We start from the raw sequence: 72,089 nt of genomic DNA, 5'->3' as shown, positions 1-72,089 counted from the left end.
ATTTCATGATCCAAGGACAATTCCATCTTGCACCACTTTTCTTTTCTGCCACTGCTGTGTGCCAATGTTTCCTAGATGTGCTATGAACTGTCGTGTATTTGAGTCATTGCTCTTTCGCTTAGCATCCAGCCAGGTCGCTGCAGTCTTTGTTTGAAAGTTATGAAAATAATATTGTGACCTATGAGATGGTCAAAATTGACTGCAAATGACTTGAAATTAGTGTTATTGAAGTTACTAATAATGTAGGGGGGAAAAAACATTAAAAGTTCCAGCACATACAGTTTACAGATATCAGGATATCTCCAATATAGACTCTGCAGTCCCTTTTCCCAGGCAGAGAAGAGACTGAGACTGATATCCTTTTTACATACTGGCATCCTTTACAGGTGCAACCAGTAATCAGTCTGCTGTGAAACTGGAAGATCAAAAGACCTGGACTTGGCCTTATTAATGGATCCCACCCTTCTCTCTCCATTTATACCCCAGGAACGCTTACCAGCCAGAGATGGACGAAGAAGAGGACATTGTGTAGAGGAAGAGACTTTAATGGCTAAAAGAAGGACAAATAGTAATACAATATCGTACAATTGTGTGCTAATCTGCACTCCTTCTTTTCAATCTTTGTTGCATTTATATGACGGTATATGGAAAAATCTATTTTACATTCTTAGGAGCTTATCAGAGATTAAACTATTTATTGTTATAGGAGACGTTGGCTGGAGAATAGAGAAGAAAACCACCAGATTTGTCAAGGCACCTAAACTTAAAGACATCAAGAGCCCAAAGGTACGTTCTATCACACCTCTAGTGGCTGTGTGGAACTTATATTTGTGTTGTGCAGGAGTCTTCAGAATCAACAGAGGTGTTAGTAACCATGAATGACACCCATACCCTGAATCACCTGAAATGGCACAAAAGGTAGATTTCAATTCCTATTCTAAATATGCAATTTATAAATGTTGCACATAAACAGACACTTACATACATATCACAATTCTAGTTGTATATACACAGTAGCTCACCCATCTGGCATTTAACCTCTCTCAAACCTGGCATACTAATCGAACTGGCGCAGGATATAAGAGTCGTGACATGGGTCAGAGTAGCCGGCCCCAACACTTATTATACGCATGTATGCAACACAGACTACCTGCAATTCAAGGAGTGTTAGTGGTGGCGGTTGATAAATACCTCTCCCCTCAGTGGTCTCAGCGCTATAAGACTGCAAGCTATAGCTCCCAGAACATTTGGTACTCCAGAGGGCCTATAGAAATCTACCTTGAGCTCATGGCACTGTCACGCATGCCTGGGAAGCATATATATGTATGCAACAATTTTTTAAAGGTATGTATTACTTGCGTCAAATGCCGTGAAAATGTCACATTTTTGATGACCGCCACTATGGAGCTCACAGGTTCCATAAGGAACCTGTGGCTATAAAGTGAGCTGCATATAATTATAATACTTTTTGCAGCCCACACACTGCATGAGACCGTGATGTATCTGACTGTAATTATACTCTCATCTGCTCATAAAGATTCAGGAGATTAGTGCGGCTCAAGTGAAACATCTGCACTACCTCCTAATCAAAGAGATAGTCTAGTTCAAACAGACCTTTAAAGACTATGTTCTGCAGAGCCTCCGCGTAACCTGGAGCTGGTGATCCTCCTCCTATTCCTCCCTCCTTTCTGCCTCATGGACTACAATGACAGCATACGAGTTATGTCTATTAAATAACAAGGCTGATTAAATAACTCACCTTTATTTATAGGTATTACAAATTTAAGGTTTGTCCCCTTTAATATACTCCCCATTTGCACTAATACATCGCTGTAGTCTTGTTTTCCACTGGTCGAAGGCATGGCGCAAATCAATTTCTGTCACTTGTTTCAACATATCTGCCATTTTCTTCTTTACAGCATCAACTAACTCAAAATGTGTCCTTTTAAGCACTGATTTAACTTTTGGGAAAAGATAAAAATCGCAAGGTGCTAAATCGGGCGAATATGGAAGATGTTCAAGCGTAGTAATGTGTTTGTTGGTCAAAAACTGCTTCACAGAAAGTGCTGTGTGAGCAGGCGCATTGTCCTGTTGAATAAAGAAACCATTTTTCCACAGTTGCGGCCGTTTCTTTCTGACTCTTTCACTCAACTTTTTCAAAACTTCCTTATAATAATGCTGATTAACTGTTGTGCCTTCTGAAACCCATTCTTCCAAAATTACACCCTTGATGTAAAAAAAATAATGAGCATTGCTTTGCTTTTTGACTTGCTTTGACGGGCTCTTTTCATTCTTGGTGATGATGGTGTTTTCCAGTGCATTGACTGTCTTTTGTTTTCAGAATCGTACTGGAATATCCAGGTCTCATCAGAAGTGATTACTTTATGAAACAGGTTTGGATCTGTGTCAAGTTGCTGCAGAATGTCAACTCAACATTCCTTGCAACGTTCTTTTTGCTCTTGTGTGAGAACCCTTGGGACCATCTTTGCACAAATTTTCGTCATGTTAAGATCCTCACGCAAAATTTTCCATACTGTGTCTTTGTTTACGGATTCAGCTATCATTCGAACACTGAGTTGGCGAACAATCTGACTGTTTTTTTTCTACATTTTCTTCAGTTCTTGAAGAGCAAGGTCGTCCAGGGTGTTCATCATCTTCGACATTCTCACGTCCCTTGCTAAATCTTTTGTGCCACTCAAACACATGCACACAAGACAGGCAGTCATTCCCAAAGGCCATAGTAAGCATTTGAAAACATTCTGTTGGTGTTTTGTGCAATTTTACTAAAAATTTCAAATTGACACGTTGTTCAGCTTTTAAACTTAGCATTTTTTTGACACTCTACAGAAAACACAACCAAACTTAATGTCCACTCACAATCAACTGAACATCACATAGTGTTGCAGCTTGTCATGCAGGTTCAGACGGGTTCAAGGTTACTACGTATGCAGTTATAACTGGTTCTGACTGCTAGGTGGAATCACAGTCTCGTTATTTAATAGACATACCTCATACATGCTATAGCTTGTATGCATTGCATTACCCACATCCACCATCTTAACCACCCACATACATACAGGATTTGGGCTCTTTTTATAGCTATCACCATTAATTTTAGGCCAATAGAAACTGCTTTTACCAAACTCATCTATATCAACCACCTCTTTTGTTTCAACTGTTTTGATGGTGTTTTTGCTATGGTGTGTAAAACCACTGTTTTATGCATTCAACGGTTTGTATGTAGTCAAAGTAAAAAATCAGGACAGTGATGTTGAAGGCTTTGCAGGATAAAACTGCAGTTTTGGGGCAGTTTATCCACCATTTTGCCTTTAATATATCGGTTTAAGACCCGGCCTTAGAAACGCCACAAATTGATGGTTTAACAAAACTGCTGTTTGATACATTTACCTTTTTTCAAATCTGAGCCTGATGATTAGTTATATGATTAATAAGAAAAGCTTACAAATGTCACTTAAATATACCACAGTTACAAATAAAATATAAAATGATTCATAAGCATGTAAATGTATCTGTGAATCGTTAGACTGATTGTTTGCTTATTCACTGAAACTGTATTGAATGATTATATGACTGTGATGATGCAGGAAACATCATGCAACATCACAGTCCCCATAGTTAACTATGGGGACTGTGATGCTGCAGGATGTTTGCCTAAATGGGGGATATTTGCAGTTAATGCATAGCAAATATACTTAAAAGATGCAGAAACAGTAGTTTCCGCATCTTTTAAGTGTTAATTAAGCTTGATGCATAGACCCCTATGTGCCTGAAAAGATGTACTTTGAAAGGTGAAATAAATAGAGTGCAGAGATACAAGTAAAGAAAGCCATAGAGATTAACTTAAAGATAAATATGAAAACATATAGATAACATAAACTGGAAGCCTGATTCAATGCAGAGGAATTTCCTAAAAACTGTGTAAGTACATCACCATGCAACTCCTAGTTTTCAGTGGAATTGACATAATTATATCTGGATGTAAGTAGTTTGGCATTTGCACCTAACAAGCCAATAATTGTTCTGAAGATGGCAGCACTTGCAGTTGCACAGACATATAGGTTGTGCAATGAGCAATTAGGGATGCTCCTACAGTAATAACCCCTGTTGCCTTTTCTCCAATATGGCGAATGTTCATCCATTATTTGAAATAGCTATTATGAATGAATTCCACTGCTGTGTGTAGGATCACAGGGCTTGGGCATTGTGCTATTTTTACCAATTGGTGTAATTTTCAGTTATTTTGCTGAATGGGTTGTGCAAAAAGAAGTAAAATTTTAAAAGGTACATCAACTAGCCTAAGTTATTTTATATAATATGAAACAACTAATGTAGCAATAAGAACTGTCAATAAGAAATGTATTTAAATGTCTCTGCTATAAAAACGATTACCGTATTTATCGGCGTATAACACGCACAGGCGTATAACACGCATCTTCATTTTAAGAGGGAAATTTCAGGAAGATTTATTTTGCCATTCTGGTCTCCTTTAAATCTGTGCACACTGCTGCACAACATCTATGTAATACACTAGCACTTTGTTAAATATATATATATTATAGAAATAATTTTAGAATATTTTCAGCACATACAGTAATATTTATTACTTGCACATATTGGATCCAGCATGCTGGCACTATTGTATCACCAGTTTTTCACATATGGGAATTAGCATGTTAGCACTTTATATAATTATTTTAAAATGACTATATACCGTATTTTATCTGTTTAATTGTTAGTTCGTTGTTGCGCCGTACACAAAACCCCACTTTACTTTACTACTTTACTTGTACCTGAGGGGTACAAGTTCTCCTACCTCAGACAGCGAACTCTCGCAGTGCAGAGCGTTGCCGTGGTTACGCTCCGATGGCCGCGAGAATTAGACGTGAGGAAGGCGCGGCTTGCCGTTGCCTACTGATTGCCTCACACTCCACACGCTGCTACTGATCTGCTACTGGCTTCTTAACATTATATCGGCGTATAACACGCATACATCATTTGCCCCCTATTTTCAGGGGGAAAAAAGTGCGTGTTATACGCCGATAAATACGGTACTTCCCAAATGCAAAAAATGTGTCCCTTACATGTCCTTAAAGGTCAACTATGCATCCAGAATAAATGGTTTATACCACAGTTATACCCAAATATTTTAAATTAAGAACAGTGTTTGGTCTCTACAATTCTTTCTCTGCTAATATTTCAGGACCTTTGTATTTTATTCATAATTAAATACTGTATTTTAAAATGAAAATAATGAGATTGACAAAATTATTGATACCCATAACTTAATATTTGGTAGCAGAGACTTTGGTCAAAATAACTGCAATCAACCGCTTTCCATAAAAGTGGACGTGCTTCCCTCACCACTCTGTAGGCAATTAAGTCCATTCTTCTTACATACTTCCCAACTTCCACAACTTCAGTGGGACAGTCCCGAATTTATTGGGTCTGTCCCACACGGGGATGTTTGTCCCACAGGTGGTAATATTGGAGGAAGGTAGATAGCTAATGGGCAGTCTAGTGCTTTGCAGCACTAGGCAGGCCCCATCGAGACATGGCCACACCCTATGTCCCTCTGTCTGGGGACTTGCATGTTGGGAGGTATGTTCTTGTTCTAACAGCTCCAGTTCACCCAATTTTGAAGGATTCCATCTTCCAATTGCTGTTTTCAGATCTCTTCACAGGCTTTCTATAGGATTTAGATCTGAAATACTTTGAACTATTCAAAAGTATTTTTTAAAGTGTGATATCCTGGTTGAAGACCTTCGACAGGAGACCCAGCTTTCTGACACTAAGTTCGACATTGTCCTTCAAAATGGCCTGGTTATCTCCAGATTTCATTATGCCATGCACAAGTTCAATGGAGCTAGTACCAGATGCAACACAGCAACCCCAAAACATCACTGACATGTTTGACTTTCAAAAGAGTTAATTCTATGAAAGCTTCATTTTTTTTTTCTGTAAACATGTGGATGATGTACTTTACCTCAAAGTTCTAATTTCGTTTCATTTGTCCATATGACATTCTCCCAGAAAGATTATGGCTTGTTCAGGAGTCTCTCTCTGTCAGCAATGGGATTCTTGTGGACCTCCTAGCATATAACTCCCTTTCGATGAGTTGAATTTTTAATTTGAACAATTTTCTTGAAGGAATGGTGCATTAATAAAACAATTTTTTGACCACAATTTTATATATTAAACTGCATACAGCTGTTTCTGGCTTATTGACTGTTATTGGTGCAAGATATAGAACAATGACTTTTATGGCATAGGTTGTGTGCTGTAACCATATAAAATAACCTCATAAAACTCATATAATGGTTATCTTCACTTAATTTGTGGGGTGGGCAAATGGTACATGCTTTGAAGATAGAAGGTACACTTTTTGCTCCCGTTTGCCCAAGCACAACACAACTACTGATAAGCCAGTCATATAGTTACCATTGTCACTGTGTAAAATACATAGGTGTTGGAAACAAAGCAGAAGGCAAAATATAGTGTAGCATTAAAGCAGTTAATAAAATGGGTAATTCTACTTTAGAGCTATATTCCCAAAACAGTGCGTGGTGGATGTGGCCTGTGGACACTCATGACCACTGTCGCAGGTGCACCTTAAAGTTATACCACCACCTAGTAAAATATTTTACTAAAGTGCCCCTACCCCAAGTTGTCATATTTTTCCAAGGGCTTATCTGTTCCTCTTGCAGTACTGTCCAAAAACCATTGGTCACTTCTAGTCACCACACCCGCCCCCATTTAAAGTTGGCTAGTGTTACAGAATGGACAGAGTATATAGCTGTCCCAGAGGCTCTGGTTAAGGGGATGGGCACCTTAGTATAATCAATTACCTAGGTGCTAATGCAGTATTAACAGTTTAATCGACATATTTCACATTTACCATTTCTCTTTCATCCATCTGGGGGACACTGCTTAACCATGGGGTTGAGTAGGGAGGGGAGGAGTCTGGCACCTAAAGAGTTAACTTTCTTCTTGCTGACAGCATATCCCTCCCACCAATTCCCCGCATACCTCAGTTTGAATTGGGTGCCCTAGGAGAAGGGCTGTGCATCAGAAGAGCTCCTCCGTGAACGCTGTTCACTGCTAATAGGTTTTTTCTTTCTTTTCAAAGTTTGTTTTGTTGATAGCAGCGAGAGGCTCTGTTTGCAACAGAGCTGACTCGTGGGAGAAGCGCCTGCTAGCGGGGGCGGCCCCGCAGACAGAGGACGGTAAGCGCTTCTCAAACAGCGGGAAGCAGTCGACAAGAGACTCTCCCCGCTGATAGCAGGACGGGTGCTGCCATTAGGCAGAAAGCGCCATTACTGCTTCCGTTCCCCGGGAGCCAGCTGGAGTGTACCAAGTCCCCTCCTCCTATGGGAGGATAGGGGGAGCTTGAGGATGGTGCCCTAGTGATAGCGCTGTGCGGGGAACTCATTCTAACATAATTTCCCTTAAATACAGAAAGGGCAGATCGCTGTTAATGAAAAACACAGAAGGAGATTCCAGTGGTAGGGGAATGTGTTTGAGGAACACCTCTCCCCCCCCCCCTGCTGAGTGAGCACGTGGAAGATCCCTTTTGGCGCCAAAGTTCAAAAGGAGGACAGATGCAGCAGTCAGTTGGAGAGAAGTGCACTGTTGACACATATCTTCCACGCTAAGTATCACTTTGTTTCTTCTGTGTATGCATGTGTATTATAAGACAATTTGGTGTTGAGAGAACTGTGTTTAAGGAAAACTATAAAGCTCTCCAAACCTGTCTTATTTAATCAGAAATACTATGATATGTTAAATAACCTAGTCTGTATTTTCTGATAAAGGTTGTGGAAGTGTTTGGGCGTGCCAAACATATTGTCTGTTCCAAAAGTAATGCTAATTGGGACCAGGTGTTCTGTGCTAATTGCAGTCATTACTGAAAAACCTGCTGCAGCCTTTCAGCTTGGCTAATTATACCTTATACTCTCTATATAGAGGAAAAGGAACAGAAATACTATCTTTTGACTGGTTCATAGATGAATATGTACCTGTATTTTGCGGTGTGGTAGCAAAATTTGAGAAAGATAAAGCAACAGGATTTCACCTAAGTAGAAAGGGGAAATCGCTGTTAGCAGAGACACAGAAGGAGATTCCAGTGGTAGGGGAATGTGTTGAGAAACATCTCTTCCCCTCCCCCGCTGAGTGAGCACGTGAAAGATCCCTTTTTGGCCAGAGTTCAAAAGGAGGACAGATGCAGCAGTCATTTGGAGAGAAGTGCATTGCTGACACATATCTTCCCCGCTAAGTATCACTTGGTTCTTCTGTGTGTATGTGTGCATATGTATACATGTGTATTAACTAAGACTATGATGTGTTGAGAGAACTGTTGTTTAAAGAAAACTAGAAAGTTCTCCAAACCTGTCTTATGTAGTCAGAAAGACTATGATATGTTAAATAACTTAATCTGTATTTTCTGATAATTTCTGGAGAAGTGTTTGTGTATATGAGACGTGATTCAGTTTTCTTTTTCTTATGATGGCAGATAAAAGTAAAACAGCACGTACCAAACATATTGTCTGTTCAAAATGTAATGTTATATTAACAGGTGAACGGCTAGATCAGGGGGGGCTCTGTGCTGCTTGCACTGTGGCTCCTGTGAAACTGCAGCCTAAAGACAGCTCCATTCAGACAGTAGAACCCCCCGAATGGGCGGCTACCCTGTCACAAGGGATTGATACCCTTGTTAAACTGTTATCGAAACCTGTAGAGATCCCATCTACATCAGTGGCTTCTCAGGGTATAACAGGAGGAATAACAGAGGAGTCATTTTCCCCAGGGGTCGGATTAAATCCCTCCCCGGCCCTCCTAGGAGGATCCCAGATAGGAGAGGTGGGTTGGTCAGCAGTGGCTAAAGGCCTGGACCGACTTAACCAACTTCTGGAGAATCCCAGACATAAACGTAGTATTAAAAGACGTAGACCAGCTAAGGCGCTGTGGTCAGTGTCTGACTCTGAGAGTTCCATAGAGGAGGAAGGGGAATGGGTGGACGATTCAGACTTGTCCATAATAGAGTCAGAAGGAAACTCTAGACACCAGGGTATGGATGATATGGTTAAAGCAGTTCATCAGACCCTGGGATTTGTTGAAGTGGAGGAGACGCAGTCCTTGGACCGCTCTCTTTTTAAAAAAGTGTCTAAACAAGTGCTCAGGTTCCCTCCCTCAGCTGATTTGAGAGATATGGTAGAGGCCTCTTGGAAATATCCAGATAAAAGGTTCTCGTTATATCCTCTCCAAGAGGAGGATATGACCCGTTGGGAACAAGTGGCAAAGGTGGATTCGCCTGTGGCGAGATTGGTTCGCCAGACCACACTACCTGTACCTGGGTCAGCGGCCTTACAGGACGCGACCGACCGTAATTAGAATCCCTGCTGAAGTCGGTCTTCTTGGCCGCCGGTACTAGCCTCAGACCAGCATTATCTGCTACCTGGGTAGCTAGGGCTATGGAAGTCTGGGCAGGGCAGTTAGAGTCCGCTCTGCAGGATTCAGATCTTCAACCTCTGGCCATGCAGCTGAAGGAAGCAGCAGGCTACGTATATGAAGCGGGCCCACAATTTGGCCTCCATGTCATCGTCTATTTCGGCTACAGCTATAGTAGCTAGAAGGGCGTTATGGTTAAGGACTTGGAATGCAGATTCAGAGTCAAAAAAGGCGTTGGAATCCATCCCGTATACGGGTGGGATGCTATTTGGTCCAGAGTTGGACTCCAGGATTTTACAGGCTTCAGGGGGTAAGAAGACGTCCTTGCCTGTAGATGCTCCAAAACCTAGGGCTAAGCCTAGGTTTAGCTCTTTCAGACAGCCTTTTTACGGGGGCAGGTCTGGCAGAGGCCAGACTACCAGTTCAGGGGCCGTTGGAACCAGGAGACAGTCCCGTAGAGGAAGGTCATCCTTTGCCCCTGCAGCAGGAAAGGCCCCTTCTGCTAAGCCGGCAGATAGACCAGCAGCATGACTACCACCCGCCTCTGGTCACAGAGGGTGGGGTGGGAGGACGACTGCTTGGGTTCGCCCAGCAGTAGACAGAGTCCTCGGCGGACGGGTAGGTCCAGGATATCATGATAGAATCATGGGGCCAGTTTGTCTCAAGTTTTCATTAACTGTATTCCTCACTGTCCTTAGTCAAGACTGATAGAGCTCATGGCTGCCGATTGGCTTCGTTTAAACAAAGCTATACAGGTTTGGAGGTACCAGAGAAGGAAAGGGTTTTAATCAAACCCAATTGTGGTGCAGAAGCCAGAAGGGTCGTTCAGTCCGGGGCTGAACCTCTGGAGTGTTATAGGGTCACAGGGAATCCCTTGTCTAAGAATGAGTTTCTAGTAAGGGACTTATCACGCAGCAGAATGTTTCCTCCACAGGACAGGTTAAGGTCCCTGATGGAGTGGATAGGCAGGGTCCTGTCAGGCAAGAAGCTGTCAGTACCCAGGTCTTTGGAGCTGCTAAGAAAGATGGTGACATCTTTCGTGACCCTATCCTACGCATGGATCCACCCCAGATGTCTTTGGTGGGACATTCGGAGGAAGCAGGCAGGGGCCTTCTTTTGTTGGAAGTACCAGCGGAGGAAGTAAGTCCTCAGCGGGTGGTTGTTGGAGGACAACCGAACAAAAGGCAGGGAAGTCCCAGAGTTCTGCACAAGATCAAGAGATCCACTGACAGTGCAGTGGACGTCCTAACAATTCCAGTCTTTCTGGTAACTCCAGTAGGGCTACGGAGCCATCTACTGACCCTGGGACCGTTCTTGCATCTAAATCTGAACCGGCTGAATTTGATGGCAGAGCCTTCGAATCCAGTCTGTGGAAAGCGAGAGGGTTCTCGGGGGTGTGGTAGGCACCCTCCTAAGTGCCAGGAAGGCAGTTTCGGCCAGGATCTGCCACCGCATCTGGCATGTATATATATAAAATGGTGTAAGAAGAGGGCTTACAATTCTAGATCCTTTTGTCTGGCTAGATTTCTGCCTTCTTCCAGTGTGGTTTAGAGGCGAAGCTTAAACTAGGAACCTTAAAGGTTCAGGTATCAGCTTTGTCAGTGTACTTCCACAATAAAAATGAGGACAGAGCAGTTTAAGGACTATTCCGTCCTTTCTCCCTAAGGTGGTCTCAGGTTCCATATTAATCAGGAAATAGTTGTTCCAGTGTTCAAAGAGAAGCCTCAGTCTCCTGGAACGTGAACAAATAAATGTTGGATGTAGTGAGGGCTGTTCTATCTTCACTATAATCTTCTCTTTAGCCTGAATATAATCAGACAGACAGCATAACAACTCCTACTTCAATGTTGTTCATTCAAGTAGTTAAGAATGTTATAATTCAAGTGGTAAAACTGTAATACAGATATAAGGAAATACATTTACAACATGAACAAATATATTGTAATGCAAACATGTAAACACATGACAAAAGTGCATAACTAGGGAGCATACAACTGCCCAGCGCTTACTGCTTGCATTCGCCCCTCTTGTATGTCGGGTGATGACAGTCCAGGGACCAAATACATCAAGACCAACGTTAGAAAAGGGAGGTTCTGTACTAAGCCTGTCTGCTGGAAGATTGGCCATTTTCTGAGTTTGAGAAGTACCACGAAGTCTGCGACAAGTTATACATTTGAAGATTATGTTACTTACATGTCGTTTTGCTCCAATAATCCAGAACCCAGCTGATCGTAGAGCCCCTTCGGTAAATAATCGTCCCTGATGTTTGACTTCATTGTGATAGTGTTGCACAATTAAAGAAGTAACGTGGTGACTTCCAGGAATGATTAATGGATGTTTCTCATTGAATCCTAAGTTTGCTTCTTCAAAGCGACCTCCTACTCTTAGCAAATTATGCTTGTGGAGGAATGGGTCTAGCTTCTTAAGGACGCTGTTTCTAAGAATAGGTTTTCCACTGGTAATACAGTCAATCTCTCTAGTATAGGCTTGATGTTGCACAACACGGATAATGAGGTTCTCGGATTGTTGTGTCTCTGTTACTATGTAAGTATTTTGACAGTGATGCCAACCCTTACATCCATTTGCATTTACAGGTGTGGCATTTTTAAATGACCGAGCTATATGGATTAGGCAAGTAAAAGCTCTGACAAGTGATTTCCAAGTTGAAATCTGTGAGGCTCCAATTGACAATCTGAAATTGTGGTATGGATTGTAGACACTTGTGTACGGATTTCAACATCTGAGTATGCGTCTACTAACTCAAATGTGTGACTTTCTGGATTGTTCCAATCTGCTTTATACAGGAATTCAGGTCCTGTGAGCCATGAAGTGATTGGCTGTGACAGCTCTTGTAGCGTGGTCTGCAACATTGTGAACAGTAGATACATAGTGCCACTGTTTTGGATTGGTAGATCTCCTAATCCGTAGCACTTGATTGCTGACATAAACATGAAATCGTCTGGTCTCATTGTTAATGTAGCCTAACACTAATTTACTGTCTGTGTAGAATTCTGCTTCTGCAAGCTCAATAGGCAACTCAGATGCGATGAGTTCAGCTAACTCAACAGCTAGTACTGCAGCACAAAGTTCCAGTCTGGGTACGGTGTGCTCTGGTTGTGGTGCTAACTTTGCTTTGCCCATAACAAACCCGATATGACATTGTCCTTTTATGTCCACAGTTTTAAGATATGTAACAGCTGCTATTGCTTTAACTGAAGCATCAGAGAATATACACAGTCTCTGGTTCTGTACCTCTGTAGAAGGCACAGGAGCATATGGACGTGTAGGCAGTGGGGCATCCCAGTCAGTTGACTCGCAGGTTAGGTCTCTGAGCAGGGTTTTACCTTGGATAGTGACAGGAGCTGCAAATCCTAAGGGGTCATACAAGCTGTTTATAGCAGACAAGACACCTCTGCGAGTGAAGGGCTTTTCCTCATTGTTCACTTGGAAGGTGAAGGAATCAGATTTTAAGTCCCATAAGAGCACAAGGCTACTTTGAGCTGGTGGAGAATCAGTTATTAAATCTAAATCCTTTAAATCACTAGTATGGTCTTGAGAAGGAAAGGCTTCCATCACTCCTCTGCTGTTAGAAGCTATTTTGTGAAGCCTGAGATTTGAGCAGAGAAGCATTTCCTGAGCACTTTTGAGGAGGCTGACCGCAGTCTCATCTGTTGGTAAAGATTTTAAACAATCATCCACGTAGAAGTCCTTTTCTACAAGCTGTCTAACATCTGAACCGTACTCTTGTTCACCCTCATGAGCTGAATGTCTGAGTCCATAGATGGCAACTGCAGGAGAAGAGCTGTTACCAAAGATGTGTACCCTCATGCAGTACTCTGTAATGTCTTTAGAAGGGTCATTGTCTCTGAACCAAAGGAATCTTTAGAAAATTCCTGTCTTTTTCACTTACGTGGAAACAATGGAACATTTGTTGAATATCAGCAGTGAAGGCGATAGCGTCCTTTCGGAAGCGCATAAGTACCCCGAGAAGTTTATTGTTAAGATCTGGTCCTGTCAACAGAACATCAGTTAAGGAGATGCCTTCAAACTTGGCACTAGAATCAAACACGACTCTGATCTGACCTGGTTTCTTGGGGTGATATACTTCAAACATAGGTAGGTACAGGCATTCCTCTGTATCTTTGAGGATGGGAGCTATCTCAGCATGGCCATTCTCAAATATTTTGTTCATGAAAGAGAAGAAGTGATCTCTCATCTCTGGTTTCCTGTGAAAGTTACGTTTAAGTGAAGAGAAGCGTTTAAGTACTTGTTCTCTGTTGTTAGGTAGGCGAGGTCTGTGGGTTCTAAAGGGTAGAGGTGCAACCCAGCTGTTTGCCTCATCTTTGACTAGTTCATTCTGCATTATTTCTAAGAATTGTTTGTCCTCAATTGACATTGCCACCTGATCATCCTTCTGTGTTCTTTGGAAGACTGTGCACCCTAGATGATCTTGGTAGTTGTCACAGACGTGATTGTCACTAGAGGAGTCTATGACAGGAAAGTGTGGCAATTCTTTTATAAGTAAGCGATTGTGACATGGTTGGAAAATAGAAGGATGTCCATTTTCCAAGGTATGGGTAAGCATGCTGTTAACAGAAGATGGTCTGTGTACGTTTCCCAGACATACATCTCCTATTATGACCCATCCCAGATCTAGTCGTTGAGCATAAGGTGCATTGTATGGACCGTTGATCTGGCTTCTGACTTTGTGGACCCCTAAGATATCTCTCCCTATGAGTAGAACTATCTGGGCTTGAGGGTCCAGTTCTGGTAACAGGTGTGCTATACGTTTCAAGTGTGCATGATGAATAGCTGCATCTGGTGTAGGAATTTCAGACCTGTTATCTAGGATCTGGTTGCACTCAGTGATAGTTGGTAAGGGAAGACAAATCTTTCCGTCCATGGACTCGATTTGATAGCCAGTAGCTCTCCTCCCTGTTGTCTCAAAACTCCCTGCACAAGTCTTTAAGGAGTAAGGAGTGTTGGGGCCTTTGATACTAAAGATTTCAAAGAAGGTTGATCTGGCTAGAGACTTGTTACTTTGATCGTCTAGGATTGCATAGAGTTTGACAGCTTTGTCTGGCTGGCCCTTTGGGTAGACTCTTACTTAACAGATTTTAGAACAAGATCTGCCGCTTATGGCTTCTTTACAGACTTCAGTACATTGTGAAGTGATCTCTGGTGGGACTGTAGTAGTGTTCCTTCCCTCTCCACTGTGCTCCCTGCCATGCTCGATGTTACTTTGACTGTGTAATAAAGTCCATGGGGGAGGCCCAGGGTGTAGTGCTGTGTTGTGATCTGTGCTGTTGCACTCTGTGCAGTTGACACTGACCTTACAGTCCTTGGCGAAGTAGGATGTTGAAGAGCAGCACTTGTAGCAGATGTCGTTTACTCGAAGGAAGGCTTTGCGGTTCTCCAGGGACTTCTCTCTGAAGGTTCTACATTTCAGGAGAGGATGTGGTCTGCGATGTAGAGGACACTGTTTGCTAGGATCCTTGTCTTTAGACTCTTTACTGGTATATCTGGAAGACCTGTGGAAGGAATCTGGAGGATACACATTAGTCTTGTGAACTGCAACTGATGTTTTGCGTGGGCTAGGTAGTATTGGGGTAGCACCTGATAGGGTAAAGGCAAAACTAGGATCGTTTCTGACCTTAGCTAGCTGGTGTACAAAGTCCACAAAAACAGAGAATGGGGGAAATGGCACATTGTTCCGCTGTTTATATTTGGAGCCATTGGTGACCCATTGTTCCAGCAGATTGTAAGGTCGTTTTTGAACTATGGGGTTAATGCCTCTGGCTGTGTCAAGGTAGGCAAGTCCCGGTAAGACTCCTTCAGACTTGGCTACTTGAAGCTCCATTAATAAGTCACTCAGTTCTCTAAGTCTCTTGTAGCCCTTGTTAGGTAATCTAGGAAAATCATCAATTCTTTTGAATAGTGCACCTTCTATTGCTTCTGGTGAGCCATAACATTCCTCAAGTCTATCCCAGATCATTTTAAGGCCAAACTCTGGGTAGTTTATATTAATTGCTCTGATCCTTTTAGCATGTTCAACAGACTCATTTCCAAGCCATTTAATTAAGAGGTCTATCTCCTCGCTATATGAAAGGTCTAAGCCTCTGATTGCATTTAGGAAGGAGGATCGCCAAGCTCTGAAGCTTTCGGGTCGATCATTAAACTTTGAAAGTCCTTGTGTTACTAGCTCTCGTCGTGCAAGAAACTTGGCAAAGTCTAGTGTGTCCTGGTTGGCTCTAGGATGTGCTGTCGGTGTATGAACATAGTGAGCAAGTGGTGTATGGTCATACCTGCTAGGATTGTCTGTTTCCAGCCGGCTTGTGTCATACCACTTTTGTCTGTAGGAGGCGCTGCCTTTGTTGTAGTTTACAGACTCAAACTCTTGGAGTGGGGGAGGGATGTCCCTCGTGGTTTTACCTTGTGTAGAATTCTCTTGCTTGTAAATTTGCAGTTTGTTGTTCACATGTGGTTGCACTGCACAGCGTGTTAGACTTTTTTCACTGATAAAGTCTGTTTGCATACCTTGTGCTTCTGGAGGGTTGTTACTCATTTTGGAGACTTGATGGACATATTCCGATGTGCGTTGCAGTGGATCTTGGGATCCTAGCTCTGAGTCAAGTACATTGATGGTGTCTTTTATATCAGGGCGATCTGCAGTCTCCAAGAAGTCTGCTTCAGCAATGGCAGCTGCGGCTTCCTTTTCTGCAGCAAGCTTTTCCATAATTGCCTCTAAGCGTAATTTCTATACTGTCATTTCTGCCTCCTGACGTGATTTCTCTATTGTCATTTCTGCCTCCTGACGTGATTTCTCTATTTTCAATTGCATTTCTTGCTCTGCAAAGTTGGAGCGTACTTTCGCGGCTACAGCTTTTGCGCTGGCAATGATGGCTGCGTTGGTGACAGATGAAGATTTTGAGGAACCACAGGTTTGAGACCTTGTTTTGTACGAAAGTGTCGTTTTCTGTGACATGATGTTGAGAGGTAGGTGTTTGACTGTATAGAGATCACTATATTGCAGTATACAGGTAACTGCATATACTGAGTGCCAGTTTCTGAGAAGTCAGAGTGTTGGCTCCTTTAAGGAGGTGCTTGACTATGCAGGAACTGCTTTATTGCTGAATCAGGATGGCTGCACTGACAATCTGTAGGTTTCTGTGAAGTCAAGTGGCTGCACTCCACTTGCTGAGTGGCCACTGTGTTGCAGACTGTGTAGAAAACTGCTGAGTTTGTCATATGCAGATAACTGAGCTGGCAATGTAGCAGGTCTGTTAATCTGAATATATGTGTTCCACTTGCTGACAGCCAGTTTTACTGTTCTGTCTTCACTATAATCTTCTCTTTAGCCTGAATATAATCACACAGACAGCATAACCACTCCTACTTCAATGTTGTTTATTCAAGTAGTTAAGAATGTTATAATTCAAGTGGTAAAACTGTAATACAGAAATAAGGAAATACATTTACAACATGAACAAATGTATTGTAATGCAAACATGAAAACACATGACAAAAATGCATAACTAGGGAGCAATCTTACCATTGATGCTGTGCTAAGGGGAGAGATATACTGCACCTCTTGCTTCTAGCATGTAATATCTAAAATGGAGGCCGTAGCTACCCATGGTGCTTTAGTGAATAAACTACAGAGGCTCTGAGAGTTCAATTTAAGTTAATACCAAGCTGACCACTAGATGGAGTTTACACAGAATACATACTGTGGCAAGAGCCCGCTACTGCAGAAGCACACGCGTACAACTTCTTCCTTTTTATGGTTCTTTATTGTCAGGATGGTAATAATGTTTTGACACCGTATACTTGCACAGCAATTATGGAGACCCTCAACGCTTACTATACATAGTCCAGCTCTCTGTCCAGATCAGCCAGCTAGCCCAGCGTTGATCTCCCTGAACAATGAAACAAGCAGGGTTTTATACCTGACACTCCTCCCACAGGCCTAGCTTGATGGACAGGTGACACACCCACCTTCTCTTTAAAAGGAAACGGCCATCCCTGGCTCTGTTTAGACTATCAGACCCACCCTGTCTGTTTGCTGAGAGGAAGCAGCTTTTACACCATGTAAGTAAACCAATTTTAAACTACACATATGTTTTTACCTGGTTTAATCTCCACCTAGGTACATAACTGTGCCAATGTTTTACTCTACTTCCCTGCTTTCTCTGCATATTGCCAGCTAAATGCCTCCTTTTGTTACATATCCCTCCCCCTAGCGTCTCCAAGTAGGGGCACGCGGACTTCGCGAAGAGCGCATATTTTCGTGACAACGCATCTGCATTTTTGTGTAGAATCCCAGGCCTATGTTCTACTGAGAACTTGAAAGGTTGTAGTGCCAAGATCCAGCGGGTTACCTTGGCATTTACCTCCCGGTTGTTCTGTATCCATCTTAATGGTGCATGGTCTGTTATTAGGGTGTACTCTCTGCCTAGGAGATAATAGCGCAGAGCTTCTGTAGCCCATTTTATCGCGAGACATTCTTTCTCCACAGTGGCATATTTTTGTTCCCTTGGAAGCAACTTACGACTTAGGTACAGGACAGGATTTTCTACTCCATTCTTCTCCTGTGACAAGACTGCACCTAAGCCAACACCAGAAGCATCAGTTTGGAGGAAGATCCTCCGGGTAAAATCTGGTGCTTGTAGAACTGGAGAGGAACAAAGAGCTAACCGAAGATCAGACCAGGCGGTTTCTGCAGAGTCAGACAAGGTTAATATATCTGGACAACTTTTTTTTAACATGTCCTTAAGTGGATCAGCTCTAGTGGCGAAGTGGCTTACAAACCGCCTGTAGTAACCTACTAAGCCTAAAAAGGTTCTTAACTGTGACCTTTTCTCTGGTCTTGTCCGATTTTTGAATGCCTCCACTTTGTCTAGCTGGGGTTTTACATGCCCTCGACCAACAATGTACCCAAAATATTTGGCTTCTCTCATGGCTATGGCACATTTCTCTGGGTTAGCTGTTAACCCTGCGGACCGTAATGAAACTAAGACCGCCTCAACTTTGGCTAAATGTGATCCCCAGTCTGGGGTATAAATCACTATATCGTCCAAGTAAGCAGCTGCATAAGCTGTGTGAGGTCGTAGCAATTTATTCATAGCCCTTTGGAAGGTGGCAGGTGCCCCATGCAACCCAAAGGGTAGGACTTTATATTGATAGAGACCATCAGGGATGGAAAATGCAGTCTTTGGCTTGGCCGTGGAAGTCAGGGGAACTTGCCAATAACCCTTTGTTAGATCAAAGGTTGTTAAATAATTGCTACCAGCAAGATTTTTTACTAGTTCATCCACACGTGGCATCGGATAGGCATCAAACTGCGACATACTGTTTAGGCGCCTAAAGTCATTGCAGAACCTAATTGTCCCATTGGGTTTTGGGACAAGCACAATGGGACTATTCCATTCACTAGTGGACTCTTCAATTACATTCAACTGGAGCATCTTCACGACCTCCTTTCTCACGTCCACCCGTCTGGCTTCTGGAATACGATATGGCTTCTGCTTGACAATGACTCCTGGCGCAGTGACAATGTCGTGTTTGATTAAGGTAGTGCGCCCAGAAATGGAAGAGAAGACATCCCTGTTCCGGCGAATCATTTCTTCAGTGTGTTGTGTCTGCTGAATGGACAAGGCTGGCTCTATGGGAACTTCAGACTTTTCAATGGCAGTACTCACTACCTGAGGAGAGGTTTCCTCATCATGCCAGGGTTTAAGGAGGTTCACATGATATATTTGCTCCTCCCTTCTCCTACCTAACTGGTGGACTCTGTAATTGACAGGACCGACAGCCTCTAGAACTTCATATGGACCCTGCCAATGGGCGAAAAGTTTGCTTTCCTGGGTAGGAACCAGGACTAGGACCTTGTCCCCAGGCTTAAAAGATCGAACAACAGCACTTTTGTCATAACTTTTCTTCTGTCGTTCCTGAGCCTCTTTTACATGTTGCTGCACAATGGGCCCTATCTTTCCTAGCCTCTCATACATTTGGGACACAAATTGTACCAGAGTTGGCTCCCTGGGACCTTGCTGCTCCCACCCTTCTTTTAACATATCCAAGATACCCCTGGGCTGTCTCCCAAACAATAACTCAAAGGGACTAAACCCTGTTGAAGCTTGAGGTATCTCACGGATGGCAAACATCAAATAGGGAATAAGAGTGTCCCAATCTTTTTTCTCTTGAGCCACTGCTTTCCTGAGCATGTGCTTTAATGTGCGGTTAAAGCGTTCCACCAAGCCATCTGTTTGTGGATGGTATACAGAGGTGTGAAGCGCTGTAACCCCTAGCAACTGGCACATGTCCTTCATTAGTTTAGACATGAATGGAGTACCCTGGTCTGTGAGAATTTCTTTGGGTATTCCCAAGCGTGTAAACATCAATACAAGTTCTTTAGCTATGGTGCTGGACTTTATGTTTCGTAGGGGAATTGCCTCTGGATACCTGGTTGCATAGTCAAGCACCACTAGTATATATTGGTGCCCGCGTGCAGATTTTTCCAGGGGCCCCACAAGGTCCATAGCTATCCGTTCAAAGGGAACTTGTAATATTGATATTGAAATGAGAGGTGCCCTGTACATGGGTTTGGGACAGGTTCTCTGACAAATGGGACAGGACCGGCAATACTTTTTCACTGCCATGTGTACACTGGGCCAGTAAAACCTAAGCAGAACTCGTTCCCGTATTTTATCCTCCCCTAGGTGTCCCCCACAGACATGTGTATGTGCTGCTTTTAACACTAGGGTTACATGGACCTGAGGAACCATTAATTGTTCTACTTTTTCCCCCTGTACATTAGCAACTCTATACAGGAAATTATTTTTAACAATAAAATATGGTATACCTTCTGCAGGCTGGGCGGCTTTCGCTACCCCATTTACCTCAGTCACACTTTTAAAGGCATGTTCCAAAGTGGCATCAATAAGTTGGTCTCGAGCAAAGTACTGCAAAGGAAACAAAATTGGTATTGCGGACCAGTCGATATCCTCACTGACAGGCGGGGTGGGCTCATCTGCGACATCACCGACCAATGCTAGTTTGGACTGTCCATGTTTCCCCACAGTTGGATGCTTTTGTGGAACTCCTGCTGTGACTCCCAGGATGGCATTCCGGTTTGGCGGTTCCCAAAGATCGATGTTCAGATGTTGTGGATTCTTAGGCGGTTCCTTTAAGACCGGGCTTCCTACCTTTGCATCAGTTGCCGGCATGTCCGGCCGGATCCGCTCACCGAGGACATCATTAAACAGTTGGAAGTCTCGCCCCAAAATTAGTGGATATGGGAGTTTAGGTGCTATGGCAGCTACCACATAACAGTTTTGTCTTTGAGTGTGACTGGTAGTATTGTTCTTTCATACTCCTCTGTTGTGCCATGTACGCAAAGAACTTTCACTTTTGGGCAACCGAGAAGTTATGGTTTCGGGTAAAGCAGAGCTGGAAACCAATGAGAGTTCACTCCCCGAGTCAACCAAGGCCAGAACAAGGTTTTGGTTGATTAGCACAGTCACCCGGAACAAACAAGGACTTCCTGATGTGGGACTCATGGTAAAACAGCTTGGAAATGCAGGTCCAATATGTGCTACAGAACAGTCCATGGGTTCCTGTAGTTTAGGACACTCTGCCTTAAAGTGGCCTGGCTCACCACATTCAAAACACTTCAGATTAGACAGCTTTGCACCTGGCCCTCTCTCCGTAGCAGTTTTGCCATTGGGCCCTGTGGCAAGGATTGTCAAACCTGGCTTTTGGCGTGGCAGCGGCTTTGGCACAAATGCAGGTTCTTTAGTCATTTGCTGTAGCACACAAAACCTTTCTACCACGATGGCAAGCTCTTCATAAGTTTGTGGGTCTGATTGCAGAACCCACCTTTGCAAATCGCGGTTCAGCCCCCGGATGCAGTGATCTATCGCCAGAACTTCAATAATCCGAGAAGGCGAATTCTCCTCAGGCTGCAGCCATTTCTTTAAAATTTTAGAAAGCTCAGCCACTTGCGCTCTGACCGGTTTTTCTTTATCATAGCGCCATTAGTGATAGCGCTGGGCTCGGCCTGGCCCGGAAACTCCAATGCGAGCCAAAATCTCAGACTTTAGGCACAGATAGTCAGAGGCCCGTTCCTCATCTAGATCCATATAAGCTCGCTGAGCTTCACCAGTCAGATACGGCGCCAGTCTCTCAGCCCAATCTTTAGGAGGCCATTTTGCCTTTTTTCCAAGTCTCTTGAAAGACACCAGATATGCTTCTACGTCATCAGCTCGTGACATTTTCTGGAGAACAGGACCAGGTGGTTCATTTCTGTCATGCCTCACCTGGCTTAACTCTTCTCTTAAGAGCCTAGTGTTTTCTCCCGTGCCTCGGCGACTTGTAGCATCTGAGCTTGCTGCTGTTGCTGCGCAGCGGCCACATTCACAAGGGTTCGCAGTACTTCCTCCATGTTGACGTCTGTGCGGGTTGGGTAGCGGTAACTTGCTTCCCGGAGTATCCCACTCCTGACACCACTTGTGGCAAGAGCCCGCTACTGCAGAAGCACACGCGTACAACTTCTTCCTTTTTATGGTTCTTTATTGTCAGGATGGTAATAATGTTTTGACACCGTATACTTACACAGCAATTATGGAGACCCTCAACGCTTACTTTACATAGTCCAGCTCTCTGTCCAGATCAGCCAGCTAGCCCAGCGTTGATCTCCCTGAACAATGAAACAAGCAGGGTTTTATACCTGACACTCCTCCCACAGGCCTAGCTTGATGGACAGGTGACACACCCACCTTCTCTTTAAAAGGAAACGGCCATCCCTGGCTCTGTTTAGACTATCAGACCCACCCTGTCTGTTTGCAGCTTTTAAATCATGTAAGTAAACCAATTTTAAACTACACATATGTTTTTACCTGGTTTAATCTCCACCTAGGTACATAACTGTGCCAATGTTTTACTCTACTTCCCTGCTTTCTCTGCATATTGCCAGCTAAATGCCTCCTTTTGTTACAATACATATATAAATACATAACTGCTGAAGGCATAACAAGGGCATTACGTATATGTGTTAAGAGATCTGCAAAGATACGTAAGACAGATTCTCTATTTGTATTATTTGGCTTTTCTAAGCAGGGATGGCCAGCATCTAAGCAAACTATTGCCAGATGGCTTACCCTGACTATCAGGGAGGCTTATGTCCGTATTAATCTCCCTGTGCCGAAGCGTATTGTTGCCCATTCTACCCGTTTGGGGCGTCTTGGGCGGCACGGAATGGAGCCACGGTGGACCAGCTGTGCAGGGCAGCCACCTGGTCCTCGGTCCATACCTTTACGAAATTCTACCAATTTAATGTATTGCGTCTGGGGACGCCTCTTTTGGCCATAGTGTTCTACGTGCAAGGAGATCAGAGCGGTCCCACTCTTCAGAGGGATTGCTTTAGTAAATCCCCATGGTTAAGCAGTGTCCCCCAGATGGATGAAAGAGAAAACAGGATTTATACTTACGATAAATCTCTTTCTCTGAGTCCATCTGGGGGACCTTGGTAATCAAACTGAGGTATGTGGGGAATTGGTGGGAGGGATATGTTGGCAGCAGGAAGAAAGTTAACTCTTTAGGTGCCAGACTCCTCCCCTCCCTACTCAACCCCATGGTTAAGCAGTGTCCCCCAGATGGACTCAGAGAAAGAGATTTATCGTGAGTATAAATCCTGTTGTTTTTTTTGCACGCTCATTTTCATCCCTTATCGCAATAATAAGGAATGAAAGATTGTTACCATTTATAAGAAGAGTCCTACCAGTAGAGCAGTCACGATAAATGGCTGTCTCGGCAAATACCTATCCCCTTTCTCTTCTATGGTCACTATCGCAAAGTGGTCATCTTTGCGATTGAACACCTTACCCATTCATTCCGGGTGCCAGAATGGGTCTGCCAGTGCAATAGCCATCTATTCTGGCTGCCGGAATGGAGCTCCAAGGACCTTAGCCATCCATTCCGGGCAGGGCTGCCAAGAGGAACTCAGGGCCCCGGTACAACAAATTCATGGGGCCCCCCCTTATAGTTGAGTAAGCAAAAAAAATTTGCGCCACCTTACGGCAGCGCAAAGTTTTTCACGTGTATGGTTGCACAATTGGGGGCGTGGCAATGCGCCGTTGGGGCGTGGCTAGCACAATAAAATCAATAGGTCCTGAATTCCGCGGAGCGTGACATTTGTCCAAGCATTCCTGACTTTCAGGACATCTAGCACCCTTGTGTAGTATAGGAAGAATGCAGTGTGCACACAAAGAGTTCAGTCTTGGCCTGCGCCCACTTGACTCACCAAACATTGACATTGTCCCTACTAGAATGACAACATTTCACACACTATGCTGCTCTGTCCTACTTGTTCTTCTCTCTTTTACCACATGTGGCTGCAGATTTTTTTAGTTGCGACTTGTGTGGATCATGGAATGTTGGAGGACCTATTTGGAAAAAAATGGCTACATTTAAAAAATTACAGCCAGCCCCACCGTTAAATCAATAACATCCATTATTAATAATTAGGCCTTCCTCCAGCCCCAACATTAAAAGAGTATTTCCATTACCCCGCAAACAAAATAGCAGCCATTAATTAGCCACCGTCTACCTCACACACACTACATTGCCAAAAGCTCCGTGCCATCACACACACATTACTGTGCCCCGTTATCATCACCACGCTATGCGCCCTCCATGCTGCCTTTGCCCCTTTCTTTAACCCCCTGTGCCATGCTGCTTGTCATTTTCTTTAACCCCCTGTGCCATGCTGCTTGTCCCTCTTTTCTTTAACCCCCTGTGCCATGCTGCTATTGTCCCTCTTTTTTTAACCCCTCTGTGTCATACTGCTATTGTCCCTCCTTTCTTTAACCCCTTTGTGTCATGCTGCTATTATCCCTTCTTTTTTTAACCCCTCTGTGTCATACTGCTATTGTCCCTCCTTTCTTTAACCCCTTTGTGTCATGCTGATATTGTCCCTCTTTTTTTAACCCCTCTGTGTCATGCTGCTATTGTCCCTCCTTTCTTTAACCCCTTTGTGTCATGCTGCTATTGTCCCTCTTTTTTTAACCCCTCTGTGTCATACTGCTATTGTCCCTCCTTTCTTTAACCCCTTTGTGTCATGCTGCTATTGTCCCTCTTTTTTTAACCCGTGTCATACTGCTATTGTCCCTCCATTCTTTAACTCCTTTGTGTCATGCTGCCCCCCCCCATTTTTTAAACCCCCCCTCCCCTGTTTTCCTCCCTTCACTTACCTTTACTTCTCTCTTCCTTCTTGTCTTCTCTGCTGCTCTGTGTTCCATTGCTCCAGACTGACTGAATACTGGGCTTGACATGATGATGTCACACCCGGCATTCAGTCAGCCTGCAGCAATAGAGCACAGAGCAGCATAGAGGAGGGACGCCGGCGCCGCAATCACGTGAGTATGGTTTTGGTTTTTTTACTACAAAAAAAAGAAAAAATTAGTTTTGAAAAAAAAAAAAAAAATTCGGGGCAAGGGCCCGGGCCCCCTGACATGCCCGGGCCCGGGTAATTAGTACCCGCTCCTCCCTCCCTATCGGCGGCCCTGATTCCGGGTGCCGTAATGGAGCTACGAGGACCTTACCCATCCATTCGGGTGCCGGAATGGGTCTGCCCGTACCTTAGTCATCCATTCCGGGTGCCGGAATGGAGGTCTGAGTACATTAAGCATCCATTCCGGCTGCCAAAATGGAGCTCCGAGGACCTTAACCATTCATTCTGGTTGCCGGAATGGGTTTGTGAGTACCATAGCTATTCATTCCAGGTGCTAAAATGGGCCTTCCAGTATCTTAGCCATCCATTCCAACTGCCATAATGGAGCTACGAGGACCTTACTCATCCATTTTGGGTGCCGAAATGGGGCTCTGAGCACCTTACCCATCCATTCCGGGTGCCGGAATGGGTCTGCCCGTACCTTAGTCATCTATTCCGGCTGCCGGAATGGAGCTCATAGGACCTTAACCATCCATTCCGGGTGCCGGAATGGAGGTCTGAGTACATTAAGCATTCATTCTGGCTGCCAGAATGGAGATCTGAGTACATTAATCATCCATTCCGGCACCCGGAATGAATGATTAATATAAACAAAGCCTTATTCCGATACCCGGAATGGATTGCTTAAATACTCAGACCTCCATTCCGGCACCTGGAATAGTTGGCTAAGATATTGAGACATCCATTACGGTAGCTGGAATGGATGGCTTAGGCACTCATACATTTATTCCGGCAGGCGGAATGCATGTCTAAGGTACTCTGTGCCCCATTCTGGCAGCCAGTGTGAATGGTTAGGGTACTCTGAGCCCCATTACAACTGCCAGAATGAATGAATAATATATTCAGAGCCCCATTCCGGCACCTGGAATAACTGTTTAAGATACTGAGAATCTAATTCCAGCAGCCGGAATGGATGGCTAAGGTCCTCGGAGCTCCATTCCTGTAGCGGTAATGGATGGGTAATGCACTATGAACATACATTCAGGCAAGTAGAATGGATAAACAAAATATATTACTATGATATACAGAAATGTATATGAATATTATATATATATATATATATATATATATATATATATACACATACACACAGTACAATATATATGCAATATAATGTGTGTAAAAATTGTTCCACGTATTACAGGGAACATATCTGTGTAGCAGATCAGAATGCACTATACAGGCAGGGACACAACAAGCTTCACTCAAAACACCAAGCAGCAGAGGGCACTTTAGTGAGCTGACTCATTCCGATGTTCCGGCTTTAAGCTAATCCCAATTCCCCAGCCAGAGCTGTATTTACTTTATAGACATGAGGAGTCAGCTATGAGTTAAAAAGGGGCAGTCTCTTGAATGTAGGCAAATGCTGCCAATTTTTCTGTAACAGTATACTGGCTCTGTCCCCTCTTGTTCTTTCCTCTAGCTCTAAAGTTTGACTTTCCTTATTGCAGAGCTGTGGGTAAATGGGGAGTGTTGCTGCAACTTGAGGAACTCCACTGATCAGGTGTTAGAAGACGCCTACCTGAATAATTATAAAAGGCATTAGAGGTGGTTTCCGCTTGTCATTACTGATGAGCTATGCTAACAGTCACTCCCTCCCTGTACATTCAACCAGGAAACCACTGTGAGTACAATTTGCTTTATCTCCTCTTGTTACCCGTCACATTGACAGTAATATAAGGTTCCTGTGAACAAATAAAATTCTTCAGAAAGTTTGATCTTTTGCCAGTCACAGTATGATCGCATTCTCTTCCTGTAAATGTCCTGAATTTATCAGTCTGCTGACACAGAGTCGGGGATGTGGCACAGCGGGGGTGCTGCTTGAAGTTAAAAACGGTTTTTGTTTTGTAGTTTAGTTGAACATGTTTCTTTGTCTTGGATATATTGACGCATAATTTGATCCTATGTGAGTAAAACATATATAGTTCCGTGGTCGAACTTTACCAGACTTTATTTAACACTTAGATCGTCTCACCAGTTTGCTAGGGTGTCACCGTAACCTTTGGTACCTCTAGAATCATCGGATCACTTATTGTTACTTTCTGTACAGTTTGTGACAGTTTGTGCCCCCTTGATGTTCTGGTGCCTCTATTTTTATTGTATTGACAGTAATTACCATTTGGCAGTTCCTTTCTTGAATATGCTGTGTTTTTCAATATTAATATGCTTTTTTATATATATATATATATATATATATATATATATATATATATATATATATATATATATATAAATAATAATGAGTGATACTGTAATAGGTGATGAGCATTTCAGATTAGAATTCAGCTTATTGTGAGGTGGGGTTAATGACCGGTTGACAAGCCATGAACTCGTGTCACAGCAACATGGCCAGAGTGAATGACTACACCTTGCCCCATCACTAAGCAAACTGCAGCTCTTTTGTCAATGAAATTATTTATAGCTAAATAGGGCTTTTAATGCAACGTTTTCTGACTGATCTGTATTATTGTGTTTCATATATGGAAAATAGAATAAATGTAAAAGTGAACTTCTACTGATATGAAAAATACCTGTGTAAATCATCATCATCATCATCATAAATGATAATGGGTGCTTACAAAACTAATCTATGTATATTATGCGAGTGGCTGATGCCCCCCATGTTGGGGGCTAAATTGCATAATACTCTAACTTTGGTTAAGTGGCAGAATTGGCCCTTACGTGACCAGCCTCATGCTCCAAAAACATATTGGTAGGTTAATTGGCTGCTATCAAATTCACCCGTGTGTGTGTGTGTGTGTGTGTGTGTGTGTGTGTTAGGGAATGTAGACTGTAAGCTCCTATGGGGCAGGGACTGATGTGAGCGAGTTCTCTGTACAGCGCTGCAGAATTGGTGCTATGTAACTAGCTGATGATGATGACGTTACCAATTTAAAATACAGTCAGTCAGTGACCCCTTTATCATTATGTGTGATGTCAATGCATGACTGGACTATTGGAGCCCAGTGAGATCTAGATCTGTCTAATTTGACAACCCACATCTGTGACCGTACTATGTATTTTAGCTATTTTGTGTTTGTATATGTATAATCTGTTCAGTTTTTATACCATTTGTATTTGAAAGTCTGCAGAGGTTTGTGATTGTGATGTCTTTTTTATGAAATGTGAAGTGTTCCTCATTAGCCATTCGGTAGAAGTTAATGTATTAACCCTGGACCATCACCAGAACAGTTATGCTTTAAATATTGATAAAGATAATCTATAAAGTCAAATGCAGGATACACTAGTTTATTTCTTGAGTAGCAATTAGAATCCCAACAACTGCAAGAGACACAGAAGTGTTTTTGTTTTTTTTTTGCTGTAGCTATAGATTTTGGTTTTTATGAGCAGTGCTTTGCTGCATAGAAACAAGATGTTAACAGAACTATGTAACAGTTAAGTGAAAAGTATATCTATATACATCATAGGTTGGCATGTCATATTGATAATGCAGTATCTTTATGATAGGGCGGCACAATCAATGTAAAAATGCAGAATACAGAACAACATTGCATTGCTCTATTTTTTTTATTTTTGGGTCTTTTTTTTCTTCTACTAATTACGATTCTGTTATATGAAATTATGACATAGCCTGTTGGCTATACTGATACAAAAAATATGAAGGACTGATGTAGTATTTAAACTCTGAAGTTGTTGACATTGCTTAACTAAACAACATTCTTTGTATCCGTATAGCCAACAGGAAACTTCATAATTTCATATAACGGAATCGGAATTAGGCAAAAAGAACTATTTTTTATGTAGACAGGGCAACATTACTATTCATTTCTAAAGCAGCAGACATACACTGTAGCATTGAACCAATGTATTTTAGTGGACATTGGATGCAATGTTGTTCTGTGTACATTCTGAAATGTGAGTGCTTTTAGGGGTGTACAAATCATATCATGTTTAAGCACTGGTCCTTCTAAACTACTTATAGTGTTTACATACACTTTTCACTTACCTGTTACATAGTTCTGTGAACATCTTGTTTCTATGCAGAAAAGCACTGCTCACAAAAATCAACATCTATAACAACAGGTAAAAAAGCTTGTGTGTCTCTTGCAGATGTCCACATATCAATATTTAAAACATAACTATTTTGGTGAGAAAATGTGTGTAAATGGGAACATTAAATTTCACTAGGGTGAATGTATCTTTAAATAACCGAATATGGCTGTGTTATTACCACCCACATGTGCACGCCCAACTGACTATACTCTTGCTTCCTGTTGCATAAAAACACAGGAGAAATGTCAGAGTCAGGCCTTCACTGCAAGTCTCAGCCCCTAAGCTTAAAGAATTCTTGTATTTCATGTGTCTGTTTGGAATCATCTGGTAAGCTGTAAATACTACCATATATTACAAGTTTACTGACCTCTCTAAATCCTGCAGTGAGCTTAAATGGTCAGAAGATTATTTAGGTAGGCAGTGGCATGTTATAACTACAACTTAAGTATTTTAACATTTAGTCACTATGTATTATTTATTTATTTATTTTAAAATGAATGTTTGTATCATTATGTGTGAGTACTGCATTGTGTATGATTTGTATTCTGCTAGCATTTTTTGACCTATTTTGATGCTTGGAGTTATAAACCACGCAGGAGCATATGATATCATATTGTCATATAGCTGTGGACAGGTCTTGTGGCAGCAGCCATGTTGACAACTAATGTGTCAGGTATATAAATATATAATGCCACAACTTTTAGTGAGGTTTTGAAAAGATAAAATTGAGAGTGTAGAGAATTTTACACAATTTCAACACACCAACTTATATACTAATTATGCTGTTCCTCTAATGTGTTTGATAAATGCAATAGACAGTGCTGCTTTTTTCAACCATATATATTTTGCTTTAAATAAAAATCACGCTGTCTACAATAGAATAGAAGTACTGTTTTTGCAAATTGTTGGAAAAAAATATTTGTGTGTGTGCAAGTCCAACTGCCACAATCATCATCATCATTTATTTATATAGCGCCACTGATACCGCAGCGCTGTACAGAGAACTCATTCACATCAGTCCGTGCCCTATTGGAGCTTACAGTCTAAATTCCCTAACATACACACACACACAGACAGACACAAACAGACAGAGAGACTAGGGTCAATTTTGATTGCAGCCAATTAACCTACTAGTATGTTTTTGCCACAATGAAAACACTTCCTTTCTATAAACTTATGTTGCAGATTCTTAGTACAATGTGGTGAGTGGAATGCGTAAACAAACCTACAGTATAGCGTTATTACTTTTTTTATTGCCATGTATGTTTTCTCAATCTGAGGTTTGTCCCAGAAAGAGAAGCACATAAACCATGACCAATTGTGGCGAACTGACATATAGAAGTTATAGGAAGACTGCTCAATAATAAGCTCATCTTGCCTAATCTTCTTCTTACTTTCCTCATAACTTCAATATTGAGCTAAGCATGGAAAGCAGAAGTGTAACCACATTTCTGTGACGTTAAAACTTTTAACTTGGAGTAACATTTCATTTCCATTACCTATACTGCTTATGACGTCCGTTTCTTTATGTTTGTCAAGTGATAAGTCGTTCAACACAATTTTTAGCAGTGTAGTCGAAGTATATGTAGCTCTTCTAGCCTTGTTCGCCCTTGCTGTATCTATACACAGTTTCAAGATAATGTATGAAAATGAATAATACTTATTTTATCTGGATAATGCTGACACTATCCAGGTATATTAGGCTAATGTCAAGTTTTATAACCTTGGAGGATATTTTCTTGATACTTTCATCATAGATGGGTACACACAGGTAAAATCTAAGAGTTTGCACTGTTTTGGAATTTATTTCCTCCAAAATGCAACAGAACAATAAAGGGTTAGTTAAACATTCTACCATCACTCCCCAGTTACACTCCCTAACACTCCTTCCTACTGCCTATAATCTGCAGTAAAATTGTTTGTTAATTTTTTTCACATTTTTTGTTAATGCTTGGATATTCTTGTGTAAACCTGAATTCATTAAACCTGATTCATTAAGGAAGGTAAGGCAAGAAAATGAGTAAGTTTTTTCCTGGACAAAACCATGTTACAATGCAAGGGGTGCACATTGGTATTTTTATTTTGCACATACGATAAATACTATCTGTTTTTTTTCATGTAGCACATGAATACTTGATAACTTTATTTTTACACTGAAATTTAAAGTTGATTTAGAATATGCCATAACCCAACTATAAATCTACCATCACATTTTAAATTTACCTCCCCCTCCAATGCAACATGGTTTTGCCAAGATACAAAGTTACTCAATTTTTTTGCCTTACTTTCCTTCATGAATCAGGCTCAATATCTATACACTAAAATATACATTTTGCATAGATCTTCTATTTATATTGGAACCTTTTATGGTACTCACACAGAAATATTGTTTCTGCAATGAGCAATAGCTTACGTGGAAAGTTCTTGAGCTATTTTAATCAGGGGAAGTTAGATCTGACATGTTGCAATGAATATTATTGGTACAAGTTAACCTAAGTTAATAATTCATTTTGTGTTTGCAGCTGAAGCTGGAGGTCATCACAGTATATTAGACTGAAGAACTTGGAATGGATAGTCTTCCGTTTGATCTCAACTATTGTTTGGATCATCCAACCTGGAATGAACCCAACCACAAATTTAAAGGACATGAACCTCCAAAGAATGACCTTGCATTAAGATATGGAGATACATTTGACTCAGGTTTCCATAGCCTAAACCTTGGTACACCCAGAGGAAGGTGTCAAAAGGGGACAAGAAATGACCGGTCACCAGAAAAGTCCAGTTCACCTGACCTTGCTGACCAGTCTGAAATGCAGATGAAAGTAGACTTTTTCCGTAAACTGGGTTATTCCTCAGAGGAAATCCATGGAGTCCTGCAGACTCTTGGTGTGGATGCAGATACAAACACTGTATTGGGAGAGCTAGTGAAATATGGTGTAAACCCAGAACGGGAAACTGTGCCAGACGAGTCAGCAGATACTGTTTTAATCCCTCGAGGTGGCTTGAAAGCAAGGGCTGCCACATCTTCAAGTGAGGAAGGAGATAGTAACAATTTAAGGCCAATTGTTATTGATGGCAGCAATGTGGCAATGAGGTTTGTTACATTTTTGTATTACATATGTTCAGTTTCTGGAAATCCATCATGTAGTGACATATATTCAACATTATTTACCTGTTGTTAATATTGTTTTGTTTTTCCTTTATAACAGTTCATAAAGAATATTGATATTTTCTCCCATTAACTGTATTTGGCACTTCAGAAATGAGTACCTTATCAAATTGATTCCTTTGTACTTCTTCCTTGCCAAGAATGATCTGTGCATTAGAGAAGTGAGAGGTACAAGAGAAAATTTCTTCTTCCATCTAAAAAACAACATTAGTACTTCAAACCATATAATATTCAGCCAATAGGATTGCACTTTTTCTATTTGCATATTTTATTTCCCTAACCATGCTAGAAAACTATTATAAATATTTTTTAAAATATCTTACCTGTAGTTGATTAGTCAATGATCACTACATCTAGAGCAATACCAGATGTCTCATGCAGTTACATATGAATATTGTCATGAGATTCATTTGTTTAGGCAAAGACAAAGCAATTAGGGGGGCATTCAATTTTGAGCGAAGTGCATTGTCTTGTTATATGTGCTGAATGCCAGGGGAAACATTAAATTCTTAGACCTGTGAGGGTAAATGTATCAAGCTGAGAGTTTTCCGGCAGGTTTGAAAAGTGGAGATGTTGCCTATAGCAACCAATCAGATTTTAGATATCATTTTGTAGAATGTACTACATAAATGACAGCTAGAATCTGAGTGGTTTTTCAAACCCGCCGGAAAACTCTCAGCTTGATACATTTACCCCGTGATGTTCATTATGCCTGGAATAGGGCTCTATCATATACATTTTTAAAAATAAATTAGCGTAATTGCTTGTGTATTATATGTAATTGTTGTGAGAAATACACCGCTCAGAATTGATTCTTCCCCTTAGGGGCAATTCTGAAGAACAACGCGGGTGCACATCTTTACCGTTACTATTGTAATTTCTGCTCTGATTTTTGCTCGCAGCTCAGGGACGCACGGAGGATTGTCGGGGGGGGGGGGGGGGGGGGGGTTCTCCCTGCCGACTGAAAAAAAAAAACCACGAGAGAGCGAGCTGCTGCGCATGCACCCGCGCATGCGCAGCAGCTCCGTTTCGCCAGCGCTGTCCTATACAGCAGCCGCGGCGCTGTCTAAGAAGCATCTGGGGCGGTGCTGTATACAATACAGCACCGCCGCGGATGCTTCTTTGACAGCGCCGCTGCTGCTGTATAGGACAGTGGCCACTTAGTTAGCACAGGGGGGGGGGTTTCTAGAGGCTCAGAAACCCCCCCTGCATGCGCCACTGCAGCTCTATAAGCCGCAAGTAGAAATCAGTGGAGATTTTCTTACAAATCCCGCGGCCACATTGTTCTAAATAACAATGTGGGGAATTGAATCTGCCCCTTGGTGTCTTACCACACAGAAGGTCTTGATTTTATCAACACTTTATTTGTGGCAATTACTACTTTCTTAGAATTCTGTTTACTCAACTAGGCAAACAAAGTTGCATTAAGCCTACAATAAGGTGCTAATATACCTAATTAAAAAAATAAGTAATTTGAAATAAAAACAGCTAAAATGCCCCTTTGCTTTCCTGAGATAAGGTCAAACCTGCAGTTTAGGAGAAGATTGGAAAAGTTTGAGTATGTGCACAAAGCAGTAGTTTCAGAAGTAGTGCCTTTTGCGCTTGCGCAGAAGTAAAAGAGCTCTTTAATCGCCAAAAATGCAATTTGCATCCAATTCTACATAATGTGCAAATAGGGAGCATACAGAACCATTGGAGGACCACAGACCACAAGGCGCCACAAAACTGTGGCACAAAAGTAAGCTCAATGGTGCTAAATGTGACACACAGTTTTGCACTGTGCCTTCAAGCAATAAATGACCCCATTTGTCAGAATAACATTTCTTTTTGCAATGACCTTACATAACCATAAACATATTTTATGAAAACATAATCTAATTAACAAAAGAACATTCAACAATGCTTTGTTTACACATTCCTAACTGTAAACTGCATTGAATAAAAATATAATTTTAGTGATGTTCTGTTGAAGTTTTGGATATTGCAGTATACGCTGGTGTATACATTATAAGAAATTGAGCTCAGGAAAATGTCAAAATAAATATTTTTCAGTTTGCGGATACCCCTGATTTCTAAGTGTGAAACCTTCTACTCTGTTCCTACTACTCATTGACAGTTATGAATTGATAACTTACAAACTGTGGAAATGGGTCAAATGGAAGATACAATAGTTAATAAAGTCTGCCTGCACCATTGGTGTCCTCACACCACCCCCTAAATATCATCTTTAAAAGCTGACTGTAAATATATTATATACCATGTATTTACCAATTTGACATGCAAGGTAAATAGTTAATGTTCCAATCAATAATTACAGTTGATTAAAAAAATATATTGGAATCTGCAGGTAATCCAAGTTGTCCATGTATTAAACAAGAACTGTTATTAGCAGCAATGTCTGGACAATATCAGAAGGTGCAGCCAGAATTTATTACTTACTTTTATTTATCTTTTTTTATTTACTTTTATACAATTTGATAATAAATCTTTGTGAACATCAGTTATGTTGGGGTGTAACACACATCAGAATCTTAAATTATTATTGGCCTTTGTTAAATAAATTAGGTCAGTAAGCTTGATGTATCTTGTGCAATAAGCATGTGGCTGTGTGAAAAAAAATATATATATACATTTGCAAGATAATGATGTTTAGGCATGGTTGGTTCATGCAGCCTACAAGCAGGACTCTGCTGATTCATTTCCTGTTCTAGAATAGGCTCGCTAGCTGTCTTTTGAAACTTATTTCAGAGAAATTTAACTTTAGAAAATGCAAACTCTTTGACCCATATTTTTATTGTCACACAATAAAGCAGTTAATATTTTTTTTGGTGTGGCTTTTTTTTTTTTTAACCTACTTGAAGGGTTTGGCTGTAATAACATAGCTTAAGCAACATGCTTTGCATACGTTAAAGTACAGTATTTCTTTGTCAGTATTCTTTTTTTTTCACAAATAAATAAAAGCTTAGAACAATTGCTCTATTTACTTTACCAGGCACACACGCATTGACATCATTAAAAAAATATATAATGTGATTTTGTTGTATATCTTTTTGTAAACTGATGCTAGTGCTACACATGTAAAGAGGTCTAAAGCAAAAAAAAATAGACTCTGTTGTTTTTAATGAGTCCTTCTGTAATGCAGTTTGAAATCATCGCACAGCACGCCACCTGGCACATTCAACGCGTTCCCTTGGTTATCTTACTTTCACATTTGAAGTATAACAAACAGATGCAAAATTGAATAATCACTTCAGGGTTAATTGAAAAAGACTCTGGGCCTCATTTAGAGTCGGACGCAAAGTCTGTTTTAGGCGCAAGTGTCCAAGATGCAGGCGGAATTGGTGCTTTCTGCACATGCATGTGTTTTTTTGTTGGATGCGCTTAAAACGGACTTTGCGTCCGACTCTGGATTCATGCAATACCACTCAAAGAGGCTCTTGCACAGAAACATGAAGTGAATGGCTGTTTGCCTTTTGCATTTGTTTAATGAACCCTTACCCACTCGCATTTTTGCAAGCAATTAGGTGACTTGTGTTCTTCCGAACGCATCTCGTTCCATTCAAATGCATCTACCGCAATTAAACGTATTGAGAATGGGAATGGCCTCAAAACAAAAGAACTGTCAAACATTTGCATTTCACATGTATTTCAGTTGGAGGTTTTGGGTTTTTTTAAAAAAAAAAAAACGCCAGTGGTTATAAGGCCTTATAATAGTGATGGTCTACAATTGCAAGTAGTTTAATCTGCTTTTTCTAGTTTAACTAGTAATTGTAGTTTTTAACCCTTTCAATTTTGACTTAGCAATATATGAGAGATAGAGAGATAGAGAGATAGAGAGATAGATATGTAGATAGATAGATAGATAGATAGATTTTTGTGACTAATAACTTGTATCTACATATGTTGTAATCCCAAACCTATTCAATTGAGTTGTTTCCATTCAAAAGATTGGTTTTCTTTTGTGACTTTATAAACCATGCCATCATTTTCTATCCCTCTTCCTTCTGGACAATTTATAACCAGGAAAAACATTCAAGATGAGGGTTTTAGCTAAAGATTATGTGCTTGGATACATGGATACTGTTTATTGTATCTAGTCAAAGTAAGGTGTTTTGCAGCAGTGTGGAACAAAGTACAAGTATAATCTAGTATCAGGTGTACTGCAGGGAAATTCCACACTGCAACTTCCTGTATGCTTAATCTGCAACATTGTTCCTTGCTGATTCACATGCCCTGAGTCCTGCCTGCCTGAACAGCTCACTAGCAGTTCATGCAAATGTGGTTTATGTAAATCTACCCGTTCTTTCCTCCTCCTGGGAATTTTCTCAGCATTTGCAAAAGTAGAACCTCCTACCTGAGACACTTAAACCATTTAGCCTTAGGTAAATACTACAGCTAGTATGAGGGTTTCCAGGAAGTATAAATGATTTTTAAAAGACGCTTGTGTAAAGGGAAATAAATCTACAGCAATGTATTGTTGCTGACATGTATTAATTGATACCTTTTTAAATGCATTGCAGCTTTAAGTATTTCACTAATAGGTCACAACATAATATAGGTAAATGCAGATAGTTTGGTTATAAGTGTTTGTCTCATACAAATGAGCTTGCAAGAGTGACACAGTTATGGCATACCTTGATGTGATGTCAGGAACTATTTTCAAGTTCTCACTGTACCTATATGTCTGTTTTTTTTTTTTTTGTTTTTTATATTGTTTTATTTACTTATCCTAATCCACTTATTTCACATTCCACATCAATCCACTTTAGAAAGTTTTTTCCCTTTTGTTCCTTTTTATGTTTCTTAAGTTAGGTTAATAGTTGCTCTAAGGGGCGTATTCAATTGTCAGCGTTAACGCTGAAAAACGAGCGCTCAAAAAATATTACCGTTTATACGGTAATATTGCGCGCGAAAACCGTTAATACGGTAGTTTACTAATTACCGTATTAACGGTAAGATTTTTTGAGCGCTCGTTTTTCAGCGTTAACACTGACAATTGAATACGCCCCTAAATGTATTACTAAACACTGCATGACCCTCTTCCCAGCTTCATTATACTAAATAGGAGTCCATTTACCTTAAGTTCTTTCTATCTTATAGTACCCTTAATAATTTTAAAGATTTCACGTGAAGCTGAAAAGCCCAACATTTAGACATCTACTACTCCTACTATGTTCTTAACTATATAATATTGTCAAAATTATAAATCATTTAGTGAACAAGACCCACAAAGGATTTACATCTCAAATTATGTATTTAATAAGAGGGTTATAATGAACATGCACAGTGACACTACTTTTGCCTCTTAATAGGCCTTCCATGGAGGATTACTCTGTGCTTGATGATTTAAGGAAGATGGTTTTGGTCTTAGTTTGAATTTAATAGTGTATTTTATTTTAGACTTGTTTCATTCTTGAGTACATGTCATTAAATAGGTGTGTTTAGCTGGTTGTTTTTACCTTGGCAAAATATATCTAAAGTGTTTTTTTTTGTTTTTTTTATTTCAATCTGTTTCACAAAGATTATGATTTCCTCTTGTTATGTCTATAGAAATGTAGTGACAATAATCTAGTAACAGCAAACCGTCACCGTCATGGCTTTGCACAGTCTGCCTTGATGATCCACCCAGTACTCACCGCTCATGGAAGCCAACTCTGCAACAGTTTTCCACAAATGTGGCTATTTTGTTCTGCAAACCTATGTGCTTGGCAGGAGTCTAGACGCACTTGCGCAAATTGAGATTCAGTGATTCGAAAACCTAAATTGGTACTCAACGACCTCTTCTGCCTTGATCTCAAATTATAGTATAGTAAAGATAATGGCCTCCACCTTTGCAAGAAATTACAAACTTTGCTGGCTGTAGTGTATATGTGTAGCATAGTTAGACAATGCAGTAAAGTCTCCGTATGTAAATCATGTCCAAAGATCTGTGAAACTCAGGGTTCTTAAGTAAATCAACTTCATTTAGGAATACACATGGAATAAGACTGCTTTAGGGAAGTTTGTCTTGGATCCGAGTTTTGTTGATTCAGAGGAAAGTAATCTAATTATACTTAGGTCATTGTAGAGGGTTTAAGGGCATATGATCAAAATGCCCCGAATCCTGCAACATAAGGTTGTGAACCCAAATGTCCATGATGTCTAGAACATTGATCAGCCACTTGCTGAATGTATCAGAGACCTTATGTCAAATAGTGAAATGTTCTGTATGTGAAAGTACACATTAAATAATGGAAAGGGTATTGAATGCAATTCTGTGACTTTATTGTGTCACAGATGCCATTAGCCCTAAGTGTTAGCAGTTGGAAAACAGTTGCTTCATGATGAATCCAAACACTAGGGGAATTACTTGTTGTCTGTGACTAATACGCAGAAATTTTTGCTGTGTACAAAAGGCTATTTTATGTACAATGCTGTAAATTTAAAACCCTTAAGACCGACTCGCTGATTCTAAAAACAACTGTAGATTTTGATCTCTGTTGTTTAGGAGGAAAAAACTGGTAAACACATCCTGTGATCTGGTTGAACAATTCATATGTGTATAAGATTGTTGCTCCAGTTTTTAACCATGTCTGCAACAGGCTGTTACTGAACACTACCCATTAGTTTTTGTCTAAGAATATGAAGTTAAAATAAGAAATGTGTTGATTATGAAAACTTACCTTGTGAAACACAGAACCAGGAAATCTTCTTCCAAAAATACACTTACAAAATAACAAGTTGAAGGTCATGCAACATGAGAAGAATGTTATTTTAATTCATGTTAATTTCCTGTTCAGTGACCTTTAAAACAGTTGTTCATCGTACTCAACTTTATAGAAAGGCATATTACAGATCATCTGTTTGTGCCAATAGAGGCTAAATTTAAATGCTTTCTTTATATTAGGCCAGACATACATTTCCCTTGTAAATTAGCATAGCTTATTTCTTTCTTATTTCATTTCTGTCATTTTAAAAATGTTACAGTAATCCTCTTATTTAATGCATTTTGACAACCCTATTGTACTCAATTTTAAAAGCACATTATACTGAAAAATAATTTATAGGCTTAGAAAATTCTGCTGAATAAAACATGGTGACTTTGTCATTCTTCTTGCCCTATAGTCTAGTGGTGGACAGCAGGTCCCACTTGGGCCTCAAGCTACACAATTAATCAGAGTAATTTCCGCTTTGTAGTAATTGTAAGGGGAGTAAGTAAGCACAGTGAATTTTTGGAAACTATATATAGGAAGTTAGCTTTGAGAAGACATCATGATTGCATTGCGGTGTCTTCTCACCGGCTTGACTTAGCAACCATAGTTTAGTCTGTGTGAACACTTGATGATGTTGCTCTGAATCTTTGACAGTATTGAGACCTAGAATTGAGACCCTACTTGTGAGCCCCCTGAAAAATATCATCACTGCTTTTTTTTGTTTTGCTTTTTTCTCCACCTATTGTTCACTTGGTTTTACACAGTTTTGATTAAAGCTAATGTTAATATATCAATGTTTTGCTCGACTCATACACTATACGGACAAAAGTATTCAAATGCTTCACCATTACACCAACAGGGACTGCAATGACATTGTATTTTAATAAATATACTTTATTATGGAGTTGGTCCCCCTTTTGCAGAGATAACAGCTTCCACTCTTCTTGGAAGGCTTTCCCCAAGATGTTGGAGTGTTTCTGTGGAAATTTCCGCTCATTCATTCTGTAGAGCATTTATGAGGTCAGGTACTGATGTTGGAGGAGAAGGCCTGGCTCGCAATCTCCATTCCAGTTCATCCCAAAGGTGTTCGATGGGGTTGAGGTCAGGGCTCTTTGTCTTTGTAGTCCTTGCTTTATGCCCTGGGGCACAGTTATGTTGGAATAGAAAAGGGGCTTCCCCAAAATGTTGCCACAAAGTTGGAAGCATACCATTGTCCAAAATGACTTGGCATGCTGAAGCATTAAGATTGCCCTTCACTGGAGATAAGGGGCCTAGCCCAAACCCTAAAAAAGAGCCCAATACCATTATCCCTCCTCCACCAAACTTCACAGTTGGTATAATGCAATCAGGCAGGTAACGTTCTCCCGCATCTAACAAACCTAAACTCGCCCATCTGACTGCCAAACAGAGAAGCGGGATTCGTCACTCCACAGAACACGTTTCTATTGCTCCACATTTCAGTGTTGGTGTGCTTTACACCACTCCAATCCAACGCTTGACATTGGTATTGGTGATGTGAGGCTTGCATGCAGCTGCTCAGTCATGGAAACCCATTCCATTAAGCTCTGGTTGCACAGTTTTTGTGCTTACATTAATGCTAGTGGAAGTTCGGAACTCATCACCAATGGAATCAGCAGAGTGTTGGTGACTTTTACGCACCATGCGCCTTAGCAGTCATTGACCCCACTCAGTAATTTTACGTGGTCTGTGTGCCGTGGCTAAGTTGCTGTTGTTTCGAAATGCTTCCACTTTCTAATAATATCACTTGCAGTTGACTGTGGAATATCCAGCATGGATGACATTTCACGAACCGTCTTATTGCAAAGGTGGCATCCTATCACAATACCGCACTTAAAGTCACTGAGCTCTTCAGAACAACCCATTTTTTATCACAAATGTTTGCAAATGGAGACTGCATGACTAGGTGCTTGATTTTATACACCTCTGGCAGCGGGTATGATTGAAACACCTCAATTCAATAATTAACAGGTGAGGCCAAATACTTTTGTCCATATAGTGTATAATTGAGTACCAACCACAGTAAGGACTAGATTGTTAGTTCTCTTTCTAAGACACTTACTCCAGTCAAATATATTCTCTCTAAGCACCACTCTCACCATATCACCTATTTTGGTCTATTTCAATTTTATTTTTTGTGATTTCCATGTAACTTGCGTACTGAAAGGGACAATATAATTAAAACATAAGTTTAAAAAATGAAACATTTTATATGGCTTTTGTTTCATAAAATAAGGTTACTATCAAATCTGAGAAAATATTTGGTTAATATTTTATGTTCTTACCAGCAAGGAAGCACAGTAACAGCTGCCACTCATGCAATTATATGCGGAGAAATATGACTCTGGGTGCAGAATAGCTTAGACTCGTATGCTTTGTGTAACTGAAAAATATTGCAAAAGTAAAACAACCCTCTTTTGTCTACAGGCTATATAGAGTTTTAATTCAAACAGATTCTGGTCCTTTGGGCTACAACTAAATTTTTGTCCGCGCCTTTAAGTGCACGAAATGTGCCCTACAAAACCCCTTGGTTTCGCACTGTGCGGCTAGATGGTGCAGCCCAGCACACCTAAAAGTGCCTATCTGCTATAGAGACACAACATACAAACTAGAGGTTCTTTTAGGCTTACTTGGAGGTGCTAAAATGTAAACCGGCACATTCTGCAAAAGTGTAAATATCATCCACCTTGACGGAAATCAAGGTGCATAGCACCAGCAAAGGGAATTTTGCTCTGCGTCTTACTAGCTTTCCACATTTTCAGTAGTTAATATTTCATGTAATGAGGGTCAATATTTGACTTGTTTTTCAGTTGTAATTGATCAAAAGTGCTAAAATTAGATCTGATAATGATCATTTCAAACCACACTGTACACTTGCTGACCAAATTGACCAAATTATAAATTGTGGCTAGCATAGGACAAAACCATTTCTAAGTAAAATTGTGCTGTCCTCCAGCAATGCAACTTTATGCTTTGGTGATTTAATATTTTTCCTAAATTCTGTATTGTGTTTTACTTTACTCAGAATGGTATAGTATGTCTTCAAAACTCAACATCTGTGTGCTTTTCTTCTGCAGTCATGGAAACAAAGAGGCGTTCTCATGCCGTGGAATTTTGCTTGCTGTCACCTTTTTTCTGGAAAAAGGTCATACAGATGTCACAGTATTTGTACCATCGTGGAGAAAGGAGCAGCCTAGGCCTGATATGCCCATTACAGGTAAATGCAAAATGTGATACAGAGATAAGATAGATAACTAGTATGTAGTTTGAGAGGAAAAAGAATTCCAGAATTCCAAACTTAAAGGCACAGTAGCTTCACGTTATGTTGGGCTAATTTTCCAAGATCTTGAATTGGTTTAGTGTGATGAATTCTTATTTTCCAATAGCCATGTGACTTATACAGTGCTGTATACAGGATCCAACCTAAGAATCTGTCTAACAAGGGTGAAGAACCCAGCTTTGCAATTTTGAAATGCTGTTACTTCCATATTCACTGTATACTACTTCATATACTGATAGTGTAGCTTTTTGTCTTGGACCCAGTAAACTGGCCATTGTACAAATGTGAAATCACAAATCTCTTCGAAAGATTTTTAAAGTTTGTATTATACTATTTGACCACTTTAGGGTGCTTCTCAAGGCCCTCTGTGGACTTTATGGACTTTAACCGAGAAGACAAAATGACTTGTGTTCTCCAATATCACCCAAATAAATACAAGTTAGATTAACAATTTTATGCTTTATTTTTAAATTCTAGAATTACATGGGTATGTTGCATGTTCTCTTATGTAGATGTTTTCAGCATCAGTAATTCTTGCTATTTGCAATGTGTTTTGCACATTTTATAAATCAAATTATTAACTATAATGCCGGTCTGTAATAAAAACAGCATAGATAATACTGAAAAATAATTATCTTTACTCTTCACTTTTGGCCAGATCAACACATTCTAACTGAACTTGAAAAGAAGAAGATCTTGGTTTTCACTCCATCTCGTCGAGTCGGTGGGAAACGGCTTGTGTGCTATGATGATAGGTTTATTGTAAAGCTGGCTTACAAGTGTGATGGAGTCATAGTATCAAATGATATCTACAGAGACCTCCAGAGTGAGAAGCCAGAATGGAAGAAGTTCATAGAGGAGCGGCTACTCATGTATTCCTTTGTCAATGACATGTAAGACACTTATTGGATAGTTCATGCTTCTAAAACAGTAATCCGGCTATCGGAAACGGTCTTTGGGCTTCAGTTTTTGGACTGCTATTCATAAACACCTCATTGTTAACTTACTGTAGCTTATACTTGTCTTTAATGAATATAATTTAATTCCATGTCAAGTCAATTGTGGCCCTGTTCGTACTATTGAATAGTATAGCTTCAGTGGCCATCTTTCTCAGGGCATAGCCCTGCCCCTCCTTCAATCTGGCTGGTGGGCCCCACCCCCTCCTATAATTTATTTGGACATGGTGGCTGAAAAACGAGCAGAGGATGCTACTTGGCTACTCTGATTGTATTTAAAACATCAAACAGACATATGTAATGTGCTGCTATGGGAGGCGGAGGCATTGCCCTGATCACTCCCCTCTGGATCTGCCACTGGCTGTTATATAGAATAATTGTTGTGTGCACATGCAAACCTTTACATTTTGTTGGTAAATTCAGTATTGGAATAATATAGCATTAGCTAACGCTTATGTTAGCATGAAACGTGACCTGGTAGATATATACAGTGTTTAAAAGGGTTGCTCTTGTTTCAGATACTATGTATACATATGATGCTGATTACTAAAATTAAATATATACAAGTTGTGTGGGTTATTTGACCTGTTAACATGTAATTTAGAAACATACTGGTTTAGTCTGTGTGATCTAAGTATAATTTTTTTATTTAACTTCATTTTCGTTTAGATTTATGCCCCCGGATGATCCTATGGGACGAAAAGGACCAAACCTGGATGACTTCCTGAGAAAGAGACCACTTGGACCCGAGCACAAAAAAGTACAATGTCCTTATGGTAAATAAGAATTGTTCATTTATCTCACCTGTACTTTACTCTTCTACTGATAGCAGATAACATGATCAGATAAAGCAGATTATAAAATTGACAATGATTCGAGTTTGGAGTATTGTATACCTTACCATTATATATACTTGTTGTAGTATCATACAGCAGTACTCTCCTGATTGTCATCTTAGTAGTAAATTCTCTTGGTGGCTAAATTTAGAATGTAAATCATGATCAGTGTCACAATATCATAACATTTCAATTCTGACAGCAGCATTAATGTATGTGTTTGTATAATGTGCAAAGGAATGTTCAATTCTCTAACAATTGTAATATACTGATAACATTACAAATTGTTTGCATTTATTTTCACATCCATTTTCTTTATGAAGTACCTTGACTTTAAATTTTTTCCTGTAGGTAAAAAATGCACCTATGGAATGAAATGTAAGTTTTATCACCCAGAGAGGATAAACCAGACTCAACGTTCTGTAGCCGATGAGCTGCGTGAAAATGCAAGACTTTCACCTACCAAGGGCACAACTTATTCAGAAGATAAAAAGACAAGGAAACTGTCAGTTGTGGAGAGTTCCACTGTGGAATCAGATACCTCCTCCATGCAGAAACTTCCTCTAGAGAGAACTGGATCTTCTCAGAAAGCAAGGGCATTTGACAAAAATGCATTAAAACATTTTCACAATACTGGAGGTTCTGAATGGTTCCAACCATCTGTCTGCTCTAAAGACTCCCTTGCTCATAGCTCTTTTGACTCTGGTGTGGAGTTGTGGCCAAGTATATCAAAAAGTTTCTGTGACCAGTCGCATGAGCCAGCGGTTTATTGCAACTGTAGCCAGCAGACACCCTGCTGTCAGCATAGAAGTGATTTGGATACCGATCCCCGCAAGCACTATAGTTCACAGAAATTGGTTCCTCATGGTTCTCATTCAGCACCTTACTTCCCCTATAACACATCTTCTCCATGGGCATCCCAAAACCCATCACACCAAATGTACAGAAGGGAAATGTCTGACACCTCTCCAGCTGGCCATTGTAGCCTTCCAGCTGACTACACACCACAACCTACCCATTCACTTGAGTATTGGTCTGAACCAAGCCCCATTCATCATTCCACCAGTAGATCTCAGCCTAACTACCCATTGTACAGAACGGTTCCAACTTCTAGCAATGATTACCACCAGTGGTCAAACTCTGACCAGTACACAGCAGAGAAATTGAGTGTGCGCACCAAACTTTGTGCTATCTTCCAGCCCTCATTAGTAGATCAAGTCATGAGTAGGTTCCCACAGTTGCTGGACCCACAGAGCTTAGCAGCGGAAATATTTAATTGTAGATCCCAAAACAGGATGTGAAAGTAGCTAGATGTTTTAAAAGAAGCCTCATGAATACTGTGGGCTGCACAGACAGTGTTTATTATCAGAGCTTGTAACAACAATTATTCATTGGCTTTATTCACCACGCTGAGTCATGACACAGTTTGAGAAGTAATCATGATTTTAACACAGGGGAGCTGATGTAGAGTGATTACTATGCCATTTTGCGTAAAGTCCCAGAAAGTGGGTGCCCGCGTATGTGCTCATGTAAATTTGCGTGATTCTACCACTTATGCCAGCTTGCACCTAAAGAGGTAGAATGAGGCATTCTAGCGTATGCTGAGTACAGGAAGGGGCGTGTTTGAACAGATGGATGCAGATGGGGAAAGAGACGCATACATACCTGACAAAGCCATATTATTTGTGAGTGGTCAGGAGCAGGTGCAGGTAGCAGATGAATGTTCTGGCACTAGCAAAACACTTGTCATTAGCTATACTTAAGAAAAAAAAAATTATACACAAGTTGTTTCTGCTGTATTAGAGAGGTTTTTGTATTTTTAATGATGCCTAACAGGGAATGTATTCGTTGTACATAAAACAAATGTATAAAACCATGGGCGCAAGTAGCACATAAGTGTCAGTGATGAGTGCCTGGCATAAACTGGGTGCATATGCTGCTGTTGCAGACCTGCATTGATTTTAAGATGCGTATGTGGCTTTCATTTAATATAAATTCTGCACAACTTGCGTCCAACTCTGGATCAGACCCAGGGTCTCTAATGTACTAAAGTACCACTTTAAATGCTAGATTTGTTTTCTTTTTTTGATGAAATGTTTGATTAAACTTTTTAGATCTTTAAAATAATTTGTTTTAGAAACTGGCCTTCCACCCTTTAAATATTTTTTAAAATACATGTCTATAATATTGTGATTTGATACACCATTCTATTTTATAACTTGTATAAATTTGTTTCTGGAGATATGTGTGTGTGGAGGGGTGGTTGGGTTGTCATGTAAAACTTTTTTGTACAGTTACTGCATTTTATGATTTGTAAATATTTTTGCTAAAATGAAACATATGATTCAGACGGAATCTAACTAGAAGTATTTTATCAGCTTGTGCTTTGCTGCAGAGACAGCCTTCTATGTTCTTTGTCAGTCCTGCACAAATGCCTTAATGCTTTCTATTAAATGTGAGCAAAGTTTCGGGATTCAGAAAAAATCTCTAGGTTTTTCTGAATTCTGATTTATGTGTGATTTTATTGCACAAGATACGTTCTGGCTTCCTGGAGCTACATTTAGAGAATGTTATCATTTAAGTCTCTTCTGATTAATTTTAAAATACAAATTAGGGCTCAGATTAAACTTGGTTTTCTGCAGAATACTTTGTAAGTGGATTCAGTATTCAGCTGAATCCTGATATATGAATTCAGTGCATCCCTAGTTCTATGTAAACAAGTTTGCACATCACAAATACAGTGTGCAAGGAGGGGCGCTGTATATAGGATTGGCTAAAATATAAATAATATACTTGTGAGTAAACAAAACAATTGCCAGAGGGCAGTTGACATGTTGATACATATTGTATTGAACTTACGTACAAAATCAAGTGGCTGGTCTATAAATATTCACTGAAGGGATAAACACACATCTGCTCTAAAAAACACATTGATTGTATATGTAATGTTCACGTACACTTTTTCTTACTGTGAATAATATTTAAGTTTGGTCAAATGTGTTATACGGTAGTAATTTGTGCTAATTACTTTGGCCTCTTTATATTTTGAGAAAGACATCTCTTCTTGAAAGCATTTGGGTCAGTGTCCATGTGATTAACCCACCTGAGGCTTGGATAGAAAAACAGTTGTTTCAGTTTGTTTCTGTGTGACCTTCCACTTGATGACCTGTGTGACCTTTTGAATTGACACTATGTGCCATTTCGCCACTGAGGAATTTAATCCTTTTAATGTTGATTATACAATTTACAGTAACTGTAATATTTTTCAATGGTAAGCAAAATGCTCTCAATTATTTTGTTGTAATATAACGTGTTTAATATTGATATAGTTGGTGTCTTTATACCCAAGGGGTGATGGTGCCAAAAAGTTGTTTATGTAGAGCTGATTGGTTGAATAAAACTTCTGATTTTCAAAGTTATCATTGTACTTTTTTAGTGATTTGTGTGAAGGAGTTATACTGCTGCTGTGTTCTGACTGATGTCTGCTGAGCTATTGTGTATCTTGTTGTGTCCTTGTTATTTTTATGTATTTTTTCTGGTGTGTGTGTGTGTGTGTGTGTGTGTGTGTGTGTGTCGATCTTCTTTCTTTCTTTTTTTCTTTTAGCATAAGGAAGATATCAAGGAGATATAAAGTGGGATTCTTGCACTTTAAATGATGTTTACTCCATGGGACAGATGCAGGAATATTTCTTCACAAGCACCTGAAACTTTTGCTGCATAAAGCTTTCCACATTTCTAATCTTCTGTGGTATTTTACTCTGTTTTTTGACATATCCATGAACTCCTTCTTCCCTAATTGCAGAGGTCCAAGTTGACTCTGTCAAACTTAAGACATGATGTCAAATAGAGACTGATCTTCACTATCCCATTGTCTATATGTAAAGTAACCAAGCAAACTCATTTATCTAAGTTGTCCCATATATAAACTTGACTAACAACAAGGTACTAGATCCTAGATCACCTTTAAATTTCATTGTAAAAATATAGCTATGAAGTATGTGTGTTCTACATGAAAAAACAGCCAGTATTTAACTTACGTGCAAAATAATAAACTAATTTGCACCCCTTGCATAGTAACATGGTTTGTCCAGGATCAAATTTACTCCTTTTTTTGCCTTGCTCTCATTAATGACTCCGGCCAAATGAGAGCAGAAGTTTGGTGGGTGTGGTTTAAGTGTAGATTTGAGCTTTTAACTGTTAATAATTCTCAGTTTCATCTACCAAGCTTGGCTAATCTGTGGCACTCCAGGTGTTGTGAAACTACAAGCCCCAACATGCTTTTCCATTATATAGTAGCTTATTGCTGGAAGGGTATGCTGGGACTTGTAGTTTCACAACACCTGGAATGCCACAGGTTAGCCAAACCTGATCTAGACAAATTCTTCTTTAAAGTTTAAAAGATACCAATGTATTTTAATGTGGGTATGATTGGGTCACTTCATAAAACTGTTGTGATATCTTTATAAAAATCTGTGCTACTAAGCATTGTATTGGCAAGAGTATTTGTAACAAGTATCATTAGAAAATAATACTTTTAGTTCAGATAAATCCAGTTTTACATACAGCTGAAATACTAGCTGTAATTAGTATGAGCAACATATTGCTCTATAAATGTTAAACATAAATGGTTTGTCTAATCTTAAACAATATATTATATAGATTTTTATATAATGTGCTGTAAAAGACAGATTAGAGGTTTGGGTGTTGGCTAAAAAGTTGAAAGGGAGTGCTTGTTTTAAACAGGTTTATCAGACTGTCAGAATATGCAGGTGGACAATGACCCTAGTTTGCAAGTTGCACTCATTTACTGTCCGTACTCATTTACTGTCTGCACTAATTGCACCTTACATAATGTATTTGTTGCTCCGGCAAAACAGTATTTAGTATTTATGATCTGAACAAAGATCTGTAAAACTATCTTTCTACTAGAGGTTTTCACCTTTTGCAGTCACCTTTCCCGTAGAACTGGACTTGTTTCGAGGTACTCGAATGCCCCCAGGACTTAACTCTAAGGTAGAAAAAGCTTATCAGAATAACTGTAGCGCAGGATGGAGGCTTACCGTAATACAGAAAGCAATTACCAGAGACAGGCCAAAGGTCAGCAACAAGCGGGGTAACCAGAAAACAGGCCAAATGTCAGGGCAGGTTGTAGACAGGGGTAATCCAATAAACAAGCAGAGGTCAAGGGCATTCAGCATACAAGCAGGGTCAAGGTCAACACCAAAGGTCACAACAGGAATCAGGTCAGAAGCAGAGTGTCCACAGGATGTGAGGAGAAGGGAGCCGCAGGCCGCAGCGGCTCGTAACACTTTACACCTATTTCATTGTTACATCATAACATTTTGTGCTCAATTTTATTTTATTAATTTCCTTGTATATAGAGCAAACTTTTAAACACAATATTGTAAACAACATTTTCCAGGTACAATTTCCGTGCCCAATAAAGCTTTCATTTTAGTGTATATATACATTGAACAATAATATTCAAAGAAGAACCATTTTCTTTTTTGTATTCTATATATTACAAAGTGATGATCAGACTAGTCAGATAGAGACTAAGGAGGGAATTTAATTTGTTGTGATGTTCCTTAGAACACCGTGGCTGCACACTTTTACCTGGCACCGCTCTGGGGTGTGAGGATAAATGAATGGATATTTCTGTAAAAATATCTAACACAAATGGGGGACTTTAATTCCCCCCAGAATTAGCGCAGCATTAAATTTATTGCTGTTATTACGGTAAATTCAACACGGCTTTCTAATCGCAGCTCCCTGAGCTGCAACCAAAAATCCGGCATTTAATCTACCGTAATAACGGTAATAGTGTGCAGGCCGCGTTACTTTTTACAGTAACGCGACAAATTAATAAAGGCTACAGTGTCTCTGGAATTCCCCCCCTAAGGGGCAGATTCAATTAGCCGGGATGTTCCTGAGAACATCGGGGCTGTGCTTTATTACCATTTATATGGTGAAAAGTAACGTGAGCAAAAGTGATCGCTACTTTCACTACAAAAAATCGCCACGTAGTGTTTCGCGGCTGTTCCGGGACTCTATGCTGTGTTTTCTTTAGAATTTAATTTGCCCCTAAATGTCAAACAAGACGCCACGTTTTAGAAACTAATTAACTTAGAGCTATCATATTCTGTGTATCTTTATTTCTATATATCTGGAATGCAAGATCTGTCTGCAAAAATTTTACTTCCATTCATGACGTCTTCCTCTCCCATTCCTTTGGTCTCCTGGTCCTTACAGAAACGTCGATCTCCCTCTATGATACTGCTTCCCCCTTCTGCACTCTCCTACTCATGGTCTCTCCTTCTCCCACACACCCCATCCTGGGGACAGGCAAGGAGATGTCTCCTGGCTACACCTTCAGCATTATTCCCCCTGAACCCTCCCTCTGCTTCTCCTCATTTGAAGTTCACTCCATCTGCCTCTTCTCCCCTCTCCCCCTTCGTGGTGCTGTCATCTATCGTCCCCCTGGCCTTTCCTCTCAATTTTTTGATAACTTTTATGCCTGGCTTTCTCATTTCCTCTCTTCTGATATTCCCACTATCATCATTGGGGATTTTAACATCCCTACCGAATCTCCTATTAATACCGCTGCCTCTACACTCTTAGCTCTCATTACCTCTTATGGTCTCTCCCAATGGACAACTTTTGCCACCCACCTAGTGTTCTCCCATCTCTGTGACATCTCCAACTTCTTCAATCTGTCTCACAATCTCCTTTCCTTAACCCTCTCTTTAACCCTTGCCCCTTCTCTCCCACCCAAATTCACTCGCAGACTGCGTCCCATCACCAGCATTGACCCCACCCCCTTTCATCCTTGCCAATCCAAACCTCAACTGTGGCAGTTCCCTCTTATTTATCTCCTCCAAAACTGCTCCCGCTTCTCTAAATGCCAGTGGAGAAAATCCCACTCCATTGCTGACTTCATCCACTTTAAATTCATCCTTTCTTCCTACTATTCTGCCCTCTCTCTTGCCAAACAAACCTATTTCACATCCTTAATCTTCTCCCAGTCCAATAAACCCCGACGCCTCTTTGCTACCAGTAATTCTCTATTGTGTCCTCTCACACCCCACCTTCTCAACCCCTCAATCCATCACCGCTCTTTAATTTGCCTCCCCCACCTGTCCTCTCTCTCACTCACTCTGCCTTGGCTCCTACCCTCCTGTAACTGTGCCTGAGATTCTCTCTCTTATGTCCTCCTCTACTTTTACAACCTATCCTCTCGAACCTGGCACCTCCAAGTTCCTCCGCTCTCCCTCTTCCAATGCCTGTTTTCACCTTGCTCACCTCTTTAACCTCTCTCTCTCCACTGGTATGTTCCCCTCAGCCTTCAAGAATGCTCTCATCTCCCCTATCCTCGAGAAACCTTCTCTTGACCCTTCTCTCTCTCCAACTATTGCCCCATATCTCTGCTTCCCTTTGCTTCTAAAATTCTTAAATGACTTGCCTTCAATTGTCTGACCCACTTTTTCTCTTCCCACTTTTTTTGACGCTCTCCAGTCTGGCTTATGTCCCCTTCACTCAACTGAAACTGCCCTCACTAAAGTAAGAAATGACTTGCTCTCCACTAAGTCCAAAGGTCACTTCTCCCTTCTCGTACTCCTCGACCGCTCTGCTGCTTTTGACACCATCAATCATTCTTTTCTCCTCACCACCCTTCACTCCCTAGGTCTTCACGAAACAGCTCTCTCCTGGTTTGCCTCCTATCTCTCTGGCTGCTCTTTTAGCATGTTTGCTTCTGACTCCCCCCCCCCTCTTCACCTTTCTATTGGAGTCCCAAATGGTTCTGTGCTTAACCCTCTGCTCTTCTCTCTCTACACCTCCTCTCTCGGTGAACTCATAATCATTTGGCCCCCAATACCTCCTCTATGCTATTGACACCCAAATCTATCTTTCCTTTCCTGACCTCTCTCCTGCCTTCCTAACTCAGGTAACTAGCTGTCTCTCTGCTGTCACTACCTGGATTTTACTTTTTAAATTAGTTGATATGATCCATCCTTTCTAAATATAGTTTTACTTTGTAATTCGTTCTGATCGCTGGGGCACCTAGGTATAACTACTTTAATATTGTACCCAAATTAAATCTAGGAATCAACTTTTGAGCTGAGATAATAACAATAATAACTTCATTTTATTTATGTTTGGCTACATGGCAAATAATATTACACTTATTAAATTATCAAATGTATTTGTTGTATACAATAAGATAACCGCTTATTCGTAGGAATCCTTTGATGGAAAAAAGATTACAAGGCAGAAGGAAACAGTTATAGTGAAATAATAGAAAATGACTCCCTCTCTCTAGTAGCACTTGAGATTTTAAATTTAATGTACAGCAAACACCCTATTTGAGACGTCTTGCAAAAATATCAATTTAATGCTTAATCAGAGATTATAACAGGCATCCCACACAGATTTTTTTTGCTTTACATAGCAAGTTAAGTGCATTTTAAAGCATGCATCTGATTTTTCTTAGCTCTTCTCCTACAAATCATTATCTTCTTTTTGACAATCAAAAATGGCTCCCAGAGACTGTCATTCTGCAACACAGACAGCTTTCAGCATGTCATGTGATGGCAGAGGTGGGAGGAGGAGGATGTTACAGTGCAGACTGAGCTCATAGGGGCATTCCAAAACCTCTGTGTTCACTATATCATGTGCCATGTGACTGTAATTGCCATGGTAGACCAGAATCATAAATCATTAATAGCAGCCTGAAGAAAATATGGCAAATACCAACATTCTTCTAGCCTGCCACAGTGATTTATGTTAAAGAAAATATACATGGTTTTCTCATGGGATTGCTGCATTAAAGGTGACATTCAAAATAGGATTTAGTATTTATCTGGACCTAATTAAATGTCTGTAATAAAAAAGAACATTTACACATAAGCAGAGCACAGAAAATTGGTAGAAAAAAAATAGGTTAAAAAAACCTGAATATATTGTAAATACTGTATATACAAATAACTATTTTCTAGTAACAAAACGGGCACATTGTTCTTGCACAGGGTTAGGTTTACCATACCATGCAGTAAACTAGTCCTGTGCTAAGGGACAGAAAAGATCAGGGAGTGGCTCTTTCTGGCCTCAGCTTATATATGACATTTATTTTCTTTTGAGAAAAAGTAACAAATGTAAATTGGTGGTTCAATTAATTGGCATTGAGTTAATTAAGGAACATGATTTGACTGGGACAGATGAACTTTTTAGGTTGATGCCACTGTATTCTGCAATGACAGACGAGGGGCGTTCTTTTTAAACTGGGTATGACTTAAGAATTGGATACAGTTTAGAATGCCACAGGTTATGTGCCTGTGGTTTTCAAAAATGAACATATGCTCCTGATCCTCCATGAGCATCTGAATCATACAGGGCATCAGGAAAGCGTGTACAATCAAATGATAACAATCATTTTTCACTCAGGTTTAATGGGCTTTAAGTGCAAGTATATTTTAATCCTTATTGAAACAATTGCATTTTTATTGACCTAATATTTTTCCATAATTGGGATCTTAGCATCAAGCTTTAAATGCGTTTGCTGTAAAAATAGATGCACTTGCACAAATAAAGTAGTGTGGTTTCTCAATGTGTTTTTCCATACAGAGCAGTACACCTTTGTACAACCCCTCCTAGTTAGGTACACATCCTCCTCCTGTGTAGTTTTGGCAGGGGGTCTTTCCATCATGAACCCACACCATCACTGACTGCTGGTAGAGGAGTTTGCTGTTAGCATTGACAGCAATATTTTGGCAGGAGATTAACATTGAAACTACAGGCAGGCTAAAACAATAGTAGTAGAAACAAAAAACTAATTTTGAACAAACATACGTGTTAATACTAGGATTTGTGAGAGTATAACTATAATAACAAGAAGGAGCTAAGCTTACAGAGGAGTATTAAAGGTTTTCTTTATTCCTCCATATAGTTATTATTTGCCAAGCCTCTATTTGGCAAAAGAAGGGTTACTTAAATAAAGAGAAAATATAGAGAATATATTCTTTTTTCTGTTATTGCTGTGCAGCATAGTGTAAACCAAATAGTGAGAAAAATTCATTGACAGGTTCAAGTTATGAAATTCAACAATTTTGCCAGCCACTAGAATGAGTAATTTACTGAAATGAACCACTTCAACCTTCCTGCTTTTATCTAGTGCCAGTTAGACAATGAAAATAAGTGTCTGATTTTAGTTACTTAGAAGTAAATTATGCTGAATCCAAATAGGTTTTCAATATCATTCTTTGCTAATTCTTCATCCTGACAGTTTAATGAATTAAAGTTTTGCTACCTCTCCATTCAAAAGTACCAGTGTGTGTAAATAAAAATAATAAAAAATGCAGATTCGACATTTTCGGTGATGATTGTTGGTTTTAAGTAGAGATGAGCGGGCTCAGTTCCCCGAGATCCGAATTCATCCGAATTTAGCCTATCCGAGTACCAAGCCGAGCACGCTCGGTACTCTCCCGCCCATTCGGATTCGAAATCGAGGCAAAATGTCATCGTGATGTCTTCGTGTTTCTGAGCTCGATTCTCGCGAGATTTGAAAAGCATAAATACCAGCCTTCACAGTAATCCATCGCCATTTGACAAAGGGAGAAAGCAAGTGTCGAAGTCGTATAATTGGATGAACGAAAGTATATTGGTTGATATTGTTTTATTGGCCGATTGCACACAGTATGCCACGCTACACGTGGCATACGGCGATCGCAAGTTAAAATACGCACGTACACACTCGCATTACAACATTTAGTTATTTATATAATTCATATTCATATTGGTTCCGTTACACAGTAATTTATGAGCAGATAGTATTTAGTTTAATATTAGTTTATATGCTATGACTATATGTACACCTCAGTGTTATTTAAGGTTCAGGTTAAAGGAAATGTGTCATGTCTGATATCATATTGATCCCCTTTACATCAGCAGCTGTCCGGTGCATTCGGCGAAGAGATTGCACATTGCATACTCTAGTTATTGATGTTAGGGAATAAACCTTTAATATGATACTGACCAAATAAAATGCTAATTGACTAATTGTAACTGGAGAGTCAGGCGGGAAGAAAGGAGCACTTCCCCTGGAGAAAAACCTTTGGATTCTTTAGTTTGAACTAGCCTATGACCTGTTTACCCTGGACCCACCGTAAGTCTGGACCTATAGAAGCAAGCCACGTCATCTACATTGTTCTCTCTGTAAGATTGACTGTATATATAGCCATAGCTGCGCTCCCAGTCGGCAGTCTACTCTGACCACAGTATTCTAAACAGATATACTGTTCACTGGGACCCGTGGAAGCGCATTGAAGTGCATGCAAAGCGCAGCGGTATGTATCTATCTTTTGGTATTGGCCTTACTGTACTGTATCTTAATATAATAATGTATTGAATTGTTAACTATTTACATCTGCTAAAATAAATCACTTTGTGCGTTAGAAACACAATACAATCGCCTATGCAATGCTTATTTGAAAACGATAAAATTACTTTAATACAGGGTTAGGTCACACTGGCTATATCAGCGCAGGGACAGAGCAATAATTGGACACATAATTGTTTGTATGCAATACCATTGTAATCTTAATACCAGTTGTTACAGCAGTAAGAGGAAGATAGAGGAGGGTTTTTTTTGTGCAGTTTCTGGCACTCCAAGTGCTTTTGGGGTGTCCCTCATTCATTTGCATTAATTTTTCTGGCTGTCAAAACTAAAGTCCTATTTGGCAGCAGTGTCAAAAAAATATATTTAGCACCCCCAAGTGCTTTTGGGGTGTCCCCCATTCTTTTGCATTAATTTTTCTGGCTGTCAAAAGTCCTATTTGTCAGCAGTATCTAAAACAATTTGTAGCACTACAAGTGCTTTGGGCTCATAATGGATTTAAAGCAGTCCACATATGAGCAGAATCAGCAACCAGATTCTGTCACCAGTCCTGATGCTAGTGTTCCCAGTACGTCATCTGGGAAAGGCGATGTCAAACTGCACAGTCTTTTGAAATCAGTCCAAAAAACACACACCAAAAAAAAAATTACTGTGTTGAAGCGAAAAAGAAGTGTAACTGAGGAAAAGTTAAGTGACGATAAAAAAAAAATTGCAAGCATGCCATTCTACACACGCAGTGGCAAAGAGAGAATGAGGCCTTCACCTTTGGCTATTAGTGGCAGATCCCAAAAAGTTTCCCAGCCTACAATTGGTGCACAACTACTGTTACGCGTCAAAGCCGAGCTGCAAGATAACAGTGAGGCATTACAGAAGAATATTTGCTCTGATTCACAAATGACAACAATCCCTGTGGAGAGTCCATCCAACAGTGGGATGTCTAATCGTGAGCATTCTGCTGATGTGTGCCTTAATAGCCCGAGTGTAGCCGGTGATACCCAAATTGAGGATGCCACTTTGGAATTAGAAGAGGATGAGGGGGAGATTTGTGTAGGCGACGAGGGCGCTAATGATGATGTTGATGATTATGATGCAGACAGATACCAAATTGCCTTTCTCAATTTCTATTTATATTCTAGATTATATAACGGCTGAATAGTTTTCTATTTTACTCCTAGTGGAGAGAGGATCTGATGCAGACAGATACCAAACTGCCTTTGTCCATTTCAATTTATATTGTACAGTATATAACGGCTGAATTTATTAGTATTTTATACAAGTGGAGGGGGGCCTAGAGAGACAGAAACCAAACTGGCTTTCTCCATGTCAATTAATATTGTACAGTCTATAACGGCTGGATTTTTTGGTATTTTATACAAGTGGAGGGGGGCCTAGAGAGACAGAAACCAAACTGGCTTTCTCCATGTCAATTAATATTGTACAGTCTATAATGGCTGAATTTTTTGTTTTTTTAAAAAAGTGGAGGGGGGCCTATAGAGACAGAAAGCAAACTGTCTTTTTCCATTTCTTTACATATTTAACTATAAGTGTAGGGTGTAATATACATCCAAAGACGATGGCTGCATTGCCAATATGCATAGATGGAGAGGAAGACAATCTGTTTTGTGTGTAGAATAAATGAAGGCCTACCAACGAAGAATTAAACAGTTTTTTTGGATGATTTATTACCTCAACAATTAGATTACTTATCTCTAAAACAGTTGGAGCACTAAATTGGGTTATTTTAGGCACAAAAACATGTATTTTCCAACAAAACAGCAAAACAAAACCAAACAAAACCAAAACCAAAACACGCAATGGCGGTTTTGCAAAACCAAAACCAAAACACGACAGTAATCCAGATCCAAAACCGAATACAAAACCAAAACACAGGGGTCAGTGACCATCTCTAATATTGCTTCTCTTGGAAATCTAATAAGTTCCTTTGGATATCAGTATCATCTCTATGTGGATGATACCCAAATTAATCTATCCTCTCCTAATCTCTCGACATCTGTGTTGTCCTGTGTAACTGACTGTCTGTCTGCCATTTCATCTTGGATGTCCTCTGGCCAACTCAAACTCAAGATTTCTAAAACAGAGTTAATAATATTTCCAACCACCAACAAGAGCATACCTGACATTTCTATTTCCGTCGATAACATGACCATAAATCCCACCGCACAAGCTCGCTGCCTAGGTGTAATCCTCGACTCGCACCTATCCTTTGTTCCCCACATTGACTCTATATCTAAATCATGTTATATACATCTAAAAAACATTTCTATAATTCGCACATATCTCACACAAGACACGGGCAAAAACTTTAATTCATGCACTTATCATCTCCCGCATTGGCTATTGCAATTCCCTCCTTACTGGTCTTCCCCAAAACAGACTCAAACCCCTACAATCTATTTTGCATGCAGCGCCAAAATTGATTTTCCTTGCAAATCATTATTCCTCTGCTGAATCACTCTGTATGTCTCTACACTGGTTGCCTGTTTTCTACAGAATCCAATATAAAATAATTTTACTAACCTACAAGGCCATCAACAAAGCTGCACCAACATACATCTCCTCTTTTGTTCCAAAATATCTCCCAACTCGGCAACTCCGTTCTGCACAATATCTGCGTCTCTCATTCACCCTCCTTACATCCTCCCATTCCCGGTTACAGGACTTTTTTCGGGCTGTATCCACTCTATGAAATTCTCTCCCTCGCACAATAAGACTCTCCTCTGGTCTACAAGCTTTCAAGCATTCTCTGAAAACCCACCTCTTCGGACAAGCTTATAATATTCCTCAAAAACCCTCTTAACCTCACTACATTACCCTATTACCATCCATTACACAATTTCACACAAGACAACTACCCCCTGACCAACATTTTTGTGTGACAGGATCATTTAGCTTATGAATCTCTTTTACCTTTGCAGTCTGCAAAATGTAGACTTAACCTCATGTATCAAACTCCCATTGTCCCATAGATTGTAAGCTTGCGAGCAGGGCCTTCTCACCTCTTTGTCTTTTTACCCAGTTTGTTTATTAGTTTACTGTGTTTGTCCCCAATTGTAAAGAGCTACGGAATATGTTGGCGCTATAAATAAAAATTATGATGATAATGACCTGCCTAAAAACTTTTGCACAGTAATATATATATATATATATAAAATCGTCATCATCTATTTATTTATATATATAGCGCCACTAATTCCGCAGCGCTGCACAGAGAACCCATTTACATTAGTCCCTGCCCCATTGGAGTTTACAATCTAAATCCTCTCATAACCCCAGTGCTGTGAGGCAGAAGTGCTAACCACTAAGCCACTGTGCTGCTCACTATATATATATATATATATATATATATATATATATATATATATAGTGACATAATCAGAGGAATCGGTACCATCTCCTGGGGAAGTTGGCAACAGACAGCAGCAATACCGTATATACTCGAGTATAAGCCGAGTTTTTCAGCACATTTTTTGTGCTGAAAAAGCCCCCCCTCGGCTTATACTCGAGTGATGCCCCAGGACTCCCAGCACCGGTTACCGCGCATGCGCGGGTTGCAGCAGCAGGACATCCGCCAACAGAGCCAGACACGGAGCGCACATCGCTTATACAGGGGAATACCACCACATGATCGGGATTTACAGCAGCCACGCAGTGGTCCCGAGCACATCCATAGTTGCCCTAAACATCGCGTTAACCGTCGACACGCTCCACCATTTCACCGCCAACAGAGGACAAAGGTGCGCATAAGGACACTGAAACCAGATCTGGGAGCTGCAGCATTCTCGATTATGGCAGTTAAAGCTCATTAACTACCATACCAAGGTAATTGCACAACATCGCTGTACACATACAGAGGACAACAAGAGCAGCATCCATAATCATATTTCCTTCTGACATCCACCAGTGACTGCTTTGTGTATTAAGACATTACAGCTAACTGTCTGCCTACATACAGACTATTGATGATCTATACTGCTATAGATGACACTATAGATGACTATTGATGACACTATACTGCTCTATCTGCCTATCATTATTGCTATTACTGTGATTGTTTTTGTCGCATGTACTTTGAAAATTACCAGTAGCTGCTGCATTTCCCACCCTAGGCTTATACTCGAGTCAATAAGTTTTCCCAGTTTTTTGTGGTAAAATTAGGTGCCTCGGCTTATATTCGGGTCGACTTATACTCGAGTATATACGGTAAGTTACTTGTATGTACTTGTTGTACTTGTGCATGTAAATTTCTGATGCCTGTAACTCTCTCACGTGGTGCAGTGTCCACAGGTCACTGGGTTGGTAATTAAGTGCTTCTAATGGTACAGCAATAGTAGTTGTCTGCTGCACTGCTGCATTTATGTGTAGAGCATGTCTGCTTGTTTAATTATATACCTTTGTTAGTACAGTCTACAAGAAAAGCACGTAGCTTTGTTTTCTATATATGTGTATTGCATATGTCTGTCTCCATAATTATGCCCCTTTGTCACTCTAGTAGAATAAAGACATATACATTTGAAATACAAAAGATGTGTATTAGATTTGTCTGCCTGCATAATTATACAACTGTGTACATGTACTATACAAGGAAACCATGTTTCTATGTTTTACATAGATGTGTAGTGTAAATGACTGCTAGCATATTTTTACACCTATGTACATGGCAATGTATATTGCTCATGTATTAAAAGAAATTGTTGCTGCATGGTTGCGAAAGAATGACCACTGTACACATACAGTATACGTATTACATAATGAATGAAGAAGACATGTTTCCTTTTTTTTTTTAAACTCTTTATTTTTGCGAAAACATGAGTTTCAGGCAACAGGTAATGAGAAAAAAAGAAAAATTGAGACATAATACTCAAAACATGTCAATAAAACTACGAAAGGTGAAAATCAATCTTAAGACATGTTAATATACACACTTAGCAGATGCAAATTAGCTATGGGTTAGACTATAAAGATGCAAAACAATCAAAATGTATTAATATGTCCTAATGATAAACAATAAAAGTCTCTGATATAATGAAACTCTGTCAGAATTGTTACTTTCCTTCATTTTTTTTCCTTTTAAAAGAAGGGTAGAAAAGTAGAAAAGGGAAAGGGAAAAGGGGGAAAGGGGTAAGTCTGGAGGGCTCAACTATGAGATAGTTTTTTAAGTGATGGGTGTTGTTGCTTGGTGAAAAGAGTACCAGAAGTCCCATACCTTATGAAAGTTTAGAATTTTGTCATGAAGAAGGCTGGTAATATATTCTATTGTAGCAATGTACCACACACGAGATACTACACTTTGAAGGCTTGGGGGTGGGGAGATTTCCAATCTTTTGCTATTTGCAAACGAGTAGCGGCACAAATATGTTGTACTAATCTGTCTCCCTGATTATTTAGAGCTTTGACAACATGACCATTGGGTCGGGCAGCACCTCGATTTCTAAAATTCTTGTGATTAGATCAGCGACCTGGGTCCATAAATTGAAGATACTAGGACATGTCCACCAGATATGATAGAATGAACCCACCTCCCCGCATCCTCTCCAACATAGGTCTGAAGTGCTAGGATGTATTATGTGTAGACTAGTTGGTACTAGATACCATCTTGTGTACACTTTGAATGTATTCTCACGTATTGAAGTGTTGATGGAAATCTTGGAAATCTTCATCCTGAGCCGGGACCATCCCTCCTGATCCAAAACCTTACCTGTGTCCTGAAGCCAGGCCTCCTCAAACGGTTCTATGATATCAGACTTTGGACTTTGAAAGTGTGAAGGACCAATGATATGAAGCCTGATGTTCTGGCGCTATTCATAAAACTCCTGTCAAAAGGTGTAGGATTACGTAATTTGGAGGATCTGCAAAGTGATTGTGTGAAGCCTCTTATTTGTATGTAAGCAAAATGCAAGGACGAAGGAAGGCCCTTTTTCTCTTTAAGATCTGGAAAAGATTGGGGAGCAAATTCTCCTAGGATGTGGGTAAACTGAGTGATGCCCGCCTCTTGCCATGGGCGAGAAAATGACTGAAGGTTTCCTCCCGGGAAATCTGGATGGTGCCACAGCGGGGTGAGTGGAGAAGGAAATGTGGTAAGCTCCCACCTTCTGTGAAGTCTGTCCCATAAGTTAAGTGTAAACTGTGTGGAGGGGTGCGAGTAAACTGAGGCCGGCCTTTGATTTCTGGGGAGCCAGGGAAGCGAGTTCAGGTTATGATCTGGTGTGTGTGCATTCTCAAGATCGACCCATCTCTTTATCCCCGGGGCAGACTGCCAGGAAATTATATGACTAAGGTTAACTGCATGATAAAAGCACTCAAAAAGCGGCAATCCATATCACCCCGAGTGAGTGGATTTAGATAGACAGGTTCTTTTAAGTCTCAACTTTTTCCCTTGCCATATGAATTTACCACATAGGGATTGCAGGTTCGCTAAAAAAGTACCTGGGACCGGAATAGGTAGTGTCTGGAATAGATATAAGACTCTAGGTAAGACGTTCATCTTTATCACATTAATCCTTCCAAACAAGGAGATGAAAAGCGAGTCCCATTTTATCAGGTCCCTTTTTACTGAATCTAGAAGAGGGGTAAAGTAAGCATGGAACAGCTGTTTATATTCCTTTGTGATCTGGACTCCTAAATAACGTACCGCCTTAGGGTGCCAGTGGAGCATAAATGAGGATTCGAGTATATTTTTAACATCGCTGGGAACTTGAAGTGATAGTCTATCAAAGGCCTTTTCCGCGTCTAGTACCAGAACAACTGATGGGATCTTATTCTGATTCACATGCAGGGGCGCACCCAGGGGGGGTTTCCTAGTCCCCACGAACCCCTGTCCTACCTGGGATGCTGTATGATTACAGTGGCTGGCCCCTCTCCCGGGACCAGCCACTACTGCTTGTAGCTTGGGAGGATCGTCTCCCAGTCAGTCCCCTGCTGTGTGAGCACAGCTTTCTGCCGGCAGTTTGGACCCACCCCTTCCTCCCACACAGCCAGCATGGGTGTAATGCAGGAGGCAGCAGAAGAAGGTAAGAATGTGTGTATGTGTCTGTGTATATGGCAGTTTACATATCTGTGTTTGTGTGAGTCTGTGTTTATCTGTGTATATGGCAGTTTACATATCTGTGTTTGATCCTGTGTGTGTTTGTGTATGTGTGTCAGTCTGTGTTTGTCTGTGTATATGACAGCTTACATGTATGTGTTTGATCCTGTCTGTGTTTATCTGTGCTTATCTGTGTATATGGCAGTTTACATGTCTGTGTGTTTGATTCTGTGTTCGTTTGTGTATGTGTGTGTCTGTGATTATCTGTTTATATGACAGTTTACATGTCTGTGTGTTTGATCCTGTGTGTGTTTGTGTATGTGTGTGTCTGTGCTTAACTGTGTATGTGGCAGTTTACATGTCTACGTATTTGTGTATATGTGAGTCTGTGCTTGTCTGTGTATGGGACAATTTACATGTCTGTGTGTTTGACCCGATGTGTGTTTGTAACCATGCCCCTACACATGCTGGTCACGTTCACTGGTATCGTGGCGTGGAAACCCTCCTCATCGAATCCTGCGTTTGCCCCTGACATGGGCAATAATGTCTATTGTGCGCCTGGTGTTGTCTAGGGCCTGCCTAGCAGGGACAATGCCTACCTGATCTGGAAATGCTAGGATAGGCATATAAACGTTTAAGCTATTTGCCAGGACTTTAGCGAAAAGTTTAATATCAGCATTAATTAGTGAAATAGGGCGATAGTTGGGACAACAGGTTGGGTCCTTGTTTGGCTTAGGGATCACCACTATGGTGGAGGGGGTGGATTCAACATTGATTTTGCCCCCCATCAATATGTGATTGAATAACTGAGACAGATGGGAAACCAGCTCTTTAGAGAATGTCTTATAATACAGCATCATAAAGCCGTCGGAGTCAGGGGCCTTAGATTTTTTTTGTGATTTTAATGCCGATATTATTTCCTCGCTAGTTATGGCCTCATTAAGAGTAGAGGCCTGATGGGGAGAAAGTGGCAATGAGGTAGGTATTAGTCTAGGTAGGTATTAATGGCTCGAGGAGAGGCTCCCGAAGAGGTTTGGCCCTTGTGGAGGTTGTATAGATTTTCATAATAGCTGTGAAAATTTTTGTTTATGGTTCTAGGGTCCCCTTTTTTGTTTCTAACTGAATTGATTATTTGGGACCCCGGTTTGGCTCTCAATATCCTGGCTAAAAGTGTATCGGCCTTATTACCTTTCTCAAAAAAAGTTTGGTTAAGCCATCTAAGCTGGCGTCCTGTCCTTTCTGCGAGAATCGCCTGTATTTTGCTTCTAGCTTTTTGTATCTTTTGGAATAGTGAAGGGGAACTAGACTCCTTATGAAGTGTTTCCAAATTATCGAGTTGGAGCGTAAGTTTATTGATAGTCTCGTTACGTTCTTTTTTTCTACGAGAGGCGAACTGAATGATGTCCCCCTGAATATCCGCATTGTGAGCTTCCCAGGTTGTGGGGATCTGAACCTCTGAATCTAAGTTGATTTCAAAGTATTTTGTAATGGAGTCGGATATAAGGTCCTTAAACCCGGGGAGTTTGAGAAGAGTCTCATTCAGTTTCCATGAGGTTCTGCCCTGAGGATTCTGAAAAAGATCAACCATAAGTGATAAAATGGAGTGATCTGACCATGTATTGGATACAATGTCGGCCTTTTTTATATGCTGGAATAAATTTCTGCACCCCATAAACATGTCAATCCGAGAATAGGTTTGATGGGGAAAAGAATAAAACGTATAATCCCTGGATGTGGGATATAACGCTCGCCATATATCAAAAAGGCCTGCCTCAGCCACTTGTTTCTGCAGATGTTTTGTATGGGAAGATGGAGGGGAGGAATGTCTAGATGCATATCTGTCTAGTAGAGGGGACATGACAGTATTGCAGTCACCCCCCAGTAGAAGCAGACCCTTATGGAATTGATATAATTCCGAGAAAAAATGAGTAAAGTAGGCTGCCTGACCTGTATTTGGAGCATAGATGTTGGTAAAGGTTATGTCAAGATGTTTAATCTTTCCCGACAGGAGGAGAAATCGGTCTTCAGGGTCGTCCTTTCTTGCTGACAAGACAAACAGGACTGTGTTGCGAAAAAGAATGGCAACTCCATTTTTCTTTGTGGAATGAGAGGAGTAATAGACATTGGAGTATCTTCTCGAGGTCAAGGAGGGATGGCCACCAGCCCTAAAATGAGCCTCCTGCAAGAAAATGACATCACCTTTAAGTTTGTGAAGTGTGTGGAATAACATGGAGCGCTTCTGAGGAGTGTTTAGCCCTTTAACGTTGAGGGAAAATGATGTAAAGGCCATAACCAAAATTCTGCGGGATAGTACCTATAGTAAGGGTGAGGTCGCCTGGCTTTTGGTAACGAGGGGGGAAAAAGGTAGAAAGGGTAGGGTTAGGAGGGAGAGAAGGGAAAGCAAAGGAAAGAAAAAGTTTCTAAGTAGACAGAGAAAGAAGGTAAGGGTGTAGGTTCGTACCTCAAAGGCAGAGGAGAGACCTACTAGGACAGTGCCTGAAAACCTAAATAAGATTAAAAACTAGGCAACATATGCCTACTTAAATATCTAAACCAAGGCACAGAGTTTGGGAATGTGTATTTAAACTTTCAAGAAAGATATATAAATAACTCCCAGTGTAATCGGGTGCGCGGCTGAAGGGAAAGGAAGCGTCCCCCACAAGTGTGTGTAAAATAGTAAAATCAAACATCAACTATATAGGTAACCAGTAACATCTACATCTAAGGTATTTAGAAGCCAACATGACAAAGTCAACATTTGTTAGAAGAATGAAGTAAAATGTAAGCATTTGAAGAGAAAAAAAATAAATGAATAAATAAAAAAAATCAAAACAGAAAATGAGAACATAGTGTTACTACACGACTTCTATATCAAAAAGACAAATTTACAAGTCAGGGAGGTTGCTGCAAGGAACTCTGGTGGTCTCTTCCCACGACCATGTCCAAACGGGAGAGATGAAGCCTGTGGAGCAGGTCTTTTCCTTCATAGCGCGTACGGATCGACTCTTGACGGCCCTCCACTTCTATGATCAGGCGGAAGGGGAAGCCCCAACGATATTTATAGCCATTTTCTCTAAGAGTGCGGGTTACCTCTCTGAGATCACGCCTTTTGGCTATCGTGGAGGGAGCGAGATCTTGAAAAACTTGGATACGGGATCCTTCATAAAGGGTATAGGAAGAATTCCTTACTGCGTTGGTTATAAGTTCCTTGGTCTTGAAAGATAGTAGTCTCAGTATCACATCACGAGGAGGTTCAATATCCTTCAGGCGAGGTCTAAGGGCCCTATGCACCCGTTCGATCTGCATCGAGTGATTGGATAATGTGGAGTCCAGTGAGGAGAAGAATCTACCCACATAATCTTCCAGATCCTTGGTTTCAACTGATTCAGGGACGTTGCGTAATCTGAGATTATTACGACGTTCCCTATTCTCCACGTCCTCCAGTTTATCTCTCATGAAATTGTTTTCTTTAAGCTGAAAATCTAAGTCCTTAGAGGCTTAATTTTGAAACGTGAGTGATGATTCCATCTTATTTTCAAGAACCGAGGTCCTCTTGGAGATTACAACCATTTCTGCTTTAAGATCTCCTATAGCCTTCTGAAGGTCGACAGAAAAAGTGTTAGTGCACTCCACGATCAGATTCCGTAATTCAGTAAAGTCCGCCTTGGTTGAAGGGGTGGTAGTGGATGGAGGGTCTTGTTCGCCGAGAGCTCCCATAGATAAATGAGGATGAGAAGAATAGAAGCTTTGTCTTGGCGGGAGAAATGTTGAGTAATCTCTCCTGTCGCACCTTTGCGGTCTCTACTCACAAATTTATTAATTTTGGATGCAGACTCACTGAAGAACCGTTCGCTGATGATTAGTTATGGAGCAGACGGATGGGGGACAGACCCACGCGGTCTAGGTTGACATACTCTACTGAGACAAGACTAAGTGGAAAGGCGAAAAGAGGCAACAATTACTCCGAAAGCCAACAGTAAGTTTCCTCTCAGAGGTATCTTATGGCTCCTGTGTATTTCCAGGGATTCTCGTGACTGGGGGTTTTTGATTCGGTTTGCAGGCCCCTGACCCTACTTCATCGAGGGTCCCAAGATAATATATGGAAGTTAGCTCGGGCCTCTGTTGTTACAAAAGTCCCGGTCTCAGGGGTTAAAAGCAGAGATTCTACTAATATAGGTAGTGGGAGGCCAGGAGTTAAAACCACGAGGGCTAGTAGTGGTGGAGGCCGAACATCTCTGTTACTCACGGTTGACCCAGGCACGGATACAGCTGCAGCTCAAGTCGACCAGAGGATCTTCTGTGCGCGACAGCCAGTGGGGCCGGGTGAGGGTAAGTATGGGACCGGCCGCACAGCCTGGTTATTGCCGGGAGTCTTGCCTTTTAGCCTCGTGATGGCCTCTTCCCCTTCCGCGGCCGATGAGGGTCCCGCGGATCCCGAGGGCCTTTTGGCTACTTTTCGCACGGCGGAAGATCTATATGAGCCTCTGTGTGTTTCTCTGCCCCAGACGACTTTGGGGAAGCCTGACCACAGTGATACTGGGATGCAGCGGATGTCTCCAGTTCCAGGGTTCTGCAGCTGGCTTGCCACATGGGATCAAGCCCCCACTTCGATATCTCGGACTTGTTACCAAACTGCGAGTCGGGATTTGATGCCCTGTGTTTGTGGTCGCAGAGACCCAGTACCGCAGTTACTCACGGTTGCCACAGTTTGGTTCGAGGCTTAAGACGGAAGTCCATCTGCTGACAGAGCGGTGGTCTCAGTGCTGCACAGGGCGTCGGTAAGCAACGTCCGGCCGGACCGACAAGGGGCTAGTGTGTATGCGTACTCACTGCCTAGCCTATATCAGAGGGTCCCCTTCCGACTTGCAGTGTCTGATCAGCCTCACGCGGCCAGGTATGGACCAACATGCCCGGCAAGTGTGCGACTACCGCTCGATGAATGATCGGGGCGCACCGCCTGGTTTCCCACTGTCTGAAATCCTTTTCTCAGTCTGGTCAAAGCGGTTTTGTTACGGCTGGTCCTAGCGAGGATTTTTCGGGCAACGTCAATCTCCGACCTCAAGCCGCTGTAGAGGCAGCCGCCTTGCCACGTGTGGCCGGGCCTCACTTTGATGTTTCGGGCGTACAGCAAATCTGCGTGTCCGGAGCAGGTCCCTTCTGCCCCCAACATGAACAGAGGTAAGAATTGCCTAGACTTTCTCAGCTGAACCTGGTCTTTAGCAGTTTTAGCCGAGGAGCTCAGACCAAACACGTCTCACCGGCGTGGAGTCCAAGCCACGCCCCCCGTTTCCTTCTCTTTTTAAGAGTTTTTGAGTGGTTCTTAATGAACATGCTTGGCCCATTATTTAAATTTTTGATGGTTATTGCTGCGTTGTTTCAGTGTGTAAGAAATGCAAATATTTTAACACGACAATATGGCTGTGAAAAGTCACTGCCCGGATGGTCCGTTTTTCATTAATCATTCAAAACGTGTCTAGTGTGTACGTATGAATCGCCCGAGCAATGGGACCTTCAGTCGTTATTAAAATTATTGTAGATAACATGCTGATTGGAAAAATCTTCATTGTGTACTTAGCCTTAGACTAAGAGTCAGCTAAATAGCGCTAGGATGATAATTTCAGATTATGTGCAGTTTAATAGTAGAGCTAATTAGATTACTGATACAATTCTAGATAAGGGTTATTAAAATGTTGTTACAAGTTAAAATGATTTCAAGGGTGACACTTATAGATATCACTATAAGCAAGTCAGTAAATAAAATAATTCCATTTGTAATTTGTTATGATAGGTAGTCTAAAGGGTATATGTACTCTGCATTTTGCTATAATTTTTTAAAATGCCAATTTCATTAAAGACAAAATCAGATGGGCTTTGTCTTTAATAAAATTGCTGTTTTAAAAAATGATGACAAAGTGCAAAGAATCGGCCAATTACATCTACTTGTTCAAGATTTCACAGTGCACTGCAATTTGGTACAATTGCTTATAGAAATTATGGAGACTGTAATGGTTTTAATAAAGGTGCTTTTGTGTCTTCCTTTGTCCAATGTTAATCAAAGTCAACAGAGATAAAGTTAAAGTTTGGCAACTTCTGATATTCAAGGGTTATTTATCTCCGTAAATGCCCTTGTGGGCCTGACATATGTTGTCCAGACTTCAAGTACTATTAAAATATGACTTAATAAACATAAATCTAATAGCAACATTTAATGGAAAAGTTAAAAAAAGGAAATTCCAGTTTGTAAAGATTTTTATATGCTTAGTAATGTCTGGTGTGCTTTGGATATCAGGGCTGCTTTTTACTTCAGCTCATCATCATCATTGTCATCACCAGCTATATATATAGCGCCACTAATTCTGCAGTGCTGTACAGAGAGCTCACTCACATCAGTCCCTGTCCCATTGGAGCTTACAGTCTAAAATCCCCAACATACGCTCACACAGACCGAGAGAGACTAAGGTCAATTTAATAGCAGTGAATGTTCTCTTTGCAAAACTCACTCATGCTCTTTTGTGACGGAAATGTTAAGTTGGCAGTGCAAGACACACATCTTAAGAGAATTTTTGTTGTTTTTGGATGGGCTTCTTACTCACCAGTCAAATATGCTGTATAGTCAAAAGGGAATACCTTGCCAAGGTGCACTGCCAAAGAAGTAGCAGAGGATAAATATAAGCTGATCTTCCATTTTGTGTTCAAGAGCCAGAAAGTCAGTCTAAGTGATTAATGTGTCTGCATCGAACTTCAAAGTAACTACAATCCATTATAACTCCCTAACTGATGGATGCAATAGTGTGCTTCAACGAACTATAGAAATGATACCTACATTTAATTATCTGCGAAAGAAAGATCTACGGCGAAATCCCAGATACTAACATTTTGCTACTGCTACCGATTTGTATCTATTTCTGCAGAAATGGTGCTATTTAATGGTAAAATTGGTCACACAAATGGTTCTCCTTTGACTTGGATTTACTTACAAGATGTCATTAAAGTTTTACATTTTTAATTTTTTTTAAGAACTGTCTCTTGTTATCATTTAAATCTGTGATATAGTTAATTTTGGGACATCAAAGTCAAATATCAGAATTAAACTTGACATCATCATTTGTCAGACTTAGTAATGTAATGAATACAACACATTTACAGTGAGTAGTTTAAATCCAAACAACCAACAAGTAGCAAAATCTACACTTGGCAAGTTTTGTAGTTCTGGCAATAAGCATTTTGAGAATATACAAACCTAGGTTTATGTGCACATTTAAAATGCTAAGAACTTACTAAACATAATAGGAAACAAATGTACACGTAACTCTGCAACATGTCTATATTGTATCCTCACCAAGTCTCCGGGAATTTCTGGGAAGTTTCCCATTTTCGGGGAGTCCTCCCGCACTGATGGAAGAGTAGGCAACCTCCCAGGGCGGAGCTTAATGATGTGAATCTCGTCATCATGGCCCAACCCCGCTATGCAATGCTGTGAATTTCATAGCAGGGGCCGGGGTGAATCGATGGCGTCATCAAACCCCCTCATGCACTTGTCACTTGAACCGAAGGGGAGGTTTTAAAATGGGCAAATATGCTATATTGTGCAACATCTGTAAAGTAAGGTTCCTAGAACACATTTTAATCAAATTGTAGCAGCACATATACACTTTATGGACAAAAGTATTCGAACGCTTGATCATTACACCAACACTGTATTCAAATTGTGAGCCCCCTGAAAAATATCATCACTGCTTTTTTTTGTTTTGCTTTCTTTTCTCCACCTATTGTTCACTTGGTTTTACACAGTTTTGACTAAAGCTAATGTTAATATATCAATGTTTTGCTGCACTCATACACTATACGGACAAAAGTATTCAAATGCTTCACCATTACACCAACAGGGACTGTAATGACATTGTATTTTAATACATATACTTTAATATGGAGTTGGTCCTCCTTTTGCAGCGAAAACAGCTTCCGCTTTTCTTGGAAGGCTTTCCCCAAGATGTTGGAGTGTTTCTGTGGGATTTTGTGCCCATTCATTCTGTAGAGCATTTATTAGGTCAGGCACTGATGTTGGAGGAGAAGGCCTGGCTCACAATCTCCCATCCAGTTCATCCCAAAGGTGTTTGATGGGGTTGAGGTCAGGGCTCTTTGTCTTAGTAGTCCTTGCTTTGTGCACTAGGATACAGTCATGTTGGAATAGAATACGGGCTTCTCCAAAATGTTGCCGCAAAATTGAAAGCATAGCATTGTCCAAAATGACTTGGTATGCTGAAGCATTAAGATTGCCCTTCACTGGAGATAAGGGGCCTAGCCCAAACCCTACAAAACAGCCGCATACCACTATCCCTCCTCCAGGTAACATTCTCCCGGCATCTGCCAAACCTGAGAAGTGTGATTCGTCACTCCACAGAACACGTTTCCACTACTTCGCAGTCCAATGTTGGTGTGTTTTATACCACTCCATCCAACATTTGGCATTGGTCTTGGTTATGTGAGGCTTGAATGCAGCTGCTCAGCCATGAAAACCTATTTTGTTAAGTTTCTGCCACACAGTTTTTGTAAAAGATACAGAAAAAAAGGCAGATATGCGCAGAAGATGCCCATATATTTCCAAGTGGGCATACATATATTGATGGAATTTATAAGGAAAACACAGATCTCTTAATAAAATCCAATTGTTTTACTTCATATAAACATATGTAAATCACATAATAAAAAACAGTCTAAGGAATATCCAAATTGTTACTCATATACTCTTATGTGGCTTTCCATAAAACTGATAAAACTGATGAATATTAAATGTCCACTGGATACTTCTCTAAAATCAGAGGAACCAGATAGCTTCAACAAATAGATGTAACTATATCCACAATTGATGACACTTCTTTCAAACGGTACCGTACAGTGTACAAAATGAGGCTTTAATAAATAGTGTAAATCACTTCATGCGGATGACATTAGTCCATAGACACTTGACATAAATCCACAGGGGCGGCTAATGTATCTGTATAGCCAGTGATACAAAAATCAAACATAGTAAGCTTACCACAACCGTGGCTGATATAGCTGTAGAACCAGCATTATAGAGTCAGGCAAAGAAGAGCTTACCCATCTCGAGGGAAGAAAAACACAGAGATCTTGAATGCCTTCTTACCGCATGAGCGGCTCGTGAGTCCAAACTTTGTGATAGTGTGGTGGGCACCAACAAATCCGTCCGGACGGAAACTTTGATGTTTGAAAGATAAGTTCCTCTGTATATCAAAATATTAACAGTGTCTCTGAAGACATTGGAAACAGCGATCCTCACAGCCAATGCGGCTGAATCGAAGTAGCCATAGCTTCGGTGCACATGGAGACCAAGTGTCCCAGTTCCTGATTCTGTGTCTAGCAGTAATGCTTGAAAGAATAGCCAGGCAAAAAGCTACGCTGAGCTGACAGATAGCCCAGAGAGTGCTCATGCAGCACAAAGACAAAAGCCTTCTATAGAATGAGAGTGCTCATGCAGCACAAAGACAAAGGCCTTCTATAAAATCAGCTGATTCTATAGAAAGCCTTTGTCTTTGTGCTGCATGAGCACTCCATGGGCTATCTGTCAGCTCAGCGTAGCTTTTTGCCTGGCATATCTTCAGAGCGTGGCATATTAGCAGAGCGTTGGCAAATTTTACACACCATGCGCCTTAGCAGTCGTTTCTAATAATATCACTTACAGCTGACCGTGGAATATCC

The 72,089-nt window shown here is 40.6% G+C and overlaps 1 protein-coding gene across 3 annotated transcripts; it reads left to right on the top strand.

Moving 5' to 3' along the window:
* The first annotated feature begins 26,471 nt into the window (after positions 1-26,471).
* ZC3H12A (zinc finger CCCH-type containing 12A) lies at positions 26,472-47,360 on the top strand. 3 transcript variants are annotated; one of them, XM_075195433.1, is made up of 7 exons: positions 26,472-26,600; positions 29,228-29,317; positions 31,513-32,084; positions 41,947-42,086; positions 42,808-43,042; positions 43,775-43,881; positions 44,293-47,360. In XM_075195433.1, the coding sequence occupies exons 3-7, from the start codon at positions 31,558-31,560 to the stop codon at positions 45,240-45,242; spliced, it is 1,959 nt and encodes a 652-aa protein (XP_075051534.1). In that variant the 5' UTR covers positions 26,472-26,600; positions 29,228-29,317; positions 31,513-31,557; the 3' UTR covers positions 45,243-47,360. The 3 variants fall into 3 exon arrangements, with proteins under 3 accessions (XP_075051534.1, XP_075051533.1, XP_075051535.1); XM_075195432.1 differs by lacking the exon at positions 29,228-29,317 and having other exon boundaries at positions 26,473-26,600; XM_075195434.1 differs by lacking the exons at positions 26,472-26,600; positions 29,228-29,317 and adding an exon at positions 26,755-26,882.
* The last annotated feature ends 24,729 nt before the right edge of the window (positions 47,361-72,089 follow it).

The sequence above is a fragment of the Mixophyes fleayi genome, chromosome 2 (assembly GCF_038048845.1).
Source record: "Mixophyes fleayi isolate aMixFle1 chromosome 2, aMixFle1.hap1, whole genome shotgun sequence".
NCBI classification, from domain to species: domain Eukaryota; kingdom Metazoa; phylum Chordata; class Amphibia; order Anura; family Limnodynastidae; genus Mixophyes; species Mixophyes fleayi.
The sequence above is the reverse complement of the archived record's forward strand: the minus strand, read 5'-3'. Positions and strand labels throughout refer to the sequence as shown.

What these genes read in the sequence shown, in the direction of transcription:
- ZC3H12A (XM_075195433.1), top strand. Translation starts at nt 31,558, where the DNA reads ATGGATAGTCTTCCGTTTGATCTCAACTATTGTTTGGATCATCCAACC. An exon ending in GGCAGCAATGTGGCAATGAG is followed by an intron (nt 32,085 to 41,946) that starts GTTTGTTACATT and finishes TTTCTTCTGCAG; the next exon opens with TCATGGAAACAAAGAGGCGT. An exon ending in GCCTGATATGCCCATTACAG is followed by an intron (nt 42,087 to 42,807) that starts GTAAATGCAAAA and finishes ACTTTTGGCCAG; the next exon opens with ATCAACACATTCTAACTGAA.